This window comes from Panicum virgatum, chromosome 9N (genome assembly GCF_016808335.1).
Source record: "Panicum virgatum strain AP13 chromosome 9N, P.virgatum_v5, whole genome shotgun sequence".
NCBI lineage: Eukaryota > Viridiplantae > Streptophyta > Magnoliopsida > Poales > Poaceae > Panicum > Panicum virgatum.
Window position 1 is genome coordinate 16,257,013 of NC_053153.1, and position 60,948 is coordinate 16,317,960.

The window sequence follows — 60,948 nt, forward strand, 5'->3', positions numbered from 1 at the left end:
CAGGTCCCGGCCGCCCGGCAGCGGGGCGGCCGGGGTATATTCATGTAAATTTCGAACACGAAAATATATTTTTTTTGTAAAAAACGAAAATAAAAAATATAAAAATAAAAAAACCGCAGTCATCGCCAGTACTTCCGTTGCTCGCGCCATGGTCCACGGTCCACCGGTCCAGTACGACCGCAAGGACAAATTGGCGCCGATCGTCGACAAGTCTTGGATTACACTGATGATGAAAACACGTGCAACAAACACCCAGCTAGTTTAAGAGGAAGCATGTTCTTTCTCACGAAACTACAGTTGTCTCTTTTACAATAGACATGTATGAACACTTGATTAGGTTTATAATTAATATTAAAACTTCAGAGCATTCCCCATACTATCAGTTTGGGTGTATCTGCCCTACATCGGTTCCTACACTAGAGTGGAAGTATGCTGAATCAAGAGTAGTGAATAGTGAGTGTCTTCATTATGGTCGTTTGATTCTTTCCCCGCTTAGAAAAGGTGAAGTGGGTGCTGTGGGTATTACCCCCTCTTATTTAGTTGTCTTCAAAATTCCAAAACTTTACAAGATTATCTGTCACATCAAATTTTTGAACGCATGCATGAAATATTAAATATAGCTAAACAAAATAACTAATTACACAGTTTGTCTATAATTTGCGAGACGAATCTTTTGAGTCTAGTTAACCCATGATCGGATAATAATTACCAAATACAAACGAAAGTGCTACAGTACTTTACACCTAAAATTTTATGCATCTAAACAAGAGCTACCTTGCAAAGAGGGTGCGCAATTAATAAGCATGTGTGGATGTTAATTGGTGACCCTTAAGTGTCCCTCTAATCCTCTTTAGTTCAAAATTTATACTTCCTTTTCAAAATGAGATCTCAATTTAAAAAATTAGTATAAAATTTTGAACTCAAAAGAATTGAAGAAGTACATAAATAAGATCACCAATTGACACCCCTATAAGCATGCATATAAGTATGCAGCTTATTCTGCCGCTCGTAATTTGGATGCGTGTGTTTAACTAAGTTAAGCTGCATGCTAACGAGCCCGCACGTCCACTTGAAGAGACGGCCGGCCGTTCGGTCGCCAAGATCGAGCAGCTGTGAAGCTGCTGGTTGTCTAGCTTACCTTATTGTATTTCCCTTTTTTTAAATTATTTTAGCGTGGTTTTTGTCTAGTTCTAGTTGCTGGCCTTTTGATTGAGCAGGTCCAAATTAAATAAACTAAAGCCTTATTGGCCACGACAGCAGATTCTGCGCGTCTCAAATCTGCCGAGACAAGCCCGTTCGCCTCGATCTAACCATCCAAAAATGATGAAGCTAGTGCTAGACAGGGATAATAATAATTAGAGGAGGGTTAAACAAACAGCCAGCGAAATGGCAGTATATTGGCAGATCGATTGCATTAATCTTTTGATCATGGGTGCATCGATTGATTGGCCCGTTTCTTCGTCGAGCAGAAGCAGATGACCTGCAAGAAGACTGAGCAGATAGAACCTGATCCGTGATGTCATGATGTGGTTTAGGTAAGTCGTTACTTAACTATACATATATATATATATATATATATATATATATATATATATATATATATATATATATATATATATATATATATATGCAGGCGTAGGAGCATGTTCGCTTAAAAAAAACTATATACAGGACGTATGATTACAAGACTACTCGTGTCGCGTGACACACAAAACTGATTGCACGATTTTTTTTTCCAAAAATACGCAGGAGAGCTATATACCGTTGCATTAAGAAAAAAAAACTCCGGTGTTGGGGTGATGTGAGGTTCAGACGCTGCTCGATCTAACCGTCTGTTCTCTGCAAGCAGGTCTCATCGGATCGGGAAAGGAGAGATGCTTCGTTCGCGCCGCACAGCTTTCGTTGCTCGATCTCGACCGGTCTGCAACGGCTGGTGCATCGCCACCCTCCTCCATCGTTCGATCGCTGCCTCGCTGGAGTAGCACCCAGTATACTGCCGGAACGGCGCCGGATTCCACCCAACCCACCAACAGCCCTGACAACAGACAACACCAACACAGCTATCTACCATCAGGCATCAGCAGGGAGCTGAAAGCTAGCAAGCGTGAACTCGATCTCGCAGGGGTTGCGACGGGCAGTGGCGGCGCTCGATTCGTGTGGCAGAACGCACAGGGACAATATAATGGCAGCCGGGAGAACGAAGACTTTCACGCATCTGTCACTGTGGTGCCACAGTGCCGGATCGATCTGGTGGATGCGACGCCGCAGGCCAACCAGACCCCTGCCGCCGGCCGTCGCGTTCGGGGTTCCTGCCTAACCAACCGTCCGCATCTGCGGCGACTGACCTTACCACGCCGGCGACGGCGACGGCGACTGACCTGACCTCCCCCGGTCGGAGCAGCAGCAGCTAGCACCTCTCACCGCCGGCCGTAGGGGCCCCGCCCCAACCGCTCGCCCTGATCCTCCTTCTCAAGTCTCAACCTCCCCCCAATGTGCGGGTACATTTTTTTAAAAGCCATGCCGGCAAGCTTTATTCATCAGATAATATTGTTACATGCTATTGCTAACCACTCATAATCTCTATCACTCCTTCTCAGCAGTATTAACTGTCTATCACTCCTTCAAAAAAAAACAAAAAACAAAAACAATATCTATCACTCATAATTCTTCCTCGCCATCTTATCAAACATATCATCGTCTCACTGGTTAATGCTGACCACTTATCAAAAATATCATCATCTCACTAGATTGAATATAATTTTTTTAAGAAATAGGAAAAATAATTCCAATTAGATCCAACTAAACTTTTTTCCCTCACCAAGTAACGTGACAAGTTTTCCCCTTCGTTTTTTTTTCTAAGAACGTGAGGTAACGTGACAAACTGTCAACGTGACATTTTTGTAATTTTGTTTTACCAAATGACGCAAAAACATGCTTTTTCTTCTAATAACGTGAGGCAACGTGACATTAATTAGGTGACATCGTGACAGGTGCAATAATTTTTTTTCAGATAAGTGATCGTTGCACCTTGAGCGAGACATTATAATGACATTTTTATTGAATTGATAGTCGCATTATGCACATTACTTAAAAGAAACTAGCTGCATTATGCTCAAGGTGTCATGGTGACACATGATAGGTGGTGTTTTTCTCTCTCATGGTGACACGCGTTTCTGTTTCTCTACGCGTGAGGAGCTGCATGATTCCGTGATTTACATTCTTCTGTTAATTATGCTAATTACTTTGATATTTATTTATTTCAAAAATTGATGGATGTGATTTGTTTGAGGTATTACCTCGTAGGATCTTTTTTTATCATGCCAATCTCAATGGAAGTTTTGTGTGAAGTTTTATAAATATCAAATAGCATAGCACATCCAGTGGTGGAGCCAGGGATGTGATTGGAGGGGGGGGGGGTACAGGCCCCAAGCCCCCCTCTACAATTTTTAACCATGAATCAAGAGATGCTAAAAAAACCATGAATCAATAGGACGAACGGGAAAATGAGGAAGAAACAGAAAAATAGAGGGAAAAGGAACAAGAGAAAAATGAGCTCCCCTAAATCTAAATTCTAGATCCGCCACTAAGCACATCAGCAATTTTGGCTGACTTGGATGTCATTATAATAGCATGGCTAATAATTTAGCCGATTGCTAGCTTTATATATACTAGTGCCACATCATTTGCAGCCCATCCAACAACCAACTCGTATAATTGTCTGTTGCTGGTATAATTTCCATCATTAATACGTGGCACACCTTATCCTCTCGCAAAGTATCTTGGAATCTATGTCTCAATAGGTTGTAAGAGACCACTTTGCCCCCTCGCTCCTCTCCTCACTCCTTCGCCGCCAATGGCAAATCTAAGAGGGACTAGGGGGCTCAAGCCCCCTACTTGCTACTCTACATCCATTAGAACAAGGAGAGCGAAGGGAGAAGAAAGTTAAGGAAGAATTAGAGGAGAATAGAAGAGAAAGTAGGTAAGAGAACAGGAAGAAGAAGGCTTCAACCCCTATAGTAGCGAGTTGGATCCGCCCATGTTCACAATGTGGCAACTTATACAACCTGCCTATACGTCATCTTATAATACTTACTCTAAAGATAGATAAGGGGGGAGTCTTACGAGATGAGAGAGGAGTTTCGTCCCTCTAAGATTCAACCAGCACAATAACTAACTATAAACTGAAACTGATCTCAGAATACTAAGGTGGTGTCATCACGATCTGCAAGGTACAACAATTTTTATAATAGGGCGTTTGAAATAAAGATAAGAAAATATTACGTGAAACTTTTATATTAATGGTGGTTGAAGACTTGAAGTTAAACAAGTCTGATAGGGTAGAGTCTCCGAAAACGACATATATTTTGAAGCGGCGGTACTATTTGCACTCCACACATATAAAGCCCAGATGAATACCATTTCAGAAAAGTTTAAAAAGGAAACTCGTACTTGTACAAAACTAGCTCAATTGCGGTCGTACACGTACGCCTACCAAACCCTTGCCCTCCCAAGCAGCATCGATCATTCATAGCCGGTGGCCCAGGCAGGCTTTACTCAACACACAGCCCCTCCCACCGAACTAGACTAGGAGAGAGAGAAGCCTATATATAACGCCATCAGCTGCTGCCTGCGGCCACCTGCCAGAGCCCCCCGCCGCGCCGGTCCTCTGTCCTCTCCCCTCGATCCCCCGACGACAGCTAGAGAGCGAGCTTCCGGCCGGGCGGCAATGGGGAAGGCGGTGGTGAGCAAGAGCTGGCAGGAGTCGAAGCTGCTGTGGCACATCGCGTTCCCGGCCATCCTGACCGCCGTCTTCCAGTTCTCCATCGGCTTCGTCACCGTCGGCTTCGTGGGGCACATCGGCTCCGTCGAGCTCGCCGCCGTCACCGTCGTCGAGAACGTCATCGAGGGCTTCGCCTACGGCGCCCTGGTAATGAATTGCCCGGCCCCCTTATTGTTGTGCACGCCGCTGGCCAGCTCTCGGTCTGATAATTAAGTAAAGTATATATGCATGCCCAGCTTGCTACCTGCGCCTGCTGATACACACGCCCGCAGGCCGCAGCAGTAGATGATGCGATGCATAGTAATACACGTACGCTGGCTCTGTTTGTTTCTCCACCTACGTTCATACGCAACGATGTAGCTAAGCTGATGCAGCTGCGTTCTTGCTGCTGGCATTCTTCCGATTGATCATATCAGTGGTGGTGGGGTGAAGTGGTTTGCACGTCTCCATCTATACAAATCGCCCGTTCTCGCATACTATGCGATTTGTTCCTTTGTGGATGGAGGGTACGTTCAACGAACGATGAGACGACGAGTTTACCGGGGGAGGGAATATATGCGTGCGTCCACCTAATAAAGAAACAAATTTGTATTCATTCGTATAAATAAAGCTAAGTAACTTGATTATAATAATAATTAAACCTAGCTAGCTACTCTCGCGAGAACCTTCGTGTGCTAGCTAGCTAGAGAATATAATCCAAGAGGAAAGGGTACGGTGGCAGCTAGTCTGAGTGCTTTAGTTTTCACGTCATGTGTGTAGCGGATGGAACGCCAAGTGAACCCAACCACCCCCGAACGAGCTAGCTGCTCTCATTGTTCCAAATTGTGAGTTACTTTAATTTTTTCCGACAGTCAAAACATTTCAAGTTTATCAAATTTATACAATAAAGTACTAACATTTATAATATTAAATAAGTATCAATAATTTTTTTATTAAATATATTTTTATAGTATATATCTAATTGGTGCTATAAATTTTTACAATCTTTTCCATGATTTTCATCAAATATAAAAATAATTTGACTTTCTAAACAAATTAGAATAATTTATAATTTGGAACGGAAGGAGGAGTAGCAGGCCCGATAAAGCTGGAAAAGTAAGCAAGCAATGCAACGAACGGCCGGCACATCAGGATCGGAGGAGATGGATCGGTTGCGTCTCACCCAAATTATCTACTCATCTAGTATCGATCTAGACCCTCCGGAAGTTGATGGAACTAGCGCACTCTCGATAGCAGTAGCTAGCTAGCACCCAGATCACGCATGTCCGCGCGCGCTCACGCACTAGCTAGCTCATAATCAGTGTCACGGCCGTGATGCGTTCTTGTGCTAGCTTGTGGCTCCGATCCGATCCTCTTCTTAGTAGATGAGTAGGTGCCGGAGGCGAGAAAGTGGCCTCTGCTTAGTAGATGGTGGATTCGATCGATGAGAACTAGCTAGGCGTTCGGTGTTCTCTCTCTGCCGCCTCTTCTTTCTTCCCAGCTACCGGCAACAACAAACAATGCGGGCACCGGCCGGGGCTAGCGCAGGCGTTTCCTGTTTCTTTATTTGACTTTGTCCACGCGCTAAATATGATATTTGCCGTCCAATATGCTTAGACACAATTACGAATCATTTATGCGCGAACTGTATTACGTACGTACGGATGCGTTCTTTGTCCTCCTTTCTAATTCGAAGGTGTGAAAAGTGTTCTTAATTTAGCTGTCTCGTGTCGTACGTCTAGCTAGCTGGCCAATGGATTATTATTATGCTACTACCTACCCCTGTGGTTACGAAACAACCATGTTCTAGACGTCTAAATTGCCTTAAAAAAAACAGAATTTCATCAACCATGTACTTAGCAGATAGGAAAAAATACTGAAACTTCATTTGATGATTTGGTTGTTTTATTGAGAGGGAAATATGAATTCACACAACTTGGTACTACAGTCTAGCTATTACATAGATAACGTGTAATAAAAAGTATTTCGTAACACTTGCGGATTAACCAAGCTTGCGGATTATTAGAAATTTGAACTTTCCCGCGCCGGCGCGCGTGCACAACAAGCTAACGCTGTGTTGATCGATCCATGGCAGCTCGGCATGGGCAGCGCGCTGGAGACGCTGTGCGGGCAGGCGGTGGGCGCCGGCCAGGTGGACATGCTGGGCGTCTACATCCAGCGCTCCTGGATCATCTGCGGCGCCACCGCGCTGGTCCTCACCCCGACGTACCTCTTCACGGGCCCCATCCTGCGCGCGCTCCGCCAGCCCGGCGACATCGCCGCCGTCGCCGGCACCTACTGCCGCTGGGTGGTCCCGCAGCTCTTCGCCTACGCCGCCAACTTCCCGCTGCAGAAGTTCTTCCAGTCGCAGAGCCGGGTGTGGGTCGTCACCTTCATCTCCGGCGCCGGGCTCGCCGTCCACGTCGCGCTCAACTACGTCTTCGTCACGCGCCTGGGCCACGGCCTCCTCGCCGCCGCCATCGTCGGGAACGTCACCTGGTGGCTCATCATCCTCGCGCAGATGGGGTACCTCGTCTCCGGCTGCTTCCCGGAGGCGTGGCGGGGCTTCTCCATGCTCGCGTTCAAGAACCTCGCCGCCTTCGTCAAGCTGTCGCTCGCGTCCGCCGTCATGCTATGGTTGGCACTTGGCACACCTGTTCCTTATTATCTGTGTGTGGTTAATTACTGAACCAGCAATTCAGATTGAACTCACATAATTAACCCATTATTACAGCTTAGAGCTCTGGTACTACACTGCGGTGCTCCTCCTTGTGGGTTTCCTGAACAACGCGCAACTTCAGATTGACGTCATGTCCATTTGGTGAGCAACCCACCAACAGTTGTTCTCCCTCCGTGACCTATCCTCATACAGATTCTATTTATTTATGATTTAAAGGATAATTTAACCAACTGTAATTTGTTTGAAAAATTTACAGCATCAATTACCAGCTCTGGACCCTGATGGTTGCACTGGGATTTAACGCAGCAGTCAGGTAACTAATAATTACCACAGGAACTCGACTAGCTACTCGAGCATCATTCAGCTCGATCGGTCCTCGATTGATAGCTGACGCCCAAGCTGTGCTGCACAGCGTGAGGGTGTCGAACGAGCTGGGCGCGAACCGGCCCAAGGCGGCCAGGTTCTCGGTGATCATGGCGGTGCTGACATCGGGGTCCATCGGCGCCGTCTTCTTCGCCGTGTTCATGGCCTGGAGGACCGGGCTGCCACGCTTCTTCAGCGAGGACGAGGACGTGCTGAGGGAGGCCGCCAAGCTGGGCTACCTCCTCGCCGGCTCCATCTTCCTCAACAGCATCCAGCCCGTGCTCTCGGGCGTGGCGATCGGGGCAGGGTGGCAGGCGCTCGTGGCGTTCGTCAACATCGGCAGCTACTACCTCGTCGGCATCCCGCTGGCTGCCCTCTTCGGGTTCAAGCTCAAGATGGATGCAATGGTACGTCTGATGAGTAAACAAAATTCAGTCTGATCAGAGTTAGCATCTGGATATTCAGAAACTATATGTAGTGAAATGTGCTTCAAAATGTGCAGGGGATTTGGGTAGGCATGACACTGGGCACTCTGCTCCAGACGGCCATACTCCTCTTCATTTCCTACAGAACCAAGTGGGATAAACAGGTGCAGTCCTAGACTGACGAACTGTCAAGAAGTCAAAGAGTTTATTATCTGAACCGTGAATGCTGCAGGCAATGCGGGCCGAGGAGAGGGTAAGGGAGTGGGGAGGAAGGAGCGACACCCTGCCGTCGGGGACGCAGGTTGCGCCGGCGATCGAAGACCCGGATCAGTTGTCAAATGGATCTGGAGATTTGCAGCTGCAACCGCAGCACAGAACAGGGTAGGATTAATATGTACAGAATGATTGAGTTGGGATTAATTTATAGTGCCAGAACCCCCCTTAAAATTTCTTTTTCAATCTTGAACGACTATTGCCCATTTTTTGTTAGAAGATCATATGCTGTAGTTAGGTCACCCCCGCCGTTACTCTGAACGGCATGTTATGGCATGTGCGTAAACTACAGTGTTGATGTTTATCCGGCCAAAGATTGACAAATCTTAATTTCTCTGTCCCAAAATAATTGCACATCTAGAGTTTGAAATTTATCCCAAAATAGATTGTATTTTGCAAACTAGAGAACTTCTCAGTTTTGACTTTAGAGCTTTCTGCTCATCTAGTGAACGAAGTAGGGTGCGTAAGAGAGAATCAATGAAATAAAGTTCATTTGCAAGTTTCAAAATTATCGAGCACTGCTTCTTAATAATTCCTTTGGATCATTTTATCGAGAGAAAATATCCATGTTGCTGAATCGATGTGAAGATCTAATATCCATGTTGTGTTGTGTGTATGGGTCGGGTGGGTGGAGCAAGACAAATGTAGTGGAAGAAAACAACCGGAAGAAGATAAAAGATGATGAGTGCACTGATATAAAGCAACAAACAACTTTTTCAAAAATTATGAATAGTGTGAAAAGTTTAGCCTAACGAACCAACAAACAACATTGTTTAGATGATCGAATTAACCAGCATCCTTGCACACATCCCGAGACAGCCATGCACTGGACGGCGGATTCTTGTGGGGGCATGTACCCTGGGGCACGGAAACTGCTCTCGATAATTTTTCCATTTTCTTGTTGAATCTGGAAATGCTAGCTTGATGAAAATAAAGGAAAAGGTATTTGCACACTTGCGCATATCCACTGCAGGGAGTTATCACTTATATGTTTTTTCTATAATAACATAATAAATAAATATTTGTTGCAGTTGCAAAATCACCATAGTGTTTAACAGTATCTCGTGAAAAATCACCAATCTGTTTTGCTTACGCGTGGGGCATTGCCTCATACTGTTTCTTGAAAGCCAAATGAACAAGTCAACAATGATTTTATTTCCATTGACTTAAGAAAACATGCTCTATGATGAATAGATTCAAGAGACATGTTTGGTTAAAATGGGTTTAGTGTTGAGCATCACCTACTATATATAATCCATGATGGCATGGCGTCATCTTATAATTAATGTAGTTGTTGATACCACTTAGGGATGAGTCAAAATGATACTTTATGGTTTACTATTCAGCATGAAAGTCCTTGCACTATGCAACAATTTGTTGCCATCGAATTGTTTCAAAGTCGAACCAATCATCGTTTCTAAATAGGATGTGTATAGATGATCTGCTACCATTGCATTTGATTTTGCTCTCTCTCTCTCTCTCTCAGTGTATGTAAGGTCAAATGATGAGGACTAAAGGTCAGCTTAAGGTCTCGTTTCGTTTTTTAAGTAGCTGTGACATCGAATGTTTGATGTCAATTCAAATATTTGGATGTCAACTTAATATAAAAATAATTGCATAAGTTGCAATTAGGTCTCAAGACGAATCAAGTATAATTAATGCACGATTAGCAGACGGTTACTATAGCAATTAGTGGTCAAATTATGAACCAATTAGATTTAATACATTCGTCCCGTGATGAAGTCGCAACTTATGAAATTAGATTGGTAATAAATCTATATCCAGTACTCCTAATTGGTATTTAAACGTGCGATGTGACGGGACTTATGACTTAAACTTAAAAAACCAAACCTGACCTAAATAACTTTTTCGCATCCACATAAAAAAAACTTTTTTCGGGAATGATAAAGTCAAATTCAGTATTGCAATCCAGCTTGCAAAACAACTACCCAACCCGATCAACCAGCAGTACGTGTGGATTAAGTAATCAAAGACGTTTTCCACACTGGTTAACCTCGTCCATGAATTGGCCTCTTGCCGATCCAAGAGGTCGTGTTCATCCTCCAGTCACACTTCCCTATCAACAGCGGAAAAATGAGCCCATTTTTCTCGAGCAATCAAACTCTAGCTACCTGCTCCGATCCGATTCTGGCGTCGCAATTAGTCCATCGATTCTTCAAGTTTTTTTCGTAACCGTGCCTTAGCATATTTTTCATTAAGAAGAAAGCAGTTTACAACGCAATCTTGATATGACCAAACAAAGTTTGACCAAAATAAAAGCACAAAGAACTAAAAATAAAAAAACATTGAAGAAATACACAAACACAACACAACACAAGCAAAGCAGCAAGCAGCACTAGAAGGGGTAGGAACCCACCTACCTAACCCACCCTAAAATGACTTAAACAACTGGACCTGCAAAAGACAGATACATCGCCGAATCAGATACAACTTGTGACAGAACCGCCAAATTAAAACTCTAATTAAGCGTAATGGCCGTCATTTGAACACATCGGGCTCATTAGCTTAACGGCTTAATTTGGCGATCCTTTCTCAACCCACGTCCCGATCGAAACATCACCGATAGTCCCACGCGAAGGTGGGCGCAGATGGTACAAGCACGACACATATTTGAAAATACAACAAATATACATAATACTTTACTTTAAGTTTTACAAACCAAGAGTGAATAAATATATAATTTACAAACTTTGCATCACTGAAATCCGGGTTCAACTAGAGGAAAGAGGGCCTACAACTAACAAAAGTGTGCCCTACGGAGATCCCTAACTAAACGTCTGGCTCCACAACCTCCCATCCATCAGCATCCCGGCGGATGAACTTGGTGCAGCAGGGACAAGTCTACGTCTGCATGCCTTGAAATAATTGTGGCAACAAACCCTGAGTATACTAATAATCAGTAAGGCTTACCCGACCAGTGGGTATAACTTAGCCCACATAACTAGACATGCAAGGCTTTTGGCTGGTGGTTATTTTTGCAGAAAGAGCGACTAAAGTAGTTTCCTTACTTTCATTATTTTAGCTCCAGGTTCTATATAAATGAACTCTCATCTAATATTTGCATAGACCCACTATAGCAATAATGGTGGTGCAAGCAAAAATAATTCAATGTACTCAATATTTTATATAAATATACATAACTCACATTCTAACATTTTGCTACGATGTAGCAAAGAGATCAAGGCCCTCATAACCGCGAGACACGGCGAATCGATCCGATTTAACCTTGCAAGGTGGACCTAACCAACACGGCACGCATTAGCCCCGTCGGACTATACATGCCAACCATTCTCCTCCCTGCCTCAAACTACAGAACCGCCCCACCTGCATATAGTCAGCCGAGCCCTACGAGAGACCACCAAAAGTAAACATATGCATCCCAATTCTCCGCAGCCACTCGACTCGCCCTAAGGGGTGGGTAGAAGTTCTGTACTTTTGAAATAAGGCAGTACTCGGCTTACCGGTTTCGACTACCTCCTACTCCCGGCATGCGGTTAGTACAATTCAATCCCCGATCAGCACTGCCGATAACGACCAGTCCTTAATCGACTCAGACGGGGCTAAGGCACCCAGGAACCCTGTCCTGCGGCCATACCTATACATCATTCCCGCCCGGTCTCACATCTCTATATCCATTTCAATACTCAGGTACTGTAATTTAAGTAGACATAACCTATGTCTCGCGAGTAACTGAAAATTACTCGACTTCCATATATCCTATATCTTGCGAGTGATAAGAAGTCACTCGACTTCTACCGAGAACTCTTAAGCATAGCATTACTATCGTCCTATCATACTAGTATAAACTCAAGGATACCTAGAGATCATGCAACTAGGGTTTCAACCAATTTCTATACATAATGCACAAATAATAGATATATATATAGATGTGATAATTTAAAATTAATAGGATGTGCACCGGGGCTTGCCTTCGGGCTGCTGCACAGAACTGGGGTCAGACGGCCATGGGCCGAGTGCTCACACCTCTCCTCCTGGGCTTGCGTCGGCTGCTCTTGCGGTGCCACAATCACCTCAAATACGGCGCCCTCAGCTGCGGCTGCTACACATATGTATATGAAATAAATGAGTGCCGCTCAATGATGAAACTATGTTACTTCAACTGGAATGCCTTGCGGACTGTCCGCGCCCAAGTGGCGGACCGTTCGTCGTACTATTCTACCGACCCACCAGAGACAACAACGTCTTTGGAACAATTCCTAATTCTACTTGCGGACTGTCCGTGCCCAAGTGGCGGACCGTCCGCAGTTCAATCCTGCGAACTTCCACCAGAGACATCGTCTCTGGACAGACTTCAGGGTTCAACAGCGGACCGTTCGCTCCCCTATAGCGGACTGTCCGCAATCAACTTTGCTAAACTACCAGAGACAACATCGTCTCTGGACGAAACCTAATCTGACCGGCGGACCGTCCGCGCCTCCCAGGCGGAACGTCCGCGATACCTAACCTCTGACCCGCGCCGCAAGCGGCAGCAAGTGCGGCGGTGACGGCGGCGGCCGTTCACCGGCGCCGGCGACACACCACGGAAGGGGAAAAGACTGGGGAGCACAAGGAACTCACCACGAATCCATTCCCGCGGTCGGTTCGAGTGGAGGACGACCAGAGAAGCGGATCGACGTGGAGCAAAGCTTCAAGCACCTCCAATGGCAACCGGCGGTGGCGGAGATGATTCCGGCCGTAAGAAGCCGGTCTAGGGGTTTGGGAAGGTGGAGGAGGTGCCGAGGAAGGTTCCCGCGCGATGAATCAAGGTTTGGTGGCCGGAGGAGGGAGATCAACGGAAGGGGGCACCGATGAGGCGAGCGCACGAGCTCCGCTCGGCTCTGGACGGAGTGAGGAGGAAGAGAGGAATGACAGGTGGGTCCCACGACCATCAGATAAATATCTGGGCGTTGCCTGGTGGACTGTCCGCCGATCCTGCGTGGACTGTCCGCGAGGCAGGTGTTACAACCCTACCCCATAAAAGAAATCTCGCCCCGAGATTTAATGAATGGCTAAAGGGAGAGTTAGATATTGGTGTGTACCTTGATAGGCTTGTAGCAATTCCGGACACTTGGATTGAACAAATTCGTCCGTTTCCCAAGTGGCTTCCCGCTCAGAGTGATTGCTCCATTGCACTTTATAGACCCTGGTCTTGTGATCCACAATTTTGATTGGATATTCCGGAGAGACAAGATCGGGCTCCAGTTGCAATTTTTCTATATCAATCACCTTTTCTAGAACACGGAGACATTTCTGGAGCTGAGAGACATGGAAAATATTGTGAACCTCGGATATTTGAGCAGGAAGTTCCAGGCGATACGCTACCGGCCCACATTGCTCAATGATAAGAAATGGCCCAACGTAGCGAGGTGCAAGTTTTCCTTTTACGCCGAATCGCTGAACCCCTTTCATGGGAGAGACCCGTAAGTAAACATGATCTCCCACTTGAAACAGGACAGATCGACGTTTCTTATCCGCGTAACTCTTTTGCCGGGATTTTGCAATCTTTAAATTTTCCTGGATGACCCGAACCTGTTCTTCTGCTTCATTCACCATGTCCGGCCCAAAGAAAGTCCTTTCCCCAGCTTCTAACCAATTTAATGGCGTTCTGCATTTCCGTCCATATAAGGCCTCAAAAGGAGCCATTTTGATGCTCTCTTGATAACTATTGTTATACGCAAACTCGGCCAACGGTAGACATTCATCCCATTTCTGGTTATATGTGACACACGCTCTGAGCATATCCTCCAGAATCTGATTGATTCTCTCTGTCTGGCCATCTGTCTGAGGATGATAGGCTGAACTACGGATCAGTTGTGTACCAAGAGCGGCATGAAAATGTTCCCAAAACCGGGCTATGAATTGAGTACCCCGGTCTGAAATGATTGTCTTTGGAATTCCATGGAGGCTCACAATACGGTCCATACACAATTGTGCATATTGTTTTGCCGTATGTGTCGTCTTTACCGGTAGAAAATGCGCGGTCTTGGTGAGACGATCCACAATAACCCATATCGAATCATACCCCTTAGAAGTTCTAGGTAAGCCGACAATGAAATCCATACTGATGTCCTCCCACTTCCAGGAGGGAATACTCAGGGGGCTGCAAAGGGCCGGCAGGTCTCAAGTGGCTCGCCTTAACCCTTCGGCAGGTGTCACACTCGGATACGTATTTAGCAATTTCCCGCTTCATCCGTGTCCACCAAAATCGCTGCTTCAAATCTTGATATATTTTGTTACTGCCTAGGTGGATGGAATACCTAGAGAGATGGGCTTCATCAAGAATCTACTTCCGTAACTCCAAGTCCTTAGGTACTACTAGACGACTATTAAACCATAACACACCCTCACCATCCTGGTGAAAACACGCAGCCTTAGGATCATTTTCCATAAGCCTCTGCCTAATCTTCTCCATGCCAACATTATTTTTCTGAGCATCCACAATTCGATCCCGAAGTGTAGGTGTGAGAGTGACGTTGGCTAGGGTGCCTTCAGATACAATGGCCAGATTTAATTTCTCCATCTCCTGACATAAAGTCGTATGCACCACTGTGGCTGAGATGCAACTGGCTTTGCGGCTCAATGCATCGGCTACAACGTTAGCCTTGCCCGGGTGGTAATGAATCTCCAAATCATAATCCTTTATCAACTCTAACCACCGCCTTTGGCGCAAATTGAGCTCACTCTGGGTAAAAATATACTTAAGACTCTTATGTTCTGAGTATATGTGAACATGATTGCCCAGAAGATAATGGCGCCAGATCTTTAATGCGTGTACTACTGCTGCCAGCTCCAGATTATGAGTGGCATAATTCTCCTCATGTTGTCTGAGGGCTCTGGAGGCATAAGCAATCACTCGCTGGTCCTGCATAAGGACGCAGCCTAGGCCCGTACCTGATGCATCACAGTACACATCAAAAGGCCAGGTAATATCTGGCTGAGCGAGGACAGGGGCAGACGTCAGAAGCCTTCTCAAAGTCTGAAAGGCCTACTCACATTTGTCATCCCAACTAAATCTCACCCCTTTCTTGAGTAACTCAGTCATGGGCCTAGTAATTTTAGAGAACTCCGGTACAAACCGGCGATAATAGCCTGCTAGCCCAAGGAAACTCCGGATCTCTGAAACAGACTCTGGAGTCTCCCAATTGACATCCTGAATCTTGCTAGGATCAACAGAAATCCCCTTGTCTGAGATGATGTGGCCCAAGAACAGGACTTCCTTGAGCCAGAAATCACATTTACTAAATTTGGCATACAGCTTGTGTTTCCACAGGCGCTGAAGCACAATGCGAAGATGTTCTGCATGCTCTTCTTCATTCTTGGAAAATATTAGAATGTCGTCAATGAAAATCACGACGAATTTATCTAGCTCAGGCATGAGCACCGATTTCATGAGATACATGAAATGAGCAGGGGCATTGGTTAGCCCGAAAGACATGACCAGATATTCATGAAGCCCGTATCTGGTGGAGAAGGCCGTATTGGGGATATCTTCAGCTCTAATTTTTATTTGATAATAGCCCGAGCGAAGATCAATTTTCAAAAATACCCAGGCCCCGAATAGCTGATCAAACAGGATATCAATCCGGGGAAGTGGATACTTATTCTTGATCGTGACGGCATTCAAAAGTCTATAGTCCACACACAACCTGAGGCTTTCATCTTTCTTTTTCACAAAGAGTGCAGGATAGCCCCAAGGTGACGTGCTAGGGCGGATATAACCTTTATCAAGCAGTTATTGTAATTGTTTCTTTAACTCTGCTAATTCATTAGGTGGTATCCGATATGGCCTCCTGGAGATTGGCGCCGTGCCCGGTTGCAGTTCAATAGCAAACTCCACAGCACGGTCAGGTGGCATGCCCGGCAATTCATCCGGAAAAACATCCGAGTATTCACATACCACTGGTATATCCTCTAGCTTCTTGCCCTCGTTGTGGTGCACCGCATGGACCAACGGGGCGGAGTTTCATAAGACTCAAGATCATCGAACCATGAATAGGAGAGTTAATGTGCACAGATCGAGAAACAGTGTCAAGAATGACTCTGTGAACTCCCATCCAATTCATGCCAAGAATAATATCTATCTTCTGGGATGGCAATACTATAAACTGGGTGGCAAAAATCCTTCCCTGTAACTGCAAGGGTACTTGTCTAACAAGTTGATTAGTAATCAAGTGCCCCCCGGGTAAGTGAATATTATATGACCTGGATATGCTCTCCACTTCTAATCCCAATCTGCTTACACATTCCTTGCTAACAAATGTGTGTGACACCCCAGAATCAAATAGTACAGTAACGGGGTGTCTGTTAATAGAGAACGTACCCGACATCACTGGTGCTCCCTCAGGGATGGCCTCGAAGGTGGTATAGTGCACTTGCTCTGGCTTGAAGTGAGCCACTTGCTGCTTTTGGTTTTGCTGGCTTGATTGTTGACCTTGCTTTGGTGGCATTGGACAGTTCCGTGCAAAGTGACCAAGCTGTCCACAGTTGTAGCACAGAAACAAATTGGGGCGCATCCCCGGCTGCTGCACCCACACCTTCTGCTCACTCTGCTGAGGAACATGAGGCCTAACTGTCCCCCGTGGCGGCGTATACTGAGGTGGCCGATACCCTCACTGCTGCTGTGGCTGGTGCTGAAAGGGGGCTCGCTGTGGGCCCGACTGCACCAAGCGAAACCTCTGAGGAGCACTGCTAGAAGATCCCACTGCCGGTGCCTTTCTCTTCTTTTCTGTCTTGTGAGCTAGATGGGCATCTTCCTGAACGATAGCCCCATTGACTAGCTCACTAAAAGTGTTGAACTTGAACATCGCCGAGCGATCCTGGAGCTTGCTGCTAAGCCCCTGCCTGAAACACGCCTGCTTCTTTTCATCAGTATCCACGTGATAACCGGCGTACTGTGAGAGCGTGTTGAAATTCTAGGCATATTGCATCACATTGTTGTTACCCTGCTTTAGGGCCAGGAACTCGGTGAGCTTCCTGCGAATGACCCCTGCAGGAACATGGTGTGCTCTAAAAGCTTCCTTGAACTCATTCCAAGAAAACTGAGTGCCAGCAGGAAACATAGCCACGTGGTTGTCCCACCACATACGTGCGGGACCCCTGAGCTGTTGTGCTGCAAATGACGCCTTGTCGTTGTCATTGTAGGGGTACAGCGTGAACTTGGACTCTATGGTCTTAAGCCAGCTGTCGGCCTCCAATGGCTCGTCGGCCTTGTGAAACAGCGGCGGCTGGGTCCCCAGGAACTCCTGGTATCTAGGAACAGGTGGCTGGTGGTGTGGCTCAGACCGCGGCACTCTGCCCTGTTGTACGAGCTCACGAAGGAGTGCGGTCTGCTCGTCGCGACCGGTGAGCATGGCCGCAATGGCCTGGGCTAACTCAGGAGGGTTCCGTGGTTCTCCCATCCTGCATTCAACCATGACGAGGTTAGTTCCATCATTCAAATAAACTAAGACAGAACCGGTAGTAACTAATCCTTTCTATTCATGGCACAATGCAGAATGTAGAGCTTCAAAACAATTCTGAATAATGCTGGCAGGCGGGGCCAGGCGATCGATTGGCGCAACCAGTTGGTCTGACCGAGCTGCCCTGGTCCAGCCGAAAATGGTATGGCGGACTGTCCGCAGTACATGGGCGGACCGCCCGCTGTACACAATGTCAACCCAACTCAGTTTCAACCGGTTTTGGAAATTTCCCTTAATGTCCGGCGGACCGTCCGCTTGTCAGGACCGGACCGTCCGCGCAACACATTTGGACTGCCTAACAGTGTTCTCCGGTCCGACCGAAATGCTTTCACAACCCATTCGCGTCGCGCCCATACAACCTTACGACCCGAACGTCACTTACAAAGGTCCTTAAGACCCTAAACTCACCCCCATCAACTTCTATGGAAAAATCTCAAAAACACTATAGATAAGATGCATGCTCGCCCTACGTTCTTTCTAATAAAAATTTTTATACTTTTGAAAAACTTTGAAACTAGTCATGCTCGTACCACTCTCGATGCGTTTCGACTCTGATACCAGCTGTGACAGAACCGCCAAATTAAAACTCTAATTAAGCGTAATGACCGTCATTTGAACACATCGGGCTCATTAGCTTAACGGCTTAATTTGGCGATCCTTTCTCAACTCACGTCCCGATCGAAACATCACCGATAGTCCCACGCAAAGGTGGGCGTAGATGGTACAAGCACGACACATATTTGAAAATACAACAAATATACATAATACTTTACTTTAAGTTTTACAAACCAAGAGTGAATAAATATATAATTTACAAACTTTGCATCACTGAAATCCGGGTTCAACTAGAGGAAAGAGGGCCTACAACTAACAAAAGTGTGCCCTACGGAGATCCCTAACTAAACGTCTGGCTCCACAACCTCCCATCCATCAGCATCCCGGCGGATGAACTTGGTGCAGCAGGGACAAGTCTACGTCTGCATGCCTTGAAATAATTGTGGCAACAAACCCTGAGTATACTAATACTCAGCAAGGCTTACCCGACCAGTGGGTATAACTTAGCTCACATAACTAGACATGCAAGGCTTTTGGCTGGTGGTTATTTTTGTAGAAAGAGCGACTAAAGTAGTTTCCTTACTTTCATTATTTTAGCTCCAGGTTCTATATAAATGAACTCTCATCTAATATTTGTATAGACCCACTATAGCAATCATGGTGGTGCAAGAAAAAATAATTCAATGTACTCAATATTTTATATAAATATACATAACTCACATTCTAACATTTTGCTACGATGCAGCAAAGAGATCAAGGCCCTCATAACCGCGAGACACGGCGAATCGATCCGATTTAACCTTGCAAGGTGGACCTAACCAACACGGCACGCATTAGCCCCGTCGAACTATACATGCCAACCATTCCCCTCCCTGCCTCGAACTACAGAACCGCCCCACCTGCATACAGTCAGCCGAATCCTACGAGAGACCACCAAAAGTAAACATATGCATCCCAATTCTCCGCGGCCACTCGACTCGCCCTTAGGGGTGGGTAGAAGTTCTGTACTTTCGAAACAATGCAGTACTCGGCTTACCGGTTTCGACTACCTCCTACTCCCGGCATGCGGTTAGTACAATTCAATCCCCGATCAGCACTGCCAACAACGACCGGTCCTTAATCGACTCAGACGGGGCTAAGGCACCCAGGAACCCTGTCTTGCGGCCATACCTATACATCATTCCCTCCCGGTCTCACATCTCCATATCCATTTCAATACTCAAGTACTGTAATATAAGTAGACATAACCTTTGTCTCGCGAGTAACTGGAAATTACTCGACTTCCATATATCCTATATCTCGCGAGTGACAAGAAGTCACTCGACTTCTACCGAGAACTCTTAAGCATAGCAATACTATCGTCCTATCATACTAGTATAAACTCAAGGATACCTAGAGATCATGCAACTAGGGTTTCAACCAAATTCTATACGTAATGCACAAATAATAGATATATATATATATATATAGATGTCATAATTTAAAATTAATAGGATGTGCACCGGGGCTTGCCTTCGGGCTGCTGCACAGAACGGGGGTCAGACGGGCCTTGGGCCGGGTGCTCACACCTCTCCTCCTGGGCTTGCGTCGGCTGCTCTTGCGGTGCCGCAATCACCTCAAATACGGCGCCCTCAGCTGCGGATGCTACACGTATGCATATGAAATAAATGAGTGCCGCTCAATGATGAAACTATGTTACTTCAACTGGAATGCCCTGCGGACTGTCCGCGCCCAAGTGGCGGACCGTTCGTCGTACTATTCTACCGACCCACCAGAGACAACAACGTTTCTGGAACAATTCCTAATTCTACCTGCGGACTGTCCGCGCCCAAGTGGCGGACCGTCCGCATTTCAATCCTGCGAACTTCCACCAGATTCATCGTCTCTGGACAGACTTCAGGGTTCAACGGCGGACCATCCGCTCCACTATAGCGGACTGTCCGCAGTCAACTTTGCTAAACTACTAGAGACAACATCGTCTCTGGACGAAACCTAATCTGACCGGCGGACTGTCCGCACCTCTCAGGCGGACCGTCCGCGATACCTAACCTCTGACCCGCGCCGCAAGCGGCAGCAAGTGCGGCGGCGACGGCGGCGGCCGTTCACCAGCGCCGGCGACACACCACGGAAGGGGAAAAGACTGGGGAGCACAAGGAACTCGCCACGAATCCATTCCCGCGGTCGGTTCGAGCGGAGGACGACCGGAGAAGCTGATCGATGTGGAGCAAAGCTTCAAGCACCTCCAATGGCAACCGGCAGTGGCGGGGATGATTCCGGCCGTAAGAAGCCGGTCTAGGGGTTTGGGAAGGTGGAGGAGGTGCCGAGGAAGGTTCCTGCGCGAGGAATCAAGGTTTGGTGGCCGGAGGAGGGAGATCGACGGAAGGGGGCACCGGTGAGGCGAGCGCACGAGCTCCGCTCGGCTCTGGACGGAGTGAGGAGGAAGAGAGGAATGACAGGTGGGTCCCACGACCATCAGATAAATATCTGGGCGTTGCCTGGTGAACTGTCCGCCGATCCTACGCGGACTGTCCGCGAGGCAGGTGTTACAATCCTACCACCTAAAAGAAATCTCGCCCTGAGATTTAATGAGTGGCTAAAGGGAGAGTTAGATATTGGTGTGTACCTTGATAGGCTTGTAGCAATTCCGGACACTTGGATTGAACAAATTCGTCTGTTTTCCAAGTGGCTTCCCGCTCGGAGTGATTGCTCCATTGCACTTTATAGAAATCACTGGTTTGATTCCGAGTGACCCTGGTCTTGTGATCCACAATTTTGATTGGATATTCCGGATAGACAAGATCGGGCTCCAGTTGCAATTTTTCTATATCAATCAGATAAATATCTGGGCGTTGCCTGGCGGACTGTCCGCCGATCCTGCGCGGACTGTCCGCGAGGCAGTTGTGTACAGGTGTTACACGACTGGACCTGCAAACAACTAGAATCACGTTTCTTTGGAAAAGGACATCTCTAGCTACTAGCTAACTCTTGGATATATGGCTTAGTTTTGTAAGGTGCTACTTGAGGCAGAAATTAGCAGGAACCTGCAAGACACTCGGGTATCTTTTTTTTTTGTGCCCTTCCAAGTTCCAACTGCCCACGAACAGCTCTGTTTCACGCCAAACATACACCCAGGTCTAGGTCAAACAATTATCTGTTTTTCTTCCCATAGACCATTATATCCACAGCGAACTGATAATAGATGGAAGCAACTTGATGTACGAATCTGGCTTAGTTTCAGGCCTTGTTCATCTCGTCCTTTTATTTAATTTCTCACACGGTCAAATCCCCACTGGTCCAGCTATTGACTTTCGATCTAGCTTGAAATTATTTGATTGATTATTTTCCTTCATCTTGTATGATATTGTGATCAAATTATCAAGTGAGTAGGTAGCTGCGTCAATCACATAGGTCAAATAGATGATGCTCTGGGTTCCTTGACCATGCACGAGGTAACAAGTGTTCCATATATAGGACCATATTTTCAGGCTTTATCTGTTTATAAAACAAACCCAACATGTCGTTTCTTTACTGGAATCTTTTGGTAGGAGGCTTTTCAACCAATAAATAAAATGCAGGAGGTAATATGCATAGAGTTTGTATTTTCTATACTTAATTAACCTAACGACCCGTGCTCCCACACGGGCTAATTAGAATTAATATAGAATAAGGTTTATAGTTAATGATTATATTTATCTATCTCATATCCTCCTGCAAGCTTTTCAAAAATCTATCTCATATCCTCTTTCATCTATTAAATATTCTAACACATACTCTAAAATACATATTCATCGTTATCTAGTTACAATAATTTCATTTATCACACCTCCATATGTGTTTGATATATATTTAATTGAACCATTTGTTTGTGAATTGGTATTATTATCTCTTCTATCATACATGAATACATGGCGACAAGTATCATCGGTAGTATTTTTTATAAACAATAACATAAAGAATATATTAATAATAATAGATGTTATCTTTTAATAACGACATAATTGGATAATTTTTTTAAAAAATAATTGGATAATTTATATCCGAACTTAGGTGGTTATTTGCATTATTTTTATAATCGCATATGTGGGAAATTTACATAAAAATTAGGGGGTTACTTTAGTTTTTTATAATGGCAGAGGTGGTTAATTTAGATACATATTTAGGGAGTTATTTAAGTCTATTTTCATAATGCCAGAGTTTGATAATTTATTAGGAAAGAAAACATCCAATGACTATTATGATTAGAGTTGTTGGATTGATGACTGGATGTTTCTGATTTTTAGAAGAATTTCTATGATTCTCTATTTTTTAGAGTATCCAGCTACTCCCTCCATCCTGAAATGTAAGGTATTGGAGGGTTTAAAATTTGTACCCAAATGTAAGGCATCCTAGAGTACTTTGGACAAAAAGGCATGCTAATCTCCTTAATTTGGGTGCTAGTTTTGTAAAAAGAATCAATTGCAGTGGGCCGGTGAGTAAAATAGGCTTGCTAATCTCCTTGATATTTGCATGGACACTGAAAACTAAGCAATTAATTAACTAAATAATGCACTAATAAAGAGTATATGCGTCTTTTCTCTACCTCTATAATCTGTCTGTAAAAATCCAGGATGCCCTACATTTCTAGACGGAGAGAGTAGGATGTCAGGTGTCTTCGTGTGGAGGCTTCAAAGGAGCCTCCAGTTAGAGCATCTCCAAGAGCTTTTGTATCTTGGGTGAGTTGGCTAAAAAATGAAAAGGGACACAAAAAAACCCATCCAACAAATATTCTATCTTCCCCATCTTCAATCCTGATCTTGTATCCTGCGGGCACCGCTGGGCAAAGATGACCAGTGCCGAGGGCTCGGCATCCAGCCCTCCCGCGCCATTCTCGCGTCCACACATCCGGCACTCCCGTTGCCTTGCCCAGCATCCACGTCCGGCCAGGCACCGTTGCCGATGGTCTTGACTTCCACGCACGGTGCAACTTCATAGGCAGCCAGAGCCAGCAGCACTCACATCCAGGCAATGCAGCTTCATGGAGCAGCGGCACTCACGTCTAGGGGCGGCGCGGATTCACGTCCAGGGGGCAGCGGCGCTACGTCGTCCAAGGGCGATGGCGCGAGTCAAGGGGCGGCGGCGCTCATGTCCAGCGCATCGCGAATAGATCGATCGCGGTGGAATTGGAAGGGCCAACGAAATTGGATGACGTGGACCCAGTTTTGAATATAGCTATCCCACTTTAGCTAGTCTTTTGGACTACCCCCATAGAATTAGGTATTTTTCTATTTTTACTAAGGGTCTACAAACTTCATATTTAGAAAACAAAATACAAGTGCTTTTGGAGATGCTCTTAGTAAAAGTTAGATGACAAGTCAAAGAGTATCTCTGGATATTGTTGTATGAAAATGCATTATGTATATCTCTAGATATGATCTCCTTCGGTAACATATCTTTTTGACTTTCTCAGAAATTAAAAAAAAACTATAGGCGGCTTCGTTAAGTCTAAACCACACTGAACCTCACGGAAAAGAACTCTGAACCACACCAGAGCTAGATCTAAACTTACTACTACTTGCACTCGATAGATATCGGTTCCTAATGTAAGAGCAGTGTAGTCAACACAATAATCTTATCTGGCAACTCGATCGCGTGCTACCAACTCATCAGTTCATGAGACTTGCAGTCTTTGAGGTGTTACCTACCCATCGACTGAGACATATAATCCTAACATGAAGGCACCGATCTTTTCTAGGGCTGGTAATTGCGTGAGCGTGAGAGCAACACTGCCGTGGCACAACCGCTGGTCACCGGAGCGATGGGCAAACGGCCACGGAGTGCTGGAACGCAGAGCGTGATGCGGCAACCTGTTTTGATTCCGTTTTCTTTTCCAGCTCAAGAGTTGCCTTTTGGAGTATCCATCAGGATCAGGCTTTGCCTGCAATGAAGCTCTCCTAATCTGACTAGGCATGCTTGTGATATGGTCCACAGTTTCGTTTAGCTCACCTCGTTCAGTCGTTCCTTGCTTTTGCCAAAGCGTAGTACCGTTCATTAAATGCATTGTGGGTCATTAAACTAGTTCTCATGTTCTGTTCAGGTCCATGAACTTTGAAAATGTATTTCTAGGTCCAGGATCTATTTAAGTGAGCCATTTGAGGTCCAAAACGCCCTTGACCTGCTCTGACCGTCTACGTGGACTGCCAGGTCAGCTCTGACGTGGACCTGGCCTGTGTGTTGGCATCTGACCGGAGGCAAAAAAAAATAAAGAAAAAAAGTGCAAGTAGGCCCTCCCATCCCGACCCCTCCTTATGCCCCCTGTTCTTTCGTCTTCCTCAGCGACGAGGCGGAAGGGGGCGATTAGGGCGGCGGCGATCGGCGTTCATCGAAGATAGTGAGGGGCCGGCGGCAGTGGATGCTCGCGAGAGGATCTGAAGGGAGGCAAGGAGGGACCAGTCGTGGCACTTGAAGCGCAGCGATGGCGCCGCGATTGCGGCGGAAAGCAGAACCTGCGCCCGTGTATGGTGAGTCGATTAAAGCCCCAATCTTTGAGATTAGTTAGTTGTTGGTCGAGTATTGGTACACGTAGATCATGTATTTGGTGGAAATGTCGGGTATTTGGTCGATTTCAGGAAGATTGTTAGGGTTTTGGTTGAGCCGTGGGGTTTTGTGGAAGGTTGTGTTCATGATTCATGTGCAATTTTGTGTAGGTTCTGGTAGTGATGAGTTCACAGTAGTCTTGGTCTGCAGAGGACTTTAGTAATCCAGTGTTCAAACCAGGGATGGTGTTTCCTTTAGTTGAGGTTTTGAGGAAGGCAATCACTGAATACAGTCTGAAGAATAGGGTGCAGATAAAGATGCCAAGAAATGATAGAACTAGGATAGAGGCTCACTGTGCTCCAGAATGTCCATGGAGGTTGTATGCTTCCCATGATAGCAGGGTCAAATGTTTCATGGTCAAGACATATCAGAGTGAGCACAACTGTCAAAAGGAATTTGTTTTGCAGAGATGCACTTCCAAGTGGCTAGCAGAGAAGTACATTGAGGTGTTCAGAACTAATGATAAAATGAGTTTGGCAAACTTTGCAAAGGTTGTGCAGAGAGAATGGAATGTAACCCCAACTAGAACCAAGTTGGCAAGAGCTAGGCTCATTGCTCTGAAGAAGGTCCACGAAGATGAGGAAAAGCAATACAACCAGTTATGGGATTATGGGCAAGAGCTAAGGAGAAGTAATCCCGGGACATCTTTCTATCTCAATGTAGTTAGTAATCATTTCAGCACCTGCTATTTTTCATTGGATGCATCCAAAAGGGGATTTATAAGTGCATACAGGCCCTTGATATGCTTGGATGGGTGCCACATAAAGACCAGAACTGGAGGAATTCTATTGACTGCAGTAGGTATTGATCCTAATGACTGTATATATCCCATTGCAATGGCTGTGGTTGAGGTAGAGTGCAAGGACTCATGGCTGTGGTTCTTGAATACATTGAAGAGTGATCTTGGAATTGAGAACATTTATCCTTGGACTGTAATGACTGATAAACAAAAGGTAATCAGCTAATCCTCATGCTTGTACTCATGCTTGTACTCATGCCTATATTCATTGTACAGGGTTTGATCCCTGCTGTGGAGCAAGTCTTTCCAGAAGCAAAACATAGGTTCTGTGTTAGGCACTTATACTCCAATTTCCAGCAGCACTTCAAGGGAGAGACACTGAAGAATCAGCTATGGATGTGTGCAAGATCAACCACTGTGATGGATTGGAACAGAAACATGGACCAAATGAAGACATTAAATGCAGCCGCCTACACATGGTTAGAGAAGATGCCACCAAACACATGGGTAAAGGCCTTCTTCTCTGAGTTCCCTAAATGTGATATCTTGTTGAACAACAGTTGTGAGGTGTTCAACAGATACATACTGGAAGCAAGGGAATTGCCTATACTCTCTATGTTTGAGAAGATCAAGTGTCAAATGATGACTAGGATTGTGAACAAGCAAAAAGAGATGGCAGAAAAGTTACAAGGTCCCTTGTGCCCCAAAATTAGAAAGAAAATTCTGAAGAGGTCTGAATGGGCCAACTTGTGTTATGCACTACCTGCTGGCAAGAGTGTGTTTCAAGTAAATGAGAGGGAGAATCAGTACATTGTTGAATTGGCCACCCAACACTGTGATTGTAGAAGGTGGGACCTAACTGGGATACCATGTAACCATGCTATAGCTGCCTTAAGGCATGAGAGAATTCCAGCTGAATCAGTTGTACCAAGTTGCTATTCTGTAGAGAGTTTCAGAAAAGCGTATGAGTTCAACATTTGGCCATGCAAAGACAAGAGAGAGTGGGAGCATGTTAATGGGCCACAAGTTCTAGCTCCAATCTATGAGAAGAAAGTTGGGAGGCCCAAGAAGTCAAGGAGAAAGCAACCTCATGAGGTCCAAGGAAAACATGGGCCTAAAATGACAAAGCATGGAGTGGTGATGCATTGTAGGTACTGTCAGTCTGATCAACACAACCAGGCAACATGTGAAATAAAGAAGCTAGGCTTGAGACCCAAACAACCAGCAAGAAGGAAGGCCCAAACAGTCCAGGAGGAAGGCAATGCAATATGTGACATGGTAAGTCTCAATGAGTCAGACAACATGTGTAATTGTCAAACCACATATCTTCTGATTGTCTTCTAATTCTGTGCAGGAGGACATCCAGCAAGAAGTAGGTAGTTCCCAACTTATGTCACAACTTAGTTCAACAATGATGAGCCAGATGACTGCTGAAGGATCACAATCCAGCAGGCTTCTTCTGAATCATGGACCATTACCTGATTCTGAATTTGTTCAGAACAACCGTCCAAGGGCCAGACCTGGAGTCCCATTAACAACAGCAACCAAGGCTGGGAGGCAGGCTGCAGCAGCAAAGAAAGGGAAGGCCTCGAAGAAAAACAGTCAAACTGGTGGAGATGGACAGGAATCATCCAAACAAAGGAAGGCAGCCAAGACAAATACCAAGATTGGTGGAGATGGACAGGCACCAACTAAGAAGAGGAAGCTAGCCAAGAAGTAGACCTAGCTTACAGCATCTGTGACCAGCTCAAATCTTTTGTGACCTTTTGTGGTTTGTCTAACCTGCTGTCATGGTTGTACAGCAAAATAATAGGGCTTTTGTGCTTTTGGTAATTGCTGAAATGGGTCTACAATATTAGGCTGTGAACTCTAGTTTCTGTGAAATGCTTGTGAACTAGTTTATGAGAAATGGCTGTGAACTCTAGTTTCTGTGACATGTCTGTGAAATGCTAGTGAACTCATTTCTCTGAAATGCTTGTCAACTCATTTATCTGAAATGGCTGTGAACAATAGCCACTGCCCTCTAGTTTCTGTCAAATGGTTCTGACAACTCAAGCTCATGTGATGCTTCTCAAATTACATTCATTAGTTCTTGGTCACAAAGACTTCAAATTCCATACATTTCATGCTCAGTTCACACATGCTAATAGCTTCCATACATTCCATGTTCAGTTCTTAAACACTAAGAGCAACAGCATCACACATTGCACACACAGAATAGATACACATACAACACATATTGACTTTAGCAACCTAACTATTTCAGTGGCATTCTTCTTCTTCCATTCTCCTTCTCTAGCATGCAGAAACTCCATCCTTGGGGCTACAATAGGGCCTTCCAGCTACGCTGAACTGCCTCCTTTCAGCAACCCAAGACTCCTTAGCTTGACAACGTAATCTTCTTCCCAGAACCAAAAAGGGCATCCACTTCCATCATGCTACACAGACCAACAAAACAAGCTCAAATCTTCCTCAATTAAATCAAAGATGAGTGGGCAACAAATCAACACATAAACTCACACCCGAACTCACCTTGTGCAACGGGCAGCAGTAGAACACCTTCCCAAAGCTCCATTCCTGCTTCAATCTGCGCCGCACCACTTGCCGGAGCCCACAATCAGTGCAAAGATGAGCGGAAGCTCATCCGCACCCCACTGCTCCGACGCCGATGCACTGGATTCGCGAGCCATGCCATGAATCTGGGCCTCAGGGGTAGGCGCAGAGAGCGGGGAGAAGAACACGAGAGAATAGAGGATGAGATTGCCGTCAGAGGGGGGATGATAAATAAAAGGGAGCCATTACACATTACTATAGCAGGGAAGGGTGTACTTGCAATTTTTTTGCGCCTCCGTCAGATGCCATGTCCACGTCAGAGCCGGTCTGGCGGTCCACGTAGACAGTCAAAGCAGGTCAAGGGCGTTTTGGACCTCAAATGGCTCACTTAAATAGATCCTGGACCTAGAAATACATTTTCAAAGTTCATGGACCTAAACAGAACAGGAGAACTAGTTTAAGGACCCACAGTGCATTTTACTCTTACAAGAATTCAGCATAAAGTTGGTAACTTGGTATCATCATACAACCATTATGAGGGAAAAAACACCTACTGACTTCAACTGACAAATCTGTTTCGGAAAAAAATCTAAGCTGAAGCGTAACAGTAAACCAACAAAATATCGAAACATTGGAATCTACCGCGACACAAAGAAAAGCAAGAAACTGAAAAGAGCAGAGCATGCAAGCACTTGCACTTCAAATACAGGAAGCGCATATGTTCGACTTTCTTTTGCATTAAGTGATAGCATTCTACATGGCTGGTCAAAGCTAAAGATCACTTAAATTCATGTGTGAACGGTGCAATTATAGTTGTCTAAAATGGAAAAAATATAAATATTTTTTTTGCAATGGACCATATAACTAAATCCTTATTTCTTTTCTCGCCTATACTTCGTGTACTGTAGATGATATATACCCTTTGGTATTTGTAACTGGAACCACGAGTTCTCAAAAATCTATACCCAAGTTTGAACTTGAGGGAAAAGTCCAGCTTCAGTACGGAAAAGACCCCGTCAGCTTGATATGATCAAGGGTACTTCTCAAGCCATACCGCTCAACAGCTCGCATGCCTGCTCGAAACCCATCTCCGTAGGCCATGGAAGAATCTGTCTCAATCTGGTGCTTGAAAAACTCGCCAAGTCTCTTTTCAAATTCTGTCTTTGCACCTTTTTTTGATGAGGATGTTGAAGAGGATGATGACGCTGCTAAGGTGGTTGCCATGCTAGCGGAACCTGATGTGATTTCTGACTCAAGCCACAGATGAGCTAGAACCTGACAGATGCCTTCTTCAACCTCTGGAGTCAGGGTTCGGTATCCTACCAAAAAATGTATTAAGATAGTAAATATTGCTCTTCTAGAAACACAGAAATATGAAGAGGATGCTGCAAATGAAAATAAACAAGAAAAACCAGAGTACCTTTAAGTCGTAGGTAGGCATGCATCATCTCATGAGCTAGAATTGAGCCAGTTAGCAGCCTGCATGCAATCAAATCAATGAAAATGAAAACATGAGCACATTCTGATGTATTGGTAGTAGGCGTTCATCAAAGTAAAACAAAAATCAATTGTAATTAGTTTGTTAAAAATGAAAACAATACCTTGGCAACCCATACAGTATAAGAATTGCAGTCACTTCACATCGCCGAACGAGTTTGTAAGGTCCTGTGATCATATCTATGATTTTGTTGCCTGGTCCAATCATTGGTCTTTTTAATATCTGCACAATATAATTATGTTATTTTATATTAAATCATAAACGCCCTTGAGTCTCACCAAATCAGGAAATGAATTTAGCAAAACAAGGAAATGTTTTAAGATCTTACAGTTTTGACAATCTGTTCTTCAGATAGGCAGAGACCTCTGGTTTCAGGAAGGTGGTGTCCCTAATCAACGAGAGTAAAAGGATAATATTAGATGTACGCTATGTATACCATATGATAATGGATAGAGATATCACTTACCATTTTCTCTGCTTCCATAGCTTCATTTAAAGCTTGTCGCTCAACCAAAAGCAAGGGAACTTGTTGTTCTACTTTCATGTTCATACCCTCGTAAAATTCTTGAATATCAATGTATAGTGGCTGGCACTCATTGGTGTCCATAATTGCAGTATGCAGACACTCCAAGCAGAGTCTCCGGCCATCATCTAATGCTATATATTGACTATGCTTTGGCTGGGGTTGAAAACAATACAATAAAATAAGGAAATGTCGTTGGAATCACCAGTCATGAAGATGCGCATTATAGGTGGCACAAGATAATACAATTCATCAAATTCACATGTAAATTTCAGAAAACAGGCACACAAATGCAGCTGTTGAACTATTTAAATTGCATGCTGGAATGGCAATTCCTTTTTGATAAATCCATCAATACATATATATAACTGTACATAAACATAACACTAACCTCCATTCGCTCACAACTGCAGCACCTAGGTGTACCATCATTTTCATGGGAAGGGCAATACTTCTGCATCCAGAAAGGATGAGCCCGGTACTCAATGAGGCCATTTTTATTTGTGGGAATCTGGTTACCAAAATGCCATCAGTGGTAAGAAAACCTTAATGGATAATCAAAATTAAAGAATTAGTTACTACTAAAATTTCAAGCTCATTTATCAAGCTGAAGTGAAGAATGCTTACAAAGCTATTGCAAACATCACATTTAGGATGGAACCGCTCCTTGTAGCAGGACCTGTGGTACGCATGGTCTTCATGAACAGCAAACTTCCAAAAAGAAAGGTTTGCATTAATTATCTTGTGATGTTGAAGGATGTTATGTCAGGGACGTTCTCGATTTTATACCTCATACTCTGATATTGGTCTATCGCAAGCATGACACCTGAAGCACTGGGGGTGCCAAACAGAGTCCATACAACTGAGAAACCGTCCATGACCAATTGGAGTTTTGCATCCAGCACAAACCCTACAGAGGCAGTGGTGCAACCCCAAACAAAGAAAATTACAGAACGGAAAAGCTTAACAAGATAAAATGGAGAGAGAAATCAGATAATAAGTGTTAGAGTATATTTGGTAGTTTAGATATTATATCCGGACTGCCATACATATCCGGTGGGGTTGCCTTGCACCCCAAGTCTTGTACTCTTATATATACCGGCCGAGGCCTCAAGCTAAAATAATCCATCCATTACACCAATTCTATCCCTTCTATATGGTATCACAAGACTAGGGTTCCTAATCCTAGACCTAGCTTCCGCCGCCGCCGCCACCGCCGCGCACCCCCGGGGAGATCCATCTCCGCCGGGGGCAGCGCCCTCCTAGATGCGCGGTCGGTCCCTCTGACCGCTGTGTTCGTCATCGTCCTCAAGTCTGCGGTGGATCCATCTGATCCCGCCGCCTGTCGTCGTGTCGTCAAGCTCCAGCAGATCGAAGATCTCATCGCTGGTCCGCCACGCGCCCCTCCTTCACGCCGCCGGCTGGGCCCTCCCTTCCGCGCAGCCGTCGTGGTGGCGGCTGCACTCCTCGCCGCCGATGCAGCGCGCCACCGTGGTGGTGGCCGCACCCTTAGTCGTGGTGGAGGAGGCCTGGACGGGTCCTCTTCGCCGGTGGCCGTCGCTCCGTCCTATCCGCGTCGCTCCACCGTCGCTTCGCCTAATCCGCGCCACCCCGTCGTCCGCCCACGGACCAGCGCCCTGTCGCCTTACCGATCGGTTGCTGCTGTTGTTTTCTTTTTCCCGATCTGTGATCGGGTTTGCGTCCCCATCGCCCACCGCCGTCGACTCGCGCATCATCGACATCGGCTTCGACAACACCGACTTCCTCATCTCCTTCGATTGTGTTGCCGGCGTGGCCTGCGGAGTAACCGGAACGCCTGCCTGTGCCCGCCCCCTCGTCTGCGCGTCGACCTACGTCGGCTCGTCTTCGCCACCACCGATCGGGAGGCTCCACCTTCGACATCGCCTTCGCCATCGTTGTCTTCGCCTCGCACGCCGTCGGCCTGATCAACCGATCGCGCGAACCACCCTCCTAAGACGTTTGTCGTCTATCGCGCGATGCTTCGCCAAGCAAGAGGGCTGCCGCTGCGTCGCCTCCTCGGGCAGTAGCGTCGCCGCCTATTGTCGTCCTCGCCGTTGCATCTACATGCTGTCGACTCTATCGGTACGCGTCTTTCGCGCATGGTCTTCGTCAAGCTGTATGAGTTCTTCGCCGTCTCCTTCGAGCACTGCCGTCACGTCATCCGGATCACTCGGCCTTGTGCTAGAAAGTCTGGATTCCCCTCATCGCTTCGTCTAGCACAACCACGTCGCCAGCGTCGCCATCTCGTCCCCGACTACTTCTACTCCAGCAACAGCAGGCGTTGGCGTCTTCTACCTCGTCTTCTTCTGCGCCTGTGACCGCCATGGAGGCCTTCTCTGCTGGTCCCTCGGCGACGGCGTCTGGTTGTGCATCCTCCCTTGCACGTCCGGTATTGGCAACACCGGTGCGTGCCCATCGTCCCCGATGCGTTCCCGAGCCTGGCAAACTCGGGCATGTGTCGCCCGATGGCCTGACTGCATCGACTTTGGCATCGCTCCCTCTACGACTGCCTCGACGCGTCGCCATCTTCGTCTCCGGCGTCTTCTCCATTACGCCACCACCATGGCGCCTCCTCGTGCGCCCGCGGTTTCATGTGCGGCTACCTCGTCTTCGGCAACTTCGACAACTCTACGTTGACCACGGCTACTCTACGCACGGCATCTTCGACCATGGCTCCTTCAGCTCGACTATCTCGACATCAGCACAAAGGGCTACCATCCGCATGAGTTTCTCGCCGGTTCTCTCCAGTCGCAGTATCCGCATTGCGCCGACGCTACAACTGCGGGGGGATGTCAGTCCGTCGATTCCTACCTTCGGCTTCTCCTCCAGTCTCACCGTCTGCAGTGCTCCCGCTGTGACTGCGGGGGGATGTTAGAGTATATTTGGTAGTTTAGATATTGTATCCGGACTACCATACATATCCTGTGGGGTTGCCTTGCACCCCAAGTCTTGTACTCTTATATATACCGGCCGAGGCCTCAAGCTAAAATAATCCATCCATTACACCAATTCTATCCCTTCTACAATAAGATTCTACATCACTGTAAGGAAGGTTCGGATAACCAGACAGACAATTGATCCATGTTGCATATCCAGTCAAGATAATTCTATACTATTAAACATATAGATTTCAAGCACTATCATCCTCAAGATAATTATATACTATTAAATGTATAGACTTCTGACAGCACAATCACTGGATGCCGGTTAATTTTGGATCTGGTCATGGTAGTTTTTCAGATTTAGCCCCGGCGTGAATGTAATTTGTGATATCTGGGTGTGCTTGTGTGTGGACTTGGATAGTTGGATGTATGTAAGGGTTCTCTACCATTTTTCTTCTTAATATAAAGATACACAGCTCTCCTCAGTGTTTGAGGAAAAAATAGTTTGCAGCCAGAATATGTTTTCAGAGCATATGATGCTTCTCCAAACATTTTCCAAACTCAAACCCTAGACCTACCATAGAATCCAGAGTTGTTTTTTCTCCTTGTATATGAGAGACCAACAAGCTACTGCAATGGAACCAAGTCTAATACATCTCCTCATTATCAGAGGTATCCTCCTAAACTGTCATTCACCACATTACTGTGACATGCAGAGTGTGTTTATGCTTACTAGTATTTTAAAAAAGATAAACAACAAAGAAGTTTGTTGCTAAATGGACGATAGATCATGTAAAGTGGTAGAAGCAACTATGAAGCATCATAATGTACCATTACGAGAAATACCTCAATCCACTTGTGGGGAAAACATTTGGGGGCAAGCTACTTGCTGGAGCACTTCCTGAGTGAACATCTTCAATCGGAATATTCCGACGAGGAGGAGGTCCATCGTTCATACTTTCTTGCAAAGCCCGTGCAAGCTGTTCGTCTTCATCTAGAGTACGACCGGTATCTGGTTCATAATTACAAGAGAGAGCGCTAAAATTCAAGGTTCTGACCAAAAGTAGTCGTTTTTGTATGCTCATCTGTCAATCAAGAACTGCTATATGCTATTCTTTTGGTAATCACTAAAGAGGCAAATTTAATATTACAGAAAAACCAGTTATGTTATTTTTGGTCCCTGAACTTGAGAACAACATATTTAGCCTCACAACTTGTATATGCGATCAAGGCAAGTCCAAGCCTTCTTTAATTGGTAATTAGAGATGAAACGAAATTTCAGATTGCAAATTTGAATTGAAATCAATGAACTGTTATCTGAATGAATATTCTGAAGAGGAGGTCCATCATTCATACTTTCTTGCAGAGCCCGTGCAAGTTGTTCATCTTCATCTAAGTGGTGCTCTGTATCTGGTTCATAATCAAAACAAAAATGGCAAAGCATTAGTGATAGCGTGGAAATATCTCATATATTGAATGAATCACCTGAGTAATCAGGGGTGTACAATATATAGACCCTGATCAAGGCTATCTAACCTCCCTGACTTATAGCAACAGAATCAGGGGAGGGATACCGATCGGGGGCAGTGCATGCGCACATGCAGGAGCCAAACAAGGCTACAACCGCATGGAAGGGATCCACAGCTAAGCAAGGCAATTAGCCTAACAAAGGAAATATATTTCTAACAATTAGCATTCATAGTTCTGGTTAACTATGCATATTTGCACATGCTCATATTTCAAGCTAAAACCAGCTGTCTACTACTTTAGGTAATTACTAGAGAGTAAATTTTAAAATCATATAAAAACTTTGTCCAAAAATTAGTCGGGTTGTTTTTTGGCCCCGAACATGACAACTCCATGTGTAGTCCCTGAACTTGTATATGTGGTCAAGGCAGGTATGCACTATTTAAATGGTAGTAAAACACGGCATGTCGTTTCAGGTTGCTAATATGACTTTGTAACCATCATGCAAAATCAATGAAGGGCATACAGAATTATGATGTGGTTTACTAGTTTTCTATTAGTATTGCTTCACAAAGGATATTGACATACATTACCATTGATTACAGAACAGTGCTCTGTCATCACTGGTTGCTAGGTTACGACAGGTTTAGAACCGCTCTTAGTGATAACAGTTTAGCAGATCTGAAATTTACTCTCAAGTTTAAGGACACATGTAACAGAACCACACAATACAATAGGAATTTTCTATGCACTTTATTTGCCTCTAAATTATAAATAGCCAAAAACACGCAAAGATGGGGCAGCGTAATACAAACCAATGGCCTTTCCCTTCCATTGATCTTCCTCTGATAAGGATAATGCAATAGCATGATCCATGTCTTCGTCCTCATTTCCCTGCGCACCCTATTTTTTTTGTTATAATCAAGTAAGGAATAATTAAGTATGCAAAAAGCATATCCAGTGCTATTCCTTCCTCTCAGGACTGAGGAACATCCCCTATGTTGTGAATCCTGATATATATTAAAAAATACGGTGGTTCTAACTAATCAAAAATATTGAGCAACTGATGGTAAATAAAATCAAGGAGCACATTTGGATTAATATGATTCTCTTCTTCACCTTTTTTACAGTAGGTATTACTTAAAACTAACTAATTCGCATCAGTAAACATAAATATTAAGAGGATAAGATGAAAGCAGAGCTGTACATATGATTTAGTGTGCTGGGTGGAATAGCCTTCATGGGAGTTCCCATTATAATGTCCTCTTGAAACTCTATTTACTGAACCTTTAAATATTTTACTCAACCAACCCATGTTTATAATCTGGAGGGTCAAGAGCCTTCTCCCTGCACTGAAAACAAGTCCATTGAGATTCATATTTAGAAGAAACATGCACATATGAGTTCTTCATATTTAAAGGCCATTGATGGTCTGTATATATCACATTCTAGATTTCTTATGCAGCAGTTGACCCATAGAATGTAAATTCTATATATCTCACAGATTTCCCTCTCCTCTATTACATAGTCCCTATCCCATTCCAAACACCCACCAGACCCAAACTATGTTCAATGTTTGCCCCCCACTCCTTCAATACCAGCCCTGACACTAGAATAAGCACAAAAGAATCCAAAAACGTTCATAGATTGGGAACATAAGCACATCCAGCAAAACAGGCATCAGGTTGTCTTTGCAGAAGGTACGCTGCAAGGCACATTGACACTCACTGATCAAGAGGTGAAGGTGGAAGAATCAAGCACATACACAGGCTTGAAATTCGCTGTGGACGCCAAAATTTTCGTCCACTGATTTATAGCAATTTCATCTTCCTTGCCAATTTTTTTAATGTGTATTCCAATAGTAGGCACAGACCTCAGAGGAAGAGGTGAAGGCGTATAAATTTTCAACAGTCAAGCACGTTCATAGGTTATAAATTCAACCACAATCCTCAATGTTTATGACTCAGCAGAAGTATTGCAGTTCTATTTCCTTATTATCTTCTAATGTAGATTCCAACAGTAAGCATTGGCGTATACTGCCAGAAAACTGAAAATGCCATCACGTGTCCAGCATTAATCACTCCCAAAATTTGGTTGGTACTTAAACAATGTTCAGAGTGCTCTTTTCTCTGAAACTGAATACCATCAGCTATGTAGAATAGGGTCAGGCTCAGTAGTGTACTCTACATTACTTTAAAGGACAGGATCACAACATAAACAGGACTTTGGGACACCATAATAATGAAATATTGAAAATTTCACATGCATGGCATCCTGAATGCAAAATGCATACAAGTAACAGCAAAAAAAATAACCTCTATTCTCCAGTGGAAAGACAACTGAATATTCCAAGGACAAACGATCACAAAGAATCATAGTTGCATTAGAACTAGAGTAGGAGATCGACTGGTTCACCTTGAGGAAGGTCAGATATGCTCCACTGTCCTTTAATTCAGCAAAATGCAATTGTGGATGGAAATGTCATCAACGATGTTATATAGATTAGACTAGCAATTAGTCACCTACACAGCTATATCTGCTGTTTATTTTCCCCTGAGTTCATAAAGGAAAAAATCAATACAAGTTATTCACGGTCTGGAGTCCTTAAATCGAAAAGTATACTACACATTCAACAAAATAGCTTATCATGTCTCATACATTCACTATACATGGAAACCATTTGAGAGCCTCAGATACCACAAAATGAAGATGTCGCCCTGCTGATATAAATGTTTTTTTCAAGCTGTGCAGAAACCACTGGTGACTGACCAAATCCACATCAAGCTGTCATCAAGGTTTGATGAATCTAAATTCTGATAGGCAGTACAAAATGAATCAGTAGAGAATGCAAGTGTGCCTTCAAAACTAAAATGGTTCATGTCGTTATCTTATCCTTACCTCAGGAAGCCTTGAAAGGTAGAGGAGAATCTTGGAGATAATTGGTATCCCTAGTTCCTGTTCCGCAACAAACGAGTCATCATGAGGCAAAACAGAACACTAGAAAGGGGAACAATTAGAGCTTTTGCCAAAAGTAGTTGCGAATTAGTTGAGCACCAAAAAGGGTAAACAGCAAGGTATAAGTACCTTGATCTCAGCATCGAAGGGTACAGGTATTTGACTGGAAGAACAGCAGGGACCGGCGCGGAGCTCACTGGGGACAACCCCCACCTTAATGTCCCCAATCAGGCAATGGCCAAACTCCCAGTTCCTGCACATGAACAGAGAGAAGCCATTATCGCAGTCCCCACAAGGCATGGAAGTACAAGCACCGAATTCAGCACAGCAATTCACCACGAAAAGACATCAACTACCAGATTATACTTGAGTGCCGGTGAAGCAAGTGAATTACGGCAAAAACAACCCAAGATCATCGTAATTCAACTAAAAGAAGCAGAGAGAAGGAGACTAACCAGGTCAGAGCCTACGGGTTCAGGAAAGATCCGTACTTTCTGGCCTTGTTTCAGCAGAACCGTCGTCCGGCCGCGGAGGGACGACCCGACAGAATAGAAGGGGGACGAAACGGGGAGAAACGATGGAGGTGGAGGAAAAAGAAGCGAACAAAGCGTGACATGGACGGGAAGGCGGAGGCGCGGCGATAGGGAGGCCGAGTCCAACAGAAGGGAAAAAGAAAAGAAAACAACGAGCTGAGGGTGACATCTCTCTCCCGCTGCCACTGTCACTCGCCCACCGCCCGCCCGCGCGCCCGCGTCGCTGTCGCGGCGACGTCAACACCCCCCACGCGCGAGGCCGGCGGGAGCGGGAGGGGCGAGGAGGTGGCCCACGTGGAGCTGAGGCTGGCGAGCATGCCCGGCGGCGTCTCGCGCACGCATTCCGTCGAGCGCCCTGCCTGCGCATCCAGGAAATTCCGGGCGGTGGCGGTTGGGCTTGGGGGTGGGCGGGTGATTGGAGGGAGGGAAGACGGGTGAGAGGTCGCTGCCAGAGTCAAGGGCAGAGCAGGCCAGGTTGTTTTTACAGAAAACCCCTATATGCTTGTTGTAATTAATCGATGAAATCTTCCTTCCCTTGAGCAGGTTTGTTTCTATTTCTTTTTCTAAATAGAAACCACAAAACGATGCTTCTGAAAGGAGAATTGATACGTCTCCTTATTTTCACTATAATCTCGGTGAACATTGCTCGCTACGTATTTCTTTTTTTTATAGGGATCACTATTCACTATCCATGTTTTTATAGGAAATCAAAGAATGGTGAGTACGTTTAATTTGTATCAAGAACAGTATTGCGGAAAGATTGTGAAGCACCAACTTTGAGTCAAATCGGTCGCAACTGACGATGCAAGAACACAACAGGTCTCGAGGTGTTGCATGGAAAAGGAAAAGGTTCGTTGAAGTAGAATAATCTGGTTGATGCATCAGCACGTCAAAAAGAGACTGGTGGTGGGCCGGCCACATCTATGGACTCGTTTAGTTAGTACTAAACACAGTGTGCTTAATTAATCAGCACAACCACTAGTACTTAGCGGCTTATCATGTTTTGAACTTGTCATTTTCTCTAGATCAGGCGTTTCATGGATTTCCTGCGCCTCGGCTAAAATGGCTCGCTTTATTTCCCCTCATGGCGTCACACGATTTTGAGCTTCAACTTGTACCGCATCAATCAATTAGGACTAAAGTGCATTTCCAGATCTTAAAATTTATTCGACACAACAAAACAACACTACACTAAAATCGAATTACCTTAGCGGCCAGGGATTTTCTTGGCAGCCAAGATTGAACCGCCAAGGAATATAGTGTTACCTTGGCAGTGCTTGTTAACAGCCAAGAAAATATAATTTCATGGCGGATTTTGTAGGCAGCCAAAAAAATTTGTAATTACCTTGGCGGTTTACAAATTACGCCAAGGAAAGTTCTCATTTCCTTGGCCTTTTCGTCAAACCGCCAACAAAATTGTGCTTTTTCTTGGTTGTTTCATCGAAACGCCAAGAAAAGTTCTCATTTCCTTGGCCTTTTCGTTCAAACCGCCATGGAAATTGTGCTTTTCCTTGGCTGTTTGATCAAACCGCCAAGGAAAGTGCGCATTGTAACACATATATCCTTTTATTGTGGCACATTATATTGCAATAATTTAGATCATATTTAGTGTTGTCAAAACAAAACACACCTAGTTCTGCAATTATTTTTAAAATTGACATGAGATGGATAAAATTCTTGATGGCGTGTACATGTTGATTTCGCACATCTCATCCTAAATGAGTACACATGTCTTGTAACCATGAAAGAAATACAAATAAGAGTTGTTTTAGTCCTCATATTAATCTATATATATATATATATATATTTGCAATCATGGAAATATAATGTTGTCTGGTCTTTAATTTGCCGACCAAGCGGTATATGCTACCTAGCACTAATCGGCAAATGCTTGCAATCTCGGACGATCAACTCCAAATAATAGAAGATGTGGAAGGGAGCGCCTCACTTAATATGCCATAACACATTTGATATTTATGCAATAACACATTAGATATTTATGCCATAACACATCCATATATGTAATTGATGGGAATAAGAGCATTGGATCAATGGAAGGTCGTGCATGGCCACCATTGCAATACAAAAGCGCCAATGAGGTATACTCGCAAAGTTTTATTGAAATCATCACCATACCCACATTAAGCAAGCACATGTTTTTTATAAAACCATACATGACTAATGCAATTTTCACAAATAAGAATTTGATGATGTTTAGCGATCATATCTAAGGTTGTTATATATATGAGGTGTATATAATGTTTTGGACTAGAACTATTAAATTAAATAAACCAACTATGCTAATATCTCTCCACATTAATTTTTTGAGCAACAATACTAATTATAAATTAAATGTGATATTTTTTATTAAAAAATAAGTGACACACATTATTTTGGGCAACGCGCGCGGAGCGTAATCCCAAATTGGCCGTTCCCGCGCCCCTCTACTCAGCGCGCGCGCGACGAAACCCTAAGTCAGAACCCCTGCCGCCACTGCCCCCCTTTCACACGCCCCACCCCTTCTTTCGTTGCGCTGCCAGACCCGCACTCCTCCTTGCTGTCTTGCTCGTCGATCCCAAATCCACCTCCATCTCCTCCTCAGGCCATTAACCCTAGGCCCCAAATCCACAGACCACAGCCACGGCATCTCCTCCTCAGGTCGTCCACCCTAGCCCGCAAACTCACAGCCACCGCATCTAGACTTCAACTCCAATGGTGAGGAGGCGCAGGAAGGTGGGACCTCCAGCGTCGTGGTGAGGGGAATCTGCACCGCACCCCACTGTCCATGCCGCCTCCACCAGTTCCTGTCCATCCATCCAATTCCCGTCCATCCCTTTGCTGCAATCCAATCTAGGAACGAGTAGGATTTCGTGCAGGTAAGATGTGTTCTATTTTCGACTTTGACTGAAATCCCATCATTTCCCCTCTTTAATCGAGTTGTTTCTTTGATTCATGTGTTCTATTTTCGGTCTTGACTGAAATCCCATCCTTTCCCCTCTTTAATCGAGTTGTTTCTTTGATCCGTGAGGTATGTACTGTATCCGAGATCTCAAAGTAACATTTCCCCTTTTCATTCCTTTCATTTGCAGTTCAACCAAACTTTGCCCAAGTGACAGATTGCAAGATTATTCATCTACTACTATGTGGCTGGTAAGATCCCAACAATCCTGGATCAGCACCTAGTTACTTTGAGGTCTAACTACAAATGGTTTAGGGGTTCAAGATCCTTGTCAGTTGTGATTGAAGTTCAGGGCAAAAAAATTTCAGTTAGAAAATTACATAATGTCATTTGCTCAGTTGCACTGAACCTGTATCAGAATGTTTAGATTAATCCATATCCCTAAGATTTTCTCATCTTTACAATCTTTTTAACCCATAACTGAAACCTTGGAGGTGTAGTAGTCAGGTTTTGATATTTGCTCTTTGCCTTCTATATGATGAATCAGTTTTGATATCCTAGAACTAGTTTTATTCATAGCATGTGTTCTATTTTCGGCCTTGACTGAATTTCTCTTGCAATTATTTTTAGGTTGAACTCCGGATCTGAGAAGGCAACTATGTATTAGCTGTGTCTTGCATTTTGACAAAATAAAGCTAGCGTGTTAGCAGTAAGTATCAGTTCTCCTTTTATTATTTATTTCTTGCAGTTATACTTGGCCCTGCTTATTCTATTTCCTTGTTTATTTCTGCCTATCATGCTTGATTGCTAGTTGCTTGTCGAATTGTTATTAATATGGAAGATATAATGTTGCTATTTTTTTAAAAAATAGAACATGGCAAACCGTGAATGGATGTATAATGGCTGGTCCTGTGGGCAGCCTCCCTCTCATGAGTGGATTGAAAACACAAACAATTTTTTAGATCGTGCATTCTCCATGTTGAGTCTGGTTGAAAATGACACCATTAAGTGCCCGTGTGCCTTATGTCGAAACTATGTTAGGCACAAAAGATTTGATGTAGAGATCCACTTGTGTAAAAATGGGTTTAGGGATGACTATAGAATATGGACATCACATGGAGAGAGACATGTTGAAGTTGGAAGCGATGAGAGTTCTTGTGAAGCTGATCATATGGATGATATGTTAGCTGACCTAGGTGGTTACCATGCACCAACAATTGATGAGGAGCCTACAGCCTCGGCACGTGCTTTTTATAGGATGGTTGCTAGTGCTGATGAACCAGTCCATGAGAACACAACACACTCATCTCTCTCTGCTATTGCACGGTTGCTAGCTTTGAAATCACATTATAATATGTCAGTGGCACACTTTGAAGCAAATCTAGAATTAATCAGTGAACTTCTGCCTCCTGAGTCTAAGATTCCTAAGGACTTCTACCAATCGAAGAAATTATTGGAGGGTTTGGGTATGCCATATGTGAAAATTGATGTGTGTTATAACAACTGCATGCTTTACTATAAAGGGAATGAAAATAAAGAAAAGTGTGATGTTTGTGGTACCTCACGCTATGAGGAAGGTCGTAATAGAGTCCCACGCAAAGTGTTGAGGTACTTTCCCATCAAAGATAGGTTACAAAGACTATATGCCCATGAAAAAACAGCAAAGATGATGCAATCTCACAAGCAGTCCAGATCTGGTACAATGAAGCACCCATGTGATGGGAAAGCATGGCAACAGTTTGACATAGACTTCCCAGAATTCGGTGATGACCCTAGAAATGTGCGCCTTGCTATGGCAACAGATGGTTTTACACCCTTCAGTATGAATGCAGCTCCGTATTCATGTTGGCCTGTTTTTGTTACTCCCTTGAATCTTCCACCCGGTGTTATCATGAAGTCGGAGTACATATTCCTTGCCCTTGTAGTTCCTAGTCCTGAGCATCCTGGAAAGAAACTAAACATACTAATGCAACCTTTAGTGGATGAACTACTAAGCTTGCGGGAGGGGGTTGATAAAACATGGGACGCTTCACGCAAGCAGAAGTTTAAAATGCGAGCAGCTTATTTATGGTCAATACATGATTTTCCTGCCTATGGTAACTTTTCTGGATGGAGCACTCATGGTAGGCTTGCATGCCCAGTATGCTTGTGTGACAGTAATGCATTTAATTTACGTAATGGCCGCAAAGCATGTTGGTTTGATTGCCATAGGCGCTTCTTACCTAGAGATCATGAATTCAGATCTCAAGCTAATGCATTTAGAAATAATACGGTGGTGCATGAAGAGCCTCCAAGACTATTAACAGGGGAGGAAGTCCTAGCCCAAATTAACACATTGGTGGCTGATACAAAAAAACTATGGTATATTGCACAATTGGACCCATATTAGTTGATTTTGGCAACTTCCCTACTTCCATAAATTGTTGCTGTGGCACAACATTGATGTGATGCATAATGAGAAAAACTTGGGTGAAGCTATATGGAATACATGCTTCGACATACCTGAGAAGACTAAAGATAATGCTAAGGCTAGAAAAGATTTATCTCAAATTTGTAATCGTCCCTCACAGCATTTGAAGCTAAAGACAACTGGAAAATGGGACAAGCCTAGAGCCCCATTTTGCATTGATAAGAATGACAAGCCAACAATCCTTAAGTGGTTTCAAGAACTCAAGTTTCCTGATGGCTATGCAGCCAACATTAGAAAAGGGATGAACTTGAATTCAAGGAAGATATTTGGGCTAAAGAGCCATGATTATCACATCTTCATGGAGTGATTACTTCATGTTGCATTTCGTGGCTTCCTTCCAGAAAATGTATGGATGTGTTTGGCTGAGCTAAGCTTTTTCTACCGGCAGTTGTGTGCCAAAGAGTTGAGGAAAGATACGATATGCTCACTGGAACAGCACGTCGTTGTTCTTCTTTGCAAAATGGAGAAGATATTTCCTCCATGTTTCTTTAACCCTATGCAGCATCTGATTGTTTATCTTCCTTATGAGGCTAGACTAGGAGGTCCTGTCCAAGCTTGTTGGAACTATCCATTTGAAAGGTAAAAAAATAGAAGAAAACATTATTATGCTTTGTTCTATGATTCTTTCCTTACTTCTTTTTATATCCTGTAGGAAAATCCAACAACTTAGGAAAAAAGTGTGAAATAGGGCTCGTGTTGAGGGTTGCATCGTCGATGCTGAATTAGTTGAGGAGGCTATTTTAATACTGTTTGGTGGCAGAATGCCAATATGAGTTGCAGCAGTGAACAAGTGGCTTCCTGTTGATTAGAAATGGCAGTCTTAGATTTAATTCCATGGTAAGGTAGCCACCATCAGTTTGACATGGTTAATTCCTCTCAGTTGCTGTATAATTTAGTTGCAGCCTCTTGTTTGGCTGGGAATTAAGCATGTAGCTGCAAATGGCATCAAATTTTGTTTTTTACTCAGATTATATGTTGGTTCTTAGTTCTTACATGATCATACAACAACTTGAAACTGTTTATTTACTCAGATTATATGTCGGTTCTCAGTTCCTACATTATCATACAACTGAAAATTTACTGATTTGCAGGCTGTTGGCTCATCACATGGAGGCTCTCACTCAGTTGATAGGCGCGATGAAAGCGACGATGATGACACTTACAATGAAAGCGATGCCGACAACGATGACGACGACGATGATGTCGATGATGATGCCTCCTTTGAAGGAAATGATGAAGCCAATCCCTACCTAGAAGATGACGTTGATGGCGAGCGACCCATCGAAGGAGATGTTGATGATGAGAGAGCTGTCGAAGGCTATTCATGATCAGTAACCATGACTGTGACCTCAACTAAAGCAAGCAACCCCTACTGACTGGAGGATGTGGTGTTGACTGTTGGCTTATTTTGGTAGATACTGCATATGCTAGCCTGATCTTTTGCTACTGTATTTTGTGCATGTGATGTGACATGTAGGCATGATACAATATTTGCCACAGATTATATGTAGGCATGATGCATGCATATGGACTTGTGATGAACTAATGGATGTATGATTTATATATTGCTTCAACGATCATATAATCCAATTTGGATCTATATTGAATTCTGCCTGCCAGTCCATTATTTTTATTTTTTTGGTTCTTTCAAACATTTGCTTGGCCAATATAACTGAATTAACTTGGCCATAAAAAGCAGCCAAGCAAATAGAATTACCTTGATGGTGGAAAGCAGCCAAGCAAATAGACTTAACCTGGCGGCTGGAACGCCAAGTAATCCTTAATCCTTGGCTGCTGGTGGTCGCCAAGGAAAAGAAATTACCTTGCGGTTACCGACATTCAAGGAAATAAATTTACTTGGTTCTTGGCAGCCAAGAAAACTGATTTACTTGGCGGCTTCAGCCCGCCAAGGAATGTAATTTATTTGGCGGTCGACAACCACCATGGAAATTATATCCTTGGCGGTTGCAATATTTCCTTGGCGCAGCGAAGATTTTGCCGTTAGTCCTTCTAGCCTGGCGGCCAAACCGCCAAGAAAAATAACCTTAAGTAAATCATGTTTCCTTGGCCCTCTATTCGTGGCGCATTTTGCTTGGCGGCCAGCCGCCAAGGATGATTTCCTTGGCGGTTTTGGTATATTCCTTGGCGGTTTTTGGCCGCCAAGGTAATTCCAGTTTGGTGTAGTGCAAGTTTAAAAATTTCAACCAAACCTTGTATACACATTTTTTCCCGGTGACGAAACATCAAGAAGTTTAGTTACATCATATTTCACAACTCTACAATAAGTCAAATATTTCTAAATGGTATCCCTGCTATGTCAAATGGAGAAATCAATCATCCCCACTGCGTACTTTCAGACAAAGGTGCGCTTTCACAGGCTTGTGATCGGAGCTCCGAACACAATCGAGGGATTCATATGAACTTAATACTGCATCCAAGCCTGAAGAATGGTCGACCTTGAACAATATCCTGTCCGTCCAAGAAGGCACTCTTATCTGGAGAAGAGAAGATCGCAAGCATAAAACGTCAGTATTTCAAAAGCTCCGAATGATTTTCATTTCTGCAAGTAGGCATCTGGACGTGACGTTAGTTCAAGATACCTTGTGACTTGTATCGTAGATGCTACTTCCGACATCGTATTTGTATGTTGGCTTAAACGTCAGAGTTCCTTCGTAGTACCCATTGAACACTTCACCCTTTTCAGCTTCTTGCAGAAGTTGATCTTTTTTTTTTTGAACGAACGGCACTCGACGAGTGCGTTTCTATTGATATAGTAGAAAATTACAAGACTATGGCGCAGAAGTTGATCTTTGCCTCTTAGCTTCTGAAAGAACACATTGTATATGAGGCACTCCTACAGTGTAAAACTTACTGCTGTCAACAGACACTTACACTCTGACGATCCTCCTCAATCATCTTCCTTGCAGGTATCGAGCTTATTCCTTCGAGTCTATAATTGAGATCACCTAGCCACACTGTTATATCAGCAGATTGGGCATATGGGATGCCATACTTGGAGAAGAGTGACTGTGAAATACGCTGGAATTCTGAGTTCCTCTTCTCCACCTTGTGTTCATGAGCTACACTTTAATAATTCCATGTCACTTCATAATGGCACTTGATTAAAACTAACAGCTATATTATCCCTACATCATATCATATTTACTATCAGAATATGAGAAACTGCAAGGCTTCGCATCTGAATCCCGGAAACTCTCCTACAATCATATTTTCATTGTCTGGGTTGTCTAGCATATCCATACTGGTACTCTGATACTTGAAGCATTATAGTAATGTACTAGAAAGACCACGCGGCAAGGCCGCGTGAACCAATATTTAAGCCGTGTGTAACCTTGAGGGAAAATAAAGAGTGAATTTACGGAGGCGCAGTTCCTGAAACCAAACTTTCATTTGTATAGCAGAGCACGATACAATAGATATAGCTGACACAACCAAGTCATAGAGAAACCAAATATGAAGGCTCAAGTTTGAGATTCTTAAGTGAGTTTCATGCATATTCAGTAGTCATTTGTTCAAACAACAGCTATGTTACTAACAACATATATCTTGTTGACCACCAATACTGTATGAAACTGAAGAGTCCAACAGAGAACAAAATTCATTACTACGAAATGTGCATACAGTTGTCATATATAAATCTCTTTTATCCCTATCTACAAATATCTTCCTGGCATGGCTCGCGCAGGGGAAATTGTCATTGAACCTGAGCCTCCTCGCTGGTGGCGAGCATAGCCCCTTTCCTTGACGTGCTGCACCACAGCATTGCCTTGTCCCTGCGCACCAATCTTGCAGGGCTAGCCTCTCAAGAGGACTAAATTATGCTCATGTAAGATTCCAAATAAAGATTACCTACTCAATGCTGCCTAATCTCCGGCAAAACTGAGTTACCCAGCCTACTCGGACAATTCTTTTCTGGAATAGAAGCTGCATGATTGCATCAGATGTTAGCAAACTGAAAAAAAGGTTACCAGTTTTTTCTTTAACCAGTCAGCAGTTACAGATCATGCTTTGCAGGTTCAAGTAGGAAATATGACAGTAACAATGATATATTGTGGTATGTCAAATGTGAACCAATATCAGGCAGGACCAACAAGCCTGACTTATTCCCTAAAAATAATACCTGAACTTAAATGCTCGTTAGATTAGGATAAGAAAAGTTGCTAACCTCACAGACTGCGGTGCCAACAAAATCACCTTTTTCATCATCTAGCATTCCAGTTGGAGGTTCCAAACAAAATTTACAATAACTCTAACCTAGAAATTTAGGAGCTGTGTCAATGGAAGAATTTACTAACTGAACATCATCTATGTGCCCTAAATCATGATATTATACCTGCTCAGTAGAATCAACACAGCAATGCAGGTCCTCTTGCAAAGACAATTCCAGGAACGTAAATATACTGTCAAAAGACTTGTCTTCTTAGTGTCAGATACTACTACGCAAACATTTCATTGCTGGATATAGGAAAGATATCTTACAAAGATTTTGATAAGCACATAACTGAACAACATGCTTTAGACAACTTCAATGATCATGGTAGGTGGTGAGCCTCATCCAATAGGGTATGAGCCATTATACCAGAGGCAATGAATCATCTAGAGTTGGTAATGGATGCATCTAACTAAAAGAATAAGTGCTTAAAACTTAAAAGTATGATAAAGATGTTGTTGGCTTGTGAAATTCAGCCTCCTCTTGGTCATAATTTTCAACATAGACTGAAGTCTTAAATTCCTCGATAGCTTTAACTATTCCTAGCCTGAGGTAAGAGTGGCAGGGAACATACAACAGAAGGCACAAGTAAGATAAGATCAAAGTTGACTATTGCATACTACTTCGAGTTCGAGTGTTTGGAAGTTATGTTTCATCTGTCCTGTTTGAGTTGAATGACAGCACGAACACGATTACCGATAGTAATTCAACAGTTTATCTTTTCATGATGCATCAAGAACAAACTTGTTTATGTTACATACCTGTTAACTATTATTTCTTTTTAATTTGGGATAGGTTGTTCTTTTGGCTTCCTGAAAGTACAAAGCAAATTTGAATTATTATATTGTTATTGTAAGTATAGATAAACATGCATTACAATTAGTGATTGGTTTCCAGTGAAGTGCTACAGGATAGAACAAATCTAACCAAAGATACACAACAGAGATGAGGCCGCAGCACTAAATTCGATTTGCATGTCAGGCTACGAAATTACTACACATTAACTGAATAGTACTAATTTATACAGATTAAACTAAGCGGAGGGCAGCCGCAGTGACCTCTAATAGCTAGGCGGCAGAGAGGAAAACAAATTACCTGGACAATTTGCGGTGGTTGGGTACCAGGCTCCCAGCGAAGAGCTTGCGACGGTGTTCCTTCGGAGTTCCTTACGAAGATCTGGGCAAGAGAAAAAGGCAGGGGAGACTGCGTCCCCTCCCCCAACCTTGCTGCCGCTCTGCTGGAGGAGCCGCCGGTGGCGTGGCCGTGGGCCGCCGACACGAGGAGTCAGCTACGGCGGGGCCTCCCCTCGCGCTCGCTGCTTTTTTGCTGGAGGAGTCGGCCGCGTGTTCCTCGGCCGTCGCCGCAAGGAGCCAGCCACAGGGGGGCCTTGGCCAGCCGGTGGGGGAGAGCGGCGAGCGGCAGGCGGCGGCCGTGGAGGGGATAGGCCGGCCTCGGTGCGGGTCCGCGAAGGTTCCCGAGTGCCCGGATGCGTGGAATAACGGGCGACAGACCCGGCCCGAGCCGCATCGGACGGTCGAGGCAGCGAGTTAGGTGGATCGGACAGTTAACGGGTTACGAGCGACGTGGACCCGCTCCACGGCCCGGGAATCGCAGCGTTTTCGTAAGTTAGAGATGCTGCACAATCAGACATCTGGAATTCTTGTTATTCTGGAATTCTTGTTGTAGTAGGGGCTGGCATCAAGAAGGCTTCTTCTTTTGCTCCGGTGGCTTCCAAAGCCACGTCCAAAGGAGCCATGGCGGCCACCAAATGCGCACTGTGCTGGCTTGTCGCCCCAGCAGATGCTAAAATAATATAGAAGCAACAGGAAATTCGCGTGAACACAAGCCACATCCTCAATAATTTGGCGAGCAATGTTACTGAGGACGAGGAGGCGTCTCTGACAGTGTTTGGCGCAGGAGGAGAAGGTGCAGAACAGTTAGAATGATTCTTGAATTCATATTCCCAAAGCATGCAAAATCAAGGTCAAGATCAGATTGATTGTTCTTTATTTAAATTTGACATGAGCATATGTGTTTCCTTTGTTACATTTTGTGGCTCCATAGTTATATGTCAACTCTAGAACAGCTATCTTCACATGATTAGCATAGTCCATGGCTCCATGCTATACAACACTGCAAGAGTCTGAATCATGGTGATTTTTTACGCTAAACAAAATGGCATAGAATCAAAATAGAGTATGCATAAAAATCAAACTAAAAAGCCTCACTCTGAACTATAACTTGCCAGCATAAGGTTCATGCATCAAATTCGTGAGGTGTGCTAGACATTCATGGTATAAAATTGAAATTTTTGAAGCCCAAAGCAGTAGCTCCTGCTTTCCTCACACACACATGCAGTAGTGCACAGCCAGCGGATACTTAGTGTTCAGAAGCATTTCATCAAACGGATTACCTGCATGGAGATAGCAGCCTGAAGAGATCCACCATGCCCAGCCTGGAGGTAGAAATCGATCTGCAAAAAAGAAAAACAAAGATGAAACGCACCCACCAGTATTAGTCACATGAATGAATGAGTTTTTCCTCTCACCGTGAGATTCAGACAAGCATAAAACGATTCCGTTGTTCCCGCTCTTCTCTTAGGCGTGACTCTAGATGGTAGGTGTGGAGGAGCCTGCTCGCATCGGTTGTATCTGCAATCATCGGCCTCTTGATCTACAAGAAAAATGGAATAATTTTGAGAGAGCTGATGGAGGGGTTGGGGAGGGGGGCCGATGTCAAGCTTGCAGAAACCTGAATCCGTGGAGGTTGGGCCCCCGACCGCCGCGCCAAGCCAAGCCAGCCATCCCCGCGCCACCGCCTGGCTGGGAAGCCGTGCTATGTCGCCTGCTTGCTTCACGGGGAGGAGGCGGTAGGCGCTGCCACGGAACGTCGCCCGCCGCGGCAAGGGAGGGGCAAGCGGCGCGGAGCGGCGACGCCAGCGAACGGGGCGCGAGCTCTGCGGGTCCCTCGGCCGCTGCCGCGAGGGGCTGGCCCCTGACCGAGGCACCTCCCCCCCTCTATCACCTTTATCTCCTGGCCGGTGGCGGCGCGCGACCCCTCCCCTCGCGGTGGCCAGTGGCTGGGGGCCGGCCGGAGGTGGCGCGCTGCCCTGGCCTCGGCCACCCGGTGCGAGGAGGCGCGGCCGCAAGGGGGTCCACGGCCACGGGCCGCCGCCAGCGCGAGGAGCCGACCGACGATGGGGAGGATGGCCGCGACCCAGGCGAGAAACAGGAGGACGCAGTAGGAGAGGTGGGGGAGGTTGTCGTTGCGTCGGCGAAACTCGAAGCAAAGCGTCGCGGCCGCGGTGGAAGACGACGACAGTGTGGGCGAGGGCCAGCGTTGGGGCCCGCTGCGCCGGCGTGGCAGGTGTGGGGAGGCGCAGGCGGCGGCCGTGGAGGGGATAGGCTAGCCTCGGAGCGGGTCCGCGAAGGTTCCCGAGTGCCCGGATGCGTGGAATAACGGGCGACAGACCCGGCCCGAGCCGCATCGGACGGTCGAGGTAGCGAGTTAGGTGGATCGGACGGTTAACGAGTTACGGGCGACGTGGACCCGCTCCACGGCCCGGGAATCGCAGCTTTTTCGTAAGTTAGAGATTGGTATGACTGTGTGAGTTTTAGAAAAACAAGTGACACTGACGAAAGTGGAAAGCATAAACCTGAAATTGAAAACCAACCTGCAAGATGGCAGGATACAAAAACCATCCGGATCCCACTGAAGTTGATGTACATGGCCACAGCTCCCTTCTTTCTCCCAATCATACCCCCAAGACCTCCAACTGCATGTTTGTCCACCTTCATCTCTGTCCAAAGTTAGAGAAGCACGTTTACACACCTGTATAGGAAACTAGTTTGACAAAAGGGGAAACATGCAACTGGCATCAAGCAATTTGGGATAAATATGATAAAAAAAAGATTTAGAATCACCTCTGATGTACTTCTCCGAACTCTTTGATCCAAAAAGAAGCATCTGAAGAGACTGCATGTTTTTCTGACCTAGTAGACTGAAAATTAATGTTCATCAATCAATTTGAGAAGACTGCAAAATTATATGGTGTGTTCAATAGCAAAGACAACACTGGATAGTTTCTTACATGTGTGTGTCGGCCATAGTTTCTTGCAGAACTTGTGAAATATCACATTTTGGTGCCTCTTGCAGTCCAACAACTAGTAAATCAAACTTTCTGTTGGATCTCACCAATTTTGTTATATCTTCCACAGACATCTTCACCACCACAACACACACATCAAATCAGTGCAATCGGGCCGATCATCATCGAGAAGAAAGCAATCGAGTTGCAAGTATGTATACCTTGCCATTCATGTTCCAAGTGATGATACACACACAGAGCACAGAGTTGGTGGTGAATTCACAAGATTTCTGAATTGGAATTGTCTTTATGCCATCGTGAGTCCCACCCTCATCAATAGAAACCAGGGTGTTACTCTGTAGCTGGCTTCTCCTGCAGTGTTACATATATCAAGGCCAAGAAGTGCAAGCGTACCAAAAGCAACTTTTCAAAGTTCAGATAAAATACCATGTTGGAAGAGTAAAGCTGCTGCAGTTGCCCATGTCGACGTATTGGATCCTTGTTGCTGATCATCTAACATGGAGAAGACAACAAAGGAACCCTTTTTATACAACTATATTCTGAAAGTTCAAAGCTCCAGCCACAAAGAGAATCAATTGTATTTGGATATGTCTACTCTTGGTCTCAACATTTCTTCCAGCAATTTATTTGGATCTTCCATGTGCTCTTGAAGATTTCAACACATTACGAAATGGCGACAAGTGGAATACCCAAGAGCCAACCATTTGGGCCAGCTGGATTTGATGGTTAGGTACTGCATATCTTTGGTTTGACAATGAGATCTCGTTCGTCTTCCCATCATTACCAGGCGGCTACAGCAAGCCCGTGTACAAGGGGAAGTGTGAAAGAGACTGCACGCATGAACAGAACCACCGAAGTTGCTATCAATAGTGTGGTACGCCTGGAGATAAGGCAATATTTTCTCAGCAAATAATCAACCTTGCGGCCATGGACTTCAAAGGAGAAGTTCTGTTCCGGAACATGCTGGACCTTCCTCAAGTTTCACACAGCCGAATTGTGGACAACCTGGATTGTAGGCATCTGCAGAAAAAAGAACAGTGTTATAGGTGTACATTATCCTTGTCTCCGATCTACACAGGCCTGCTTTCTAGTGAACATTATGAACTTGCCTTGATATTCTGATATCAATTATTTTGCGAGTTATTCTGCTACCAATCTATCCATTTGCTTACTAAAAAAGCATCAACACTTTTATCCAACGAAATAAAAGGAACATAATGAGATGTATACCTTGATTTTAGCAGGATTTCAGTTATCCTAAGAGTTGGTAAAGATTTCTAGGACCAGAGAAGGGCGGGGCTTGGCCCTTGCATTGGCAGTTTGGAAGTAGCTATCTATGAGCCCATCACTGAGCTAAGGCCTTGATAAGTTGATAGTAACATGTATCCACGATTCTCAAAAGCACCAGAACCATCCCGTCGCTTCTTCTTGCTTGAGTCACGTGCCACTAAAAAAAAGGGCAGTAAAAGGGCTGGAATCATCTGTTCCTTCATGGATGAGTTTTACCCGATCATCCCATGCCAACGGAAGATGTATTGACGCATCGTGGCGTGGCCGTGGCCGTGACAGTGGCAGGATGGCATCCCGCACCAGGCACGTGATGATCATTGGGAAACCCACAAACCTGAAACCCCAGTGCCAGCTCCGACCTCTCGAATCTCCACCTCCGGAATCTGCACATGGCTGGCATGATCCGCCCGCCCTGCTACAAACTAAACCCAACATTACAACCATTGTCAGTTGAGACCTACGCAGGAGAGGGGCAACAGCATCAGAGCGAGCATGAACGAGCAGGGCAGGAGACACACCGAGAAGACAAATCTTCTGCAGCCTGCCTCCCCGGTTGATTTCCTAGCATTCACTATGGTACTTATAATCTCCCCTAATGCCGGGAAATGGTCCTCATTGAATATGTAATCAGCATATCGGGCCGTGAATAGGTCTCCTGTGAGGGGCTCAAGGTATTTAATAATCGACGGTGATTGATACCCCATATAGATTCTCCATTTCTTGTGTGGGCCCATAGCGGTACGCTTAGGTAGTGAGATCGGTACATATACTGTACAACCGAATTTTCGCAGATGGGAAATATTTGGTATATTCCCACATACTAATTGCATAGGAGAGACAACGTGATATGCAGTTGGTCGCAATTGAATTAATTCTGCAGCGTGTAAGACTGCATGACCCCAACATGAAGTTGGAAGGTTGCAATTTTGTAATAAGGGTCTTGTAATGAGTTTAATTCTCTTAATAAGAGGTTCTGCTAAACCATTTTGTGTATGGACATATGGGACAGAGTGCTGAACTTGAATTCCTAAAGTCATACAATAATCGTTGAAAGCCTTTGAGGAAAATTCAGCAGCATTGTCCATTCAAATTGATTGAATTTGATGTTCAGGATTTTGTGCTCTAAGTCTAATGACTTGAGTAATGATCTTTGCAAAAGCATGGTTATGTGTGGATAAAAGACACACATGAGACCATCTAGTAGATGCATCTATTAGAACCATGAAGTACATGAAAGGTCCAGACATAGGTTGCATGGGGCCACATATGTCGCCTTGAATGCGTTCAAGGAATTTGAGTGGCTCATTTTGAATTTTAACGTGTGAAGGACGTAAAATTAATTTCCCTATAGCACATGAAGTGCACATAAAATCTGATGATTTGGGAAATTTAGCAGTATTTAACTCATGACCATTTGAATTACTGATAATTTTTCTCATCATCCCTACACTGGGATGACCAAGGCGGTCATGCCAAGTTTTGAATGTGTCAACATTCTGAAAAATTACCTTGTATACAACATGTGGTACGGGTTTAATGTATGTGTAGTACAATCCGGATGGAAAAGAAGGAATTTGTTCAACAATTTGTTTGCCATATCCGTTATCTTTAGTAATGAGGAGGAATTCCTCATTATTGTCATCACCGGTTTCAATATGAAAACCGTTTTGATGGATATCTCTATAACTTAGTAGCGTACTCTTTGAATCGGGATACAAAAGTGCATCCTCAATTGTAATATGGGTACCCATAGGGGGGCACGACCAGTGCCAACTATCGTTGCATCGTGTCCAGCGATTGTCAAAATATTTCCTTGTTTCTTTGTAAGAGTTTGGAAATATTCTGTTTCTCTAAGTATAGAATTTGTGGTTCCACTATCCACAAGGCATAATTCCTCATCTATTGGATTGACTCCGTAGAAAATCTATATATAAATGAAGAATTTAATATGAAATCCTTTGATGATATATAGAATACACACCTTTATTGAATATCAAATGTATACAATACATTTATTTATATCCAACCTATGAAAGTGATGACCTTATTTATTTACAACACTTTAAGACATAAATTGTGCTAAATATTACAAATACTAGTAAATAGGACATTAAGACTTTGGAATCTTTTTGGAGATTGGGAGCCTATCGAGGTCTCCAAATATGTCGTTGGAAGCGTATTCTACGACCATATTCTCTGTAGCAAGATCCTTGCCTCCTGGTATGGGGTTGCTGCATGGTTCCTCGGGAACTTGTTGCGAACAACTAGCCTCTTTCCTGGTGGTGTCAGGTTGATAGTTGAAGTGGGCTTCATACTTCCACTACTGGAAAAAGTGCCTTTGGCACCGGTCATGGATGGCCTTTGGTACCGGTTCTTACAATCGGTACTAAGCATCCGGGACCAATGGCTCTAGCCATTGGTACCGGGTGAATGACCCGGTACCTTTGGGTACCTTTGCACTGCGTCAAAAGAAAATAGGAGCACATTGCAGTGGCTAGGATTCGAACCCATGACCTCTTGTATCAAGTGTATCTCCTTTACCACCTCATTTACGACGCAGTTGTGACTGAGGCGAAGATATTTTCCTTTTGAAGTAACCTGTGAAGCACTTTTAGTACTGGGTGGCAGCCACCACCCGGTACCAAAGGCTAGACATAGGTACCGGGTGATGTTTTCACCCGGTACTAATGTGAAAGGATCCATTAGTACCGGGTGGTAACACCACCCGATACCAATGTCTAGCCTTTGGTACCGGGTGGTGTTACCACCCGGTACTAAAGGATCCCTGGATCTTTCCATGCACCTCAAAAGAAGCTTTGGTACCGGGTCATTTTGGTTTTGGTACCTTTGAGGTGGACCGATGGCCTCTTTTCTAGTAGTGTTCTGTCCTTGAGTAGCACGTCCACGACCCACGGACTTTAAGTAAAGATCAACAAGATGACTCAGGGTACGACATTTCTTTGTAATATGGCTGTAACAACCACATTTTTGGCACATAGGTTTGTCACTCCTGTGTTTGGAAATGTTCTTACCTTTGTTGGAAACACAATTCTGGAATTTCTTGTTGCTTCTGCGGTTTTTCTTACCCTTCTTGGAATTTTCTTGATGATGGTTCTTAGAAGATCCATTGTTAGATTTGGGTTTATTCTTAGAATAAGCATGTACTTCAGGCAATGGAGCTGACCCTACAGGGCGTTGCTTATTATTCCAAACCATAAGTTCGGAATATTTTTCGGCCTCAAGTAATGTATGTATAAGATCAGAATAAACCTGAAAATTCCCTTCACGGTATTCACCGTGTTCGGCTGGTCTCCAGCCCTCCAGCCCTACAGTATTTCTCTCTCACATTGCTCCAGCACTAGCCTCCAGCCACCAACCAGGTAACAGTATTTTTCTCTCACACCACTCTAGCTCCAGCCTCCAGCTCCAGCCTGCCGAACACGGTGATTGTTGTTGAAGAGTCCTTTCAGAGGGAAGCATAGTGGATAGAGTCTTTTCTATCTTATCCACATTTGAAGGTTCTTTCTCACAGAATTGCAACTTCGAGCAAATCCTATGAACAACATGATTATAATCACTTACAGTTTTAAAGTCCTATAAGCGAAGTTGGGTCCACTCATAATTTGCCACAGGCAATAAGAGTGCCTTTTGTTGTTCATAGCGTTGCTTAAGAGACTTCCATAGATTTCGTGGATTTTCTTCCAATAAATATTCAGCCTTAAGGTCAGGATGAATATGGCTCCTAATGATATATAGTGCCGTGTATACATGTTGATCATCAAGTGGTGCAACACCCTCTTGGAGTGGTAACACTGCTTGATAAAGTCCTCGGGATGCAAGACTAACTTTTATGTCCATAACCCATGTTGGATAGTTGTGACCGTCTAGAGCTAGTAATTCGAACTCTTTGACAGTCATTGATCCTACACGAGTCAAACCATCAAAACATTTTAAGTTATTAAAATGTTGTGGTGTGTTGTAAGTTTGGGATGCAAAATAAAAACAAGATATTAATGGTGTAAAATCTCACATGCATAATAAGAAAATGGAGGTAGTCACCATAAAGGCGTAGACCTCAAAATGGGCATAGTCTATTGTTAACAGTAGATGCCAAATTATTTATGCGAATTGTATAAACACGTCTAAAGGTAGTCATCAAAGAGTGATGTAGACTTTAGCTAATTTGCAAACGAATTGGGTACGCACATTGAGGATAATCACTAAGTGTTTACTTAGTGTAGATCCCACAGTAGCAATTGTAGTGCTACCTTATGTATGGCCAATAGGAATGCAAATTAATGGTAGTCATTTTTTAGAAAAATGTAGACCAAATGTTCTAAGTGTTAATGTTGGGTACGCACTTTGAGGATTGGCACTAAGTATTTACTTAGTGTAAATCCTGCAGTAGCAATTGTGGTGGTACCTTGTGGAGTGGCCAACAAAACTGAAAGAGCATCTAGGCCCTAGTGGGTTTTGGAGCATTGATTGACAACACGATTAAAGGACTAACTTGTTTGCATGAGATTATGAACAGGTATTTAATTATGAAATGTGTATTAAAAGAGATAGCTCAAGTATTGCAAGCAAGCGTGTTCATCCCATTGATATAATGTGTATGTGACAAGCAAAACAAGAAAAGAAAAATAGAGCAAAGTACATGATTGATATAAAGGCTCTAATATTTGCGAAGGCTTGTTTCGATCTATGATGGGATTCAAAGTGACAAGTAAAGATTTTGTGAATGAGACGTGATATGCTTATGCATAGTCTCAAATATAGAAGATCTTGTCACATGTGATAAATGGATGTTAACTTAAGAAGCAAGCAAGCAAGGCAAAAGAGAATGAGACATGAGTTGATGCATATATGATATCTCAAATTGGAAAGCTTGCCTATAAGATTGAATTGAGAATTCGAATTGACAATGAAGATTTCATGCATGACACAAATCAATATGAGTTCAAGATGGACGACTAGGATAAAGGTAGAGGACCGAGAGGCGTGTTTCAAGAGGCTACGCAAGCGATGGCTTGGGGGGAGCAAAGAAACCGATACGGGTCAAAGGCCGGAGATCCTAGAGTCATGGAGAGCTCTATGTTGAAGAGTGTCATTATTCAAGAAAAGAAGGTGACTTGTGAATCAAGGTAGATTTCATTCCTATGCAATACAAAGATTCAAAGTCACTAGCTCAAAGCGGGTATGCTCAAAAGAAAGAAGATGTTGATGCCCTCACGGTATTGATCGAAGAAAAGTTGGCATGATCATATTATGAAGAAGCTCAAGTAATTGTGGAAATTGTATATTTCTTTTATGCACTTGAGTATAGGTATGCCGTACTATTAAGAGGGATACAACATCAGTAGGTTAGACAATACCAAAAGTGCTCAAACCAGTCCCTAGAAAGTTTAGCCTAAGGAGTGAGAGCTAACTGCAGAAAACAGAGAGGGACCGGTCTGACCGGTCTGAGGGACCGGTCTGACCGGTCTGAGCAGGGTGTGCCTCCAACGGCTAGTTTTCAAAACCGACCAGTCTGACCGGTCTGGGGGACCGGTCTGATCGGTCTAACACTGACAGGGCAACGGCTAGTTTTGTGAGAAGGGGTATTTATACCCCATGATTTCACCCATTCGTGGGTGCTGATGCTAGAACATTTCAGAACATCTTGAGAGCCTTGTGAGCACTTGGAGAGTCCTCCCCAACCTCTCTTTGTGAGAGTTGCTTGATTCAAGGTGAATCTTTGAGTTGGGTTGAGTGAATCCATTCCTTGAGAGTCATTTGAGCAAGAGAGAAACATCCCAAGTTTTGAGCACTTGAGGTTGCGTCGGCCAACTCGATTGAAGCATTTGTTACTCTTGGAGCATCGGCTCCTAGACGGCTAGGCGTCGTCGGCTAGCTCCCAAGGTTGTGGTGAGCAGCGGCAAGTTTGTTGCGGCTTCGATCGTGTACCAAGAGGGCGCATGGTCATATAGTGGAGAAGAGGAGATAGCTTGACCTTGGGGTTACTACGAGCTTCCTCAACGGAGACTAGGATTCACACGTGGGTGCACGGGGTGAATCCGAACTTCGGTCAAACAAATCACCGTGTCTTCATTGCATCATCTTTATTTCGGTTTGATTTACTTACCTTGCATTTATAGTTTTGAGTTTGAATTGTACTTCCGCTCGATCTACTTGGGTGTGCTCTACTTGTGTGTAGGGACTTGTTTATATTGTTAGAAATACTCTGCAAGACACATATCCCAAGTTTCTTATAGGTTCAAGCTCGAGAGGGGACTTGTTCCTGCTGACTGCGCTGTCTGCCTGCATAGACCGGTCTGACCGGTCTGGTAGACCGGTCTGACCGGTCCAGACAGTCCCAGCAGGGATTAAACGCCAAATTTCGAAGAAACACCTATTCACCCCCCCCCCTCTAGACTCCGACATCACGTGATCAAGATCCTTTCAAAAACGACTATAGAACATGCGTGTTATACAATTGATTAATGAGAAAAATACACATAACTTGTTGCATCCATTATTTAAGCGCATAGTGCTTTGAAATTGGAAAAGCCTAAAATTAAAGGTCTTAATTAAAATGATCGATTGCAAAAGAAATAAATGAATAAATAAATATGCAAGATCATGGTCGCTAGGGATATTATCTATTGGATTTGTCATACATACCAGGACAAATACTTTGAATAATATCACAAATGGATATTTTACAATGATAAAATATCATAGGTACAAATACATTTAAAGTCAGCGACTAAACATAAGAGTAATATTTTACAGCACATAATTACTGGAGACTAACAGAGTCTTATGCGAATTATTGCTGAAATTAAATCAACTAAATAATAAAGATTAGGCCAGCCAGCCATGGGGATTGGAAATGAATCCACGTTCATTAGCTTGGCCCCATCAAGCGTGCACAGGACGAACAGCAGGAAGGGAGGTCCGCGCGTAGGCCATTGGGCCATCTTCACGGCCTATTAGAGGCATCTCGGGCAGGCAGCAGGGTTGCAACCCTACTCCACGCCACTGGACACCGAGGGTTTTACATGTATATCATTACAAAAGATAGATGATCCCGACGGTCATACCACTAAAAAGTTTGGTGACACCACTATATCATCATGTTTTTTTTTGTTTTTGACGTCTATACCATTCCATCCACCATCCGTTAGAAATTAACAGATCTAGGGCTCTGACATGCGGGCCTAACCTAGTAACATGACCATTTTACCCTTGCATCAAACCCTATCCTCCCAACTCTTCTCAAGGGCACCACATCCACATATCCACACATCTCACGCGCACCACCTCCACATCCCACGCCGCCGCCGCTGGTCAGGCCGCCGGCCCCGCCCCTCCCCTCCCCTCGCTTCCGGATTCGCCTCGCTGCAGGGTGGGCCGCGCGTTGGGGGCGCGTGTGTGGGGGCCTGCGCGGCCTCCGGATTCGCCTCGCCGCGGGGCCTGCGCGGCCTCTGCGGGGGCCTGCGCGGGGGCGTTCCCTCGCGTGGGAGCCTGCGCGGGGGGCCTCGCGTTGGGGGCGCCGCCCCGCCCTCCCCTGCTTCGTCGACCACATGCGCCGCGACGGCGTCGCGCCGGACCTTGTCACGCACGGCTGCTTCATCAACGCGTACCTGGAGCGCCGGCTCGCGCGGAACCTCACGTTCGCGTTCGACCG

The 60,948-nt window shown here is 44.6% G+C and overlaps 3 protein-coding genes and 1 long non-coding RNA gene across 24 annotated transcripts; 2 read left to right on the top strand and 2 right to left on the bottom strand.

Moving 5' to 3' along the window:
• Positions 1–4,578: 4,578 nt before the first annotated feature.
• LOC120693056 (protein DETOXIFICATION 33-like) lies at positions 4,579–8,846 on the top strand. Its single transcript, XM_039976455.1, has 7 exons — positions 4,579–4,927; positions 6,855–7,396; positions 7,494–7,580; positions 7,696–7,752; positions 7,852–8,209; positions 8,305–8,391; positions 8,460–8,846. The coding sequence occupies exons 1-7, from the start codon at positions 4,727–4,729 to the stop codon at positions 8,610–8,612; spliced, it is 1,485 nt and encodes a 494-aa protein (XP_039832389.1). The 5' UTR covers positions 4,579–4,726; the 3' UTR covers positions 8,613–8,846.
• Positions 8,847–27,947: 19,101 nt separating this feature from the next.
• On the bottom strand, positions 27,948–38,662 carry LOC120688361 (protein DA1-related 1-like). Of its 7 annotated transcripts, none has more exons than XR_005681070.1 (17): positions 38,201–38,662; positions 37,875–37,998; positions 37,689–37,745; positions 37,449–37,603; positions 37,206–37,343; positions 35,998–36,142; positions 35,606–35,693; positions 34,680–34,733; positions 34,170–34,335; positions 31,048–31,330; positions 30,812–30,931; positions 30,364–30,576; positions 30,226–30,285; positions 30,001–30,119; positions 29,820–29,878; positions 28,379–29,718; positions 27,948–28,284 (listed from the first exon to the last, which is right to left on the bottom strand). XR_005681070.1 is itself a non-coding variant. In XM_039970654.1 (17 exons), the coding sequence occupies exons 6-17, from the start codon at positions 36,103–36,105 to the stop codon at positions 29,396–29,398; spliced, it is 1,515 nt and encodes a 504-aa protein (XP_039826588.1). In that variant the 5' UTR covers positions 36,106–36,142; positions 37,206–37,343; positions 37,488–37,603; positions 37,689–37,745; positions 37,875–37,998; positions 38,201–38,656; the 3' UTR covers positions 29,083–29,395. The 7 variants fall into 7 exon arrangements, 6 of the variants coding, with proteins under 6 accessions (XP_039826588.1, XP_039826590.1, XP_039826586.1 ...); XM_039970654.1 differs by lacking the exon at positions 27,948–28,284 and having other exon boundaries at positions 29,083–29,718; positions 31,048–31,131; positions 31,210–31,330; positions 37,488–37,603; positions 38,201–38,656; XM_039970656.1 differs by lacking the exon at positions 27,948–28,284 and having other exon boundaries at positions 29,083–29,718; positions 31,048–31,131; positions 31,210–31,330; ... (1 more) ...; positions 35,998–36,137; positions 38,201–38,656.
• A 4,567-nt stretch (positions 38,663–43,229) lies between these two features.
• LOC120692276 lies at positions 43,230–45,257 on the top strand. Its single transcript, XR_005682559.1, has 2 exons — positions 43,230–44,484; positions 44,739–45,257. It is a non-coding gene; the product is annotated as an uncharacterized LOC120692276 (long non-coding RNA).
• A 585-nt stretch (positions 45,258–45,842) lies between these two features.
• On the bottom strand, positions 45,843–52,692 carry LOC120689734 (type IV inositol polyphosphate 5-phosphatase 11-like). 15 transcript variants are annotated; one of them, XR_005681416.1, is made up of 9 exons: positions 50,630–51,397; positions 50,427–50,551; positions 50,292–50,351; positions 48,974–49,776; positions 48,640–48,690; positions 48,002–48,068; positions 47,834–47,922; positions 47,518–47,592; positions 47,195–47,441 (listed from the first exon to the last, which is right to left on the bottom strand). XR_005681416.1 is itself a non-coding variant. In XM_039972127.1 (8 exons), the coding sequence occupies exons 1-8, from the start codon at positions 52,445–52,447 to the stop codon at positions 45,978–45,980; spliced, it is 1,035 nt and encodes a 344-aa protein (XP_039828061.1). In that variant the 5' UTR covers positions 52,448–52,692; the 3' UTR covers positions 45,843–45,977. The 15 variants fall into 15 exon arrangements, 3 of the variants coding, with proteins under 3 accessions (XP_039828061.1, XP_039828062.1, XP_039828063.1); XM_039972127.1 differs by lacking the exons at positions 47,195–47,441; positions 47,518–47,592; positions 47,834–47,922; ... (4 more) ...; positions 50,427–50,551; positions 50,630–51,397 and adding exons at positions 45,843–46,142; positions 46,248–46,409; positions 46,540–46,727; ... (3 more) ...; positions 52,187–52,337; positions 52,413–52,692; XR_005681421.1 differs by lacking the exons at positions 47,195–47,441; positions 47,518–47,592; positions 47,834–47,922; ... (4 more) ...; positions 50,427–50,551; positions 50,630–51,397 and adding exons at positions 45,998–46,142; positions 46,248–46,471; positions 46,540–46,727; ... (3 more) ...; positions 52,187–52,337; positions 52,413–52,692.
• Positions 52,693–60,948: the final 8,256 nt, after the last annotated feature.

Excerpts from the sequence above, each read along its gene's own strand:
- LOC120693056 (XM_039976455.1), top strand. The coding sequence starts at position 4,727 with ATGGGGAAGGCGGTGGTGAGCAAGAGCTGGCAGGAGTCGAAGCTGCTG. Across the intron at positions 7,753-7,851 it reads GGATTTAACGCAGCAGTCAG|CGTGAGGGTGTCGAACGAGC; the intron begins GTAACTAATAAT and ends TGTGCTGCACAG. Across the intron at positions 8,392-8,459 it reads GAACCAAGTGGGATAAACAG|GCAATGCGGGCCGAGGAGAG; the intron begins GTGCAGTCCTAG and ends TGAATGCTGCAG.
- LOC120688361 (XM_039970654.1), bottom strand. The coding sequence starts at position 36,105 with ATGGGTTGGTTGAGTAAAATATTTAAAGGTTCAGTAAATAGAGTTTCA. Across the intron at positions 34,734-35,605 it reads ATGGAAGGGAAAGGCCATTG|ATACAGAGCACCACTTAGAT; the intron begins GTTTGTATTACG and ends ATTATGAACCAG. Across the intron at positions 30,286-30,363 it reads CTATGGAAGCAGAGAAAATG|GGACACCACCTTCCTGAAAC; the intron begins GTAAGTGATATC and ends CTCGTTGATTAG.
- LOC120689734 (XM_039972127.1), bottom strand. The coding sequence starts at position 52,447 with ATGGGCAACTGCAGCAGCTTTACTCTTCCAACATG. Across the intron at positions 52,338-52,412 it reads AGCTTTACTCTTCCAACATG|GAGAAGCCAGCTACAGAGTA; the intron begins GTATTTTATCTG and ends GTAACACTGCAG. Across the intron at positions 51,678-51,801 it reads TTCGGAGAAGTACATCAGAG|AGATGAAGGTGGACAAACAT; the intron begins GTGATTCTAAAT and ends AACTTTGGACAG.